Here is a 72,089-nt window from a genome sequence, read left to right on the forward strand (position 1 = left end):
TTGGAAGCAATGGGTAGTTTGTGGATGACCATATCTGTATCTAAACCCGGTATATCCATGTACAACCATGCGAGGACGTCCTGATACTTTCGTAGGAATTCAACCATTTCTTCTTTCTGTTGCGACGTCAATAAGGCTCCGATCTTGACAATTTGTGGGTTCTCTTCGGTACCAAGATTGATTGAATTTGTATCCTCGATGTTTGGCTGAACATCTTTCTCATGACGTTCTACTAAGTCTTTGATTTCTTTAGGTGGGTATTCCATTTCGTCCTCAGATTCTTCTTCGATCCCCATGAGGTCGAAGTCGAGTTCAAGATTGAAATCATACTTGTCCCTTTCAAATTCTATTTTATCTAGGTACTCATTTGATGGAGACAGATCCTTTGAAAACTTTTTTTTTGGTTTTTGAAAAATATATATTTTTTTACAATTTTGAAAGGTTTTTGATTTTTTTGGTTTTTGAGAAATTTTTTGTTTTTTAAGAAATATTTATTTTTTTGTTGCTTTTCGAATACCTAAAATAAGAAGAACAATCATGCAAATTCATTAGTAAAGATAGGGAGTCCCAAAAATAGCCCTTACCCGAGGACGAAGGCTCGTTATAATCATCGGGCAAATTGATGTTATCTAACGATATTTTTTTTAGGCCTCAACAACCTCAAGAGTTTATGGGAATTCTTCCCAGTTGTGCAATGTCTCCCCTTCTCTAAGGGGGCGAATGAGATGAACGAGTGATTTGTTTGATGGGTCGGAGATAGCCATGATCTCCGATTGATTGTTGTTGTCAGATTAAGGCATAGTCCTTCCCAGGCTTGGTGAGATGATGACTGATGCCCAGTCAATACCGGTGGGGAAAGGTGATTCTTTCTCTTGGCTTGTGGTGATTTCTACTTTTGTAGACTCTTGGATAGTCTCTCATGGACTTTCATCGAAATCCCCATTGAATAGAACATCAATGCCTTCTATGAAGGAAGATTGGGACTTAACGACTTGGTCTTCTTGAATGTGTAGTGGTGCGAAATTTACCCTTTTTAATTTTTTTGCTGGTTGTGGTTCTGATAAACTGTCGGGTCTGATATGTGATTTTGGGAAGTTAACGCTGATGTGAAGGACCTTATCCAGATTCCAGACATTGGGTTCCCGATTTTACTTTTTCGATAGTCGAAGCTCTTTCTTCTTGTCGTTCATTTCTACTATATCCTTTTTCGTAGGCCTAAACCCCAAACCGAAATAAGGAGTATGCTTTTTTGCTTCAACCGGTGTAGCTTTGCCTCTTCCTCCCGGTCCCAACCCTTGCCTAGGTCGGTAACCTACTTTTTTCATAATCCGACCAATCATCATATTTGTTCTTGATATCTTTGCCTTTATCTTCTCTTTTCCCTTCTCAATGTGATTAATAGTAGCAAATTGGTAGGAGTAGTACATTGTTTTATCCTTCGTCATCTCAATGTCGATGAATGGCACATCCGGGACTCTCCCTGCTGGGATAAGATTTTCTACAAGCACTGATATCATTCTCTACCCCATGATAAATTTTACTCTTTGGTGCAACGAAGACGGTACAACCCCTGCTATATAGATCTACGGCCTGTCCAGCAGCAAGTTAAAGGTTGTCGGTATTTCCATGACTTCGAATGTTACCTCGAAGGTGTAAGGACCTATCGTGATTGGTAAATCCACTTCTCCTAGAGAATCCCTTCTCGAACTATCGAAGCCTCGGACAACCTTGTTGTTGGGTTTGACATGTGACCAATCAGCGTTGCATTTCCAAAAGATTTCAAGCGGACAGACATTAAGCGCTGAACCATTGTCAATCAGCACCCTAGCAACCATCATGCCCTTGCATATGACCATGATGTTTAACGGTTCGGCGTGCCCCCGCCCTTCTGGCACAAATTCACTTTCTATAAAAATAATAGGATTGGGGGCCATGATCTGGCCAACCGTTTGTTCTAGTTGCGCAGGCGAGATGGTTGCAGGTACATGTGATTTTCCTAGTACTCTCAACAATGCCTCTTGGTGCTCTTCTGATTTTTGCATTTGCCTCAAAATACTGATTTGAGTTGGCTATTTGTTTAGCTGGTCCACGATATTATGCTCACTCTTTTGAACGAGCTTAATGAAGTCTGCAGCCTCTTTGTCTGTTACTTTTGCCTTCTCTTCTATTTTTTCATCTTAAATAGTTTACTCTTTTCCTTTGCTTTCCTTTTTTCTTCGTCGGTCACCTCTTTTGCAATCTTTTTCATTTCTTTCCTGAGGTTCACCCCATTTTCTGATAATTTCTGGCACTTCCCTGCCCTTGTTATACGGCCGATATTAGCCACCACTACTTCCTTCACGGTTTCAACCCTAGTGGTTGTGGTGATAGTTGTCTCATAGCTCTAGGGAACTGCCTGATCAGAACTATAGGAGAATAATTTAGGTGAGCGTATGGTTATGGGGGGTGGATCGGATTTCATATTAAGAATGAGGGGTGGCGGTGATGATTTGGAGGTAGTGGTGGTAGGAAGAGTTATGTGAGGAGTTGATGGAGTATATGGAATGACGAGCGGTAGATGTGGAGACGAAGTGTATGGTATGTGAAGGGGAGGTCGAGTTGATCCTTGAGAATATGGTGGTGTGTAGGGTATAACAAGGCGAGGCCGGGTCAAATTTTGATGATGGGGTGATCCGTATGGTATAACTAAAGGTGGTCGGGTAATAGTATTTTGGTGAGTGGGATGGATGGTGAAGTCGACCATTCTAAGAGGTAGCTGTGAATTCTACGATGGATTTATTGCATGATGGTTGACTGTATTAACCGTTGACGTCCTTGATTCCTGGGTTAAGTGGACCCTGATTTTTGCCCCGATAGGTGTTATCCGATCCGAAGGATTGAAGTTGAGTTTTCCGTCGACAGCATTTACCCTGTGCCCATTTCCTTCCCCATTATGAGTAAGTAAGGGATTTTGATTGATGTTCTACTGTTGGGGTGGGTTGGCAGGTCCGTCCAGGATGAGAGCTTTTTTATCGATCAAATTCTGTACTTGATGTTTGAGCTACCAGTATTGGTCTGTAGAGTGCCCTGGTACACCCATGTGAAATTCACAGAACAGGTTAGGGTTGTACCCTGGTCCTTTGGCAGCCTTGGGGTTTAGTGGATGTTTTACCAGATATTCACCCCTAAGTAAGATTGGTAGTAATTCTGATAGTATCATGGGCAATTTAGTAAACACTCTATTTACTCTGTTGGGTCGTGCCTGCTGGTTCTGCCCATATAGTGGCACCTGCTATGCAACTGGCGGAGGATTTGCTCGAAATGGATTCTGAGGTGGAGGGTTCCATGTTGGCGGTGCTGATGCCCATGACGTTGATGGCGCTTGTGGTCTTGGTGCTGGTGAAGGGATAAAGATGGGTCGATTAGGCTATACGTTGTTAACTTGTGTTTATTTCATCTTCTTTCCTGGAGGCACTGGCTTTCTTTGAAAAGGGATCCCTGTTGTTGTCCCTAAACTTGTGAAATCAAACATCAGACATGTTCGGATCCCGTCCTCGACCCGATCTGCTACTTGTACTAGATTGGAGAATGTGCCAGTGGTGTGCCTTACCAGATGAGTATAGAAGGCGTGCCCTAGTGTTGAGATAAACGTGGTGTTCATCTTTTGCTCGGTCATTGTAGGCCTTACTTGTGAGGCGGACTCTCACCATCTCTGTGCATACTCTTTCATCGTTTCCCGCTGCTTTCTCGTCATCTTGGCCATGTCGTTTCGATCTAGCCCCACATCAGTATTGGACCGGTAATTTTGCCAGAACATCTTGGCTAGGTCCTGCCAGTTCTTAATGAGTGAGTGATCCAATCCAGAAAATCATTTGAGTGCCGGCCCTGTTAAGCTCCTCTGAAATAATTGCACCAATAACCTGTCATCCTCGTCATACTGACACATGGATCCACAATACAACTTCAGATGTGACAGTAGACACCCACCTTCGTTATATTTTTCAAACTCCGGACATTTTAATTTAGCCGGTAATTGAGTATTGGGGTAGAAGCAAAGATCCTTGAATCAGGTTCCACTCATAGTGTTGAGGCCCTTCGTCCTTGTCATCTCTTCCTACAGAGATTCGATTTACTGAACCAGTTTTTCATCTGTCGCACTTTTGGCTTCCGTAGCCCTGTATTCACATTCATCATCGAGAATGACCACAGGGGGTGGTCGATTCTATGGGATATAGAGCGGAGGCCCCTGGTATTATGGCGCTGCGAGCGGCATTGTGTTATGTGGTCATTATGGAGGTTGCTCGGGTAAATCCTGATTCGACCCGGATGCGTGTTGCTGTATCGTTTGGGCTTGTAGGATGTTAGCGTTGGCTAACACGGTACTAACTATCTTTTCTTACCTTTCGATTATTTTCAATAGTGCTGTTATTTACGGATCGATACCTGACGCTTCGGTCACTAGAGGTTGTGCTAGTTCAGAAGAACTCATGGTGACGGTAGACGATATGAGAAAATAGGAAGGCACTTCTGGCTGCTTATATTTCTTTCGCTTGGCCACTTGTGGGTACAGACAACCGAGTGTTACTATCTTATTTACAAAAATAAAGATGCATGACGTTTTATTAAGTTGGGTAAAATTATTTATTATAAGTTTTAGCGAAAAAGTAATTTCTCGGCGCGGAGCCAGCATCAACACGGAGTTGGTAAAATGTTTTACAAAAGAATTACATTAGCACTGAGCTGGCATCGACACGGAGTCGGTAAAATATTTTAGGAAAGGTAATTTCATCAGCACGGAGTTGACATCGACACGGAGTCGGGAAAACATTTTGAAAGTAAAATTATCTCAGCATGGAACTGGCATCGATGTGGAGTCGGCATCAACACGGAGTTGGCATCAGCACGAAGCTGGCATCGACACGGGGTCGAGAAAATATTTTGAAAAAATAATTTCATCAGCACGAAGCTGGCATCGACACGGAGTCGGAAAAATATTTTGAAAAGGTAATTTCATCAGCACGGAGCTGGCATCGACACGGAGTCGAAAAAATATTTTGAAAAAGTAATTTCATCAGCACGGAGCTGACATCGACACGGAGTCGAGTAACCATTTTGAAAAAGTAATTTCATCAGCACGGAGTTGGCATCGACACGAAGTCGAGAAAGTATTTTGAAAAAGATGATTTCATCAGCACGGAGCTGGCATCGACACGAAGTCAGGAAAAATATTTTAAAAAGATAATTTCTGAGATAAATCAAGTTGGAACAACCCATGTTTTTGATAGCCTCCAATTTAGTTGTCTGAAATCACCGTCGGTCAGACAAATCTCCAAGGAAGAGGCGGTGCACAATGGCACTCTTAAATCACCTTGTTCCTTGAATAGACGTAGTCTATCCCCCTCGTATCAACATGATAAGATCTTTCTAGGCACCAACTTTGATTAAGGACTGCAATTGATGCTTTTTGAAATCTGATTCTTTTTTTGAAAAAGATTGAATTCCCTTGAATTGGTTGATTATTAGATCATGGCCTTGGTTTGAAATTTGATATGGATCCAATTTGTAGTAGATTTGGGTCTTAGACTTAGTCGAAACGGATTTGGGTTGTGGACGCAGTTTGAAATGGATTTGGGTTGTAAACCCAGTTGAAATGGATCTGGGTCGTGGAACGAATTGAAATGGGTTTGGATCTGGGTCGTGGACCCAGTTGAAAATGGATTTGGGTCGTAACCCAGTTGAAAATGGACTTGAGTTGTAACCCAATTGAAAATGGATCTGGGTTGTAACCTAGTTGAAAATGGATCTGGGTCGTGGACCTAGTTGGGTTGGATCTGGGTCGTAACCCAGTTTGAAAATGGATCTAGGTATTGACCCAGTTGAAGATCCACACCTAGTTGGGTTGGATCTGGGTCATAACCCAGTTTGAAAATGGATCTGGGTCTTGACCCAGTTGAAAATGGATCAGGGTCGTGGACCTGGTTTAAATGGATGTGAGTGGGGACCTGGTTCACAAAATCGTTTTGAGTCGAAAAATCCGCAAATTCTACCCTCATTTTTTTCTTTTTTTTTTCTCTTTTTTTTGTTTTGTTTTATATATATATTTTGTTTGAAAACATTAATTAACAAAATCCACCTTACTTAATTTGTCCCAAAACTTAGGATTTTCCTAAGGGTACCATTACTATTTGATTAATAATGAGTGGGCCTTTTCAAAATGGACTGTCGAGTTCACTCTGTATGGTCGAGCTCACTCTGGTCTGTGTTAGTGGCACAGATGTACCCTTCATTCTGTTATTCGTGTTTTGGGCACGGATGAGACATTCACTATTTCAACCGTGCTCAAAACACGGGTAAAGTAGTCATTGTTTCAACCGTGTTCCCAACACAGATGAAGTATGATGAGGCACATTCCTGTCCATCCGTGTCATGGACACGAACCAGAAAGAAATCCAGTTCCTGCAATTAACAGAAACTGGTTTTCTTATCCCCTGTTTTCGATGTGCCTCATCTTATTGTTGTTTTGATCCCTCACTCATTGTTTTTTTGTTTTGAACATGATGCAACAAGCATTCATTCCCCTTTACCTAAGAGGATATCAAAGGAAAATAGAACAAACCTACGATCTAGTTGCCTCCTTTGGGCTTACAACCTGGGCTTCAAGGCCTGTCTACAATAATTGTATACAACATTGCCTTGGGGGTCGACATGAAATTAAAAACTTGTGTCTTAGCCTCATCTAATCGGTCACATGCATATGGTTTAATAGGTGGCTTCACGACTACCCGATCTTCAAACCTCGATGCATACCAAAGTACACACGTCATTGATTAGTGATCAAGTTTGATGTGTTCATTCCCGATACTTGAAATAACGATCTCAAGCCGTAGAAATACTAAGCATCGGGGTTAAGTATATTGAGGGTGGGGTGACTGGAAAGTGAGGCTATGCTCCCCAGTGCTCGTGCCATTTTTTTTTATTTCTTTTGATCGACCCCCTTACAAGTACATGGTGAAACAAAACAAGAATGTAAGTAAATATTACATTGTGGTCATAGAAATGAAAAAAAAATACACAAACAACAACCAACAAACATCATTAGTAAAATAAAATCTGTTTTTTTTTTTTTCAAATAACCGAGTTGTCATGAGGGATAAGCCAATGGTCCCCAGTGGAGTCGCCAGCTGTAGATATGTGATTTTCGTCATTACAACGGCAACATCTACGATGGTTTGGAGTCGCAACCATTCATGTTGTAAGTGGGTGTGAATGGTCACCCGATGGACATTTTCCAAAAAATGACATTTTTGGCATTAGTGACTCACGATAGATAAGGGATTAATCGAACCTACGGATTCGGGTAAGCGGCTCGGTTGGAGAAAAGGGAAGGTGTTAGGCACCATTTCCTCCCCGCCAAGTGGCGGTAACCTCTACGTAACTCGACCATTTTGATCTAAAATAAATAATAAAAAAGAAATGCCACGTGGGTGCATTTGTACCCTAGATAGGGATTCATTTTTGGCTTGATCATAGGGTCATTTCATTGATGGAAATGACCCTTATGAAACTTTAACCTAGGGGTCTATTCATCCTAAACCATCTAAAATAAAATGAAGAAAATGGGGGAATGATAGAAGAAGGAGGAGGAGAGGGTAGAGAGAGAAGGGGAAATTGCACTTTGAGCCCACCTTGAAGTCTCCTAATGGTTCTCCTTTCCATCTTCTTCTCTTCTCTTATGTCTTCTTCTATGAATCTTCTTAGGTCCTTAGTAAAATGTGAGAGAATATATATATATTTTTTTAGAGATTAGTGTGGGATTGGAGAAGAGATGAGGAGAGAAAGTAGATTTTTGTTTCTTTTTTTTTGTGAGACTTGGTAACCCTTTTTGGGATGAGGGGAGGGGTATTTGTAGTGTTTGGAAGATTATTTGAGGGGTATAATGGGGTGAAGGGTTGAGAGAATAGAGAATGACATGGGTTTTAGAAGTAAAGGATATGAAATTTGGAGTGTAAGTGAGGGTAGTTGTGTAAATGAGGGAAATGAGTTGCATTTTAACCTAAATGGTTTGGATCCTACCCAAATTCATTTGGGTAGAGTGTTTGGTGGGATGAGATGAGTAATAGTTGATGGGGAAGTGGGGGTGTAACGGGTTGTTTAGAGAAGGAGTGTTAGGTTGGTTGAAGAGGTGGGGTGTTTAGATTTAAGAGAATGGATTGTGTAAGAGGTGGGTGGATTGGTTTTTGAGAGGAGAAAGGGGATGATGCAATGTGGCAATCATGATGAGAGGGTGAGGTGATGAGATTGGTTGATTGGTTGATAGGGGTTGTTTGATTAGAGAGAGGAGTATGGGTTGGTTAGTTGATGATGAGAGGAGTATGGGTTGAGGTGATTTTATTGGAGTGTTTTAAGGAGAATGATGGGTATAGATATAGGTTGTGATGTAGGTGGTTGTTGATGTTAGAAAATGATGATAGGTTAGGGTATGTTGGGTATGGGTTGTGATGTTGGTGGTTAGAGAATAGGGATAGGTTCGGTTAGGGTAGGGTATGGGTTGAGGTGATTTATGAGAGAGGTGAAGTGGGTTAGATGAGTTATTTAGAGTATGGTGATGGGAGTAGGTGATTAGATGAGAGAGGTAAAGGATGGTGATGACATGTGTCATCTTTTGAGGTTTGGGAAGGTGATTGGTTGATGTGGGTAATAGATGATGGGTTAGGGTGGTGGGTTGGATAATGGATTGGGTATAGATAGTAGTTTGTGGATTTTTGATATATTGGACTTGGGCTTTTTAGAGGGTTGTGGGCTATTTTGATTTGGATAAGGTTTGTTTGTAGGTTAGACTTTTGAGGATGGTTTATTTTAGAGTTTAGGTGATATGTGGTTGATTTTAGGTTGAGAGTAAGGTGAGAAATTATTTTAGGAAAGAGGTAAAAAGTTTGTGGACCTCGAATGGGCTTAGGGTATTTGCGGGTTTGGAGGTGGAACGGTGAAAGGTAGATGAAGGGTAGGTATCCCAAGTCTCACATTTTTATTTTTTTTATTATTATTTTTTTTGAGATTTTTGCGATCATTGATTTGATCAAAAATGCCATGTGTTGGCAAATCAGACTTTTTTGGCCCGTTGAAGGATTTCATCGATTGTTCGATTTTTCTTGGATATAAAGACGGGGTGGTGATGTTGAACATGTGTAGGATGGGTGACAACCTTTTTTGTAGGTCTCTTAGACTATTGGGAGGTTTTAGGGGTCTCGATTTACTCAAAGTTGCCATTTTTTAATGTTTTGGGCCTTAGAAGCTTGTTGGCCTACTTTGTTGGAAAATCGGTATTTTGAATGAAGCGGGGTAGAAGGGAGCATGCCGAATCCTTTTGGTGGACCTACTAACCCATTGAGAGGTGTTAGAGGTTTGGATTTTGACAAAAATGTCAGATTTTAATGCTTCGGGCCGTTGAGGCCCGTTAGCCAAGTTTATTGAAAAATTACTATTTTTGGGCCCTTTCGAGTGAGGGCTCGTTCAAATTGTGGTGTCTACATGGACAACTAAGCTCACACCTCTCCTTCGTATTCGCTTCACTCAGCCCCTCTCAGATTCAGTTTCAACTCCTTTATTTTGTTGGCTCTAGTCAAAACAAAAACTCTTAATCCTTATTATTCTGAAGCATCATAGCGTGAACCTTCAACCTATGATATTTCATTAGCATCTCCATAATCTCGTTATACCCACCCCAATTATACGAATCCGACCCATATCTCTTGATCATGATTCTTCCCTTGACATTACCGATTAGAAAACCCTAAATATGCCAAGGGCAAATATTGAGGGCAGCCCCCAACTCTTAATTTTGGAACTCAACCATTCCTTTTCGTAGTTCTGTGATTCCTTCTTACCATTATTCTCATCATGTGTACGTCGTGCCTCCCGCTCCTTCCCATTGACGACGCTAATTGTAGATATTGATTTTGTGGTAGATCGACCTCGATCACGATTGTATAGGTGATTTTTGTGTTACGCCTCGAGACCGTGATTTGGATTAAGCACACTCCATTAAACACACAAAATATCAGAAAAACATGGAAAATAAAAGCACACAAGTTTTTTTACGTGGTTAAGGCAAATGTGCCTATGTCCACGAACTCGAGAGTCATTCTATTATAAATCTCACAGTTACATGGCCTAGTCTCCTCGGTCTCCCCCCTTCTTCCTTTGTTTTTCCTCTATTTTATAGTAATCTCCAAGCCTTTAAATAGCAAAATCCTAAACTTAGTTAAATTATACTTGCCCTTTTTATTATTGTACAAATAAATTAATTATCTATTAGGTAAGAATCCTCTTAAATTAGGATTCTTCCCTAATTACATAAAATTATACCTAAACTTTATCTTGTGTCCACCTTGGGATACGTGACAATGGTGTGAATGAACGGTCTAGTTGAAAAATGATTTTATCTCTCCACATTTATCATCTTTTGAAATTGAGTTGAGTGCTATGACTCGACATTCAATAAAACTTGCACAAACAAGTATTATCAAGCGAATTGTCTGACTTATCACTTAGATTTGTGAATGGGAAGATGATTATATTCTATCATTAGTTGTAGGAGTAATGCCTTGGTGGGGGCAAAATCAAATTTGTCACGGGTCTCGATCCGATGCAATCCCGACCCGATTTAACACTCTTCCCGGATTGCCAACAGGCCCCGCACATGGGTGGGCGCGAGCGAGCGACGCGTTATTTAAAGTGCTCGGGGATGAAAACCTCATAAGTCACATCACGATTGTGTTCGATCGAACTTCAAATCAAGTTGATTTATTGTTACTCCTCGTTACGAATTGAAGATTATCAATCTGGGTGTGATACATCTCATCATCTCTGCAATTTCGAGTTTCTTCTAGGGAACGAGCCGCCATTTAAGGTGGTTGAAGAAGTTGTCGCTCAGCACCTCTATTCTGCTTATTAGGGTTCAAGAATAGCTTCTTTAATAAATTTATAGTTTTGTGTTCTTCTTCGATCAATTGTTTGAGTTTAGGCGAAAGAAATATTCTAATAAATTTGATTTCTTTTGGATTATTAGAGAAGGCATAGATTAGGGATATTTTGATTTGGAGGAAGAGAAAAAGGGATTTTGATTGGTCCTGAATTAGGGTTTATTTTGTGGTAGTTATGGATGTCGACAATGGAAGTAAGAGAGTGTTCAGTCGTCTAGGAGGAGGGCAACAACAAAGTATGGAATCACAGAAAGTATGCTATCACTGGAGAGCAGGGAGATGCAACAGATACCCCTGCCCCTACCTGCATGGCGAATTGCCGCAGCAGCAGCGGACCAATAATTTTATGCCATCGAAGCGATCCCATGGTCTACCCGAGGATGGGAATGTCTCTAGTTCTCACGTATTTGCACGTAGAAAACTAACCCTAACTCTAATGTACAATTGTCTTCAACATGGGGTCGTGGTCGGGGTCGTGGTGGTGGGGCAGGAGGAAGTGGAGGATTTAGGGCTGTTCCTCAGAATAGTCAAGAGAGACTCTGTAAATATTGGTTGGCGGGGAAGTGCTCCTACGGGGATAATTGCAGATTTCAGCATCAATGGTTCAGTAGTGATAGTTTCTCATTGTTGACACAGCTTGCCGGACATGAAAAGGTATAGTAAATAATGTCGATCGGTTTCTTCGTGGCTGGTTTCAATTTCTTTAGTTTGAATGAATCATCTTTTCTATCAGGCTGTTACCGGTTTTGCCTTTCCCTTGGGGTCTGATAAGCTCTACTCTGGAAGCAAAGATGAGTCTGTGCGAGTTTGGGATTGTCAGAATGGCCAGGTTCTTACAAACCCATTTTTTTATTTTAAAAATTTGTTATGAACTCTTGTTTGGTGGGTAAGGTTGCTGTGACTATGTTTTGTAGTGTGCTGGAGTCATTAATCTGGGTTATGAAATTGGCTGTATGATTAGTGAAGGTCCATGGATTTTTGTTGGAATTCCAAATACTGTCAAGGTAATCTTCTTATTTTTTTCTTGGATTATATATACTTTTTGCGATTTGGTTGATGTTCTTTTACCTATTTTTGGTTGTTAAATTACTTTACAGTAGTATGACTAGGAGGTTTCTTCTACTTCATTGGATTGTGACGATGATATTGCAGGCTTGGAACACCCAAACTAACTCTGATCTTAGTCTTAATGGGCCAGTTGGACAAGTTCATGCCCTGGTTGTGGGCAATGGGATGCTTTTTGCTGGAACACAGGTATTTCTTTATTTTATATTTTTGGTGAAGTATAGAGCATGCTAATTACTAAGAGAAATAATCAAAGGTTCAAAAAGCCTAGGTGGTCGAGATGACCTTCCACTTCCAAGCACAAATCAAAGTTTGGATTCAACAATTATTTGCCCTTCGCGGGGGGGGGGGGGGGGTGTTGTTTGGTTAATTTTGATAAAGTATAAAGTTTTGGAAAAAATTCGGGAATTATGCAAATGACGGTTTTGGATTTCTATTTTTTTAAGTGAAATGTTTTTTATTAAAGAGGAACATGGTCAAGATGACCACTCCGGAAACAAAGAGTACAAACAAAAGAAGGAAAAAAAAAATGCTTGTGATCTTAACTTTCTATTACAAACCCACTCCCATCTTCTCACAAGGTCCTCGAAGAAAATCCCACTAGCTTCCTTAAAGATCAAACTCCAATAAAAAATAGTAGTCCCATAGGGTCCATGATGACTTCAAAATCTGTTCTTATTAAAACACTTTCACAATTTCTTTCCATCCACACCCTCCAACATATGGCGAAGGGGATTAGACTGCACAATCTTCTTTTGAACGCTAAGAAGCCGTTACCAAATTGAGGCCAATTCTCAAAAACCACCCAAATAGTCTTTGGAAAACATCCGTTACACCCAAAAAACAAAGGAAGCGAGACCAAACTCTCAAGGCTACCACACAATGAAGGACATGATTCACAGATTCTCCTTCCTTTTTGCACATACTACAAAAATTCATAGAGATATTACCCCGCTTCATCTAGCTATTATGATGATATTTTCCTTGATATATTTACTAGAGTTTGCTTATCCTTCTGGCAAACATCCTCTTTGGGGTAGAAGAAAAACAATAAAGTTGGAGGGGTATTATTGGAACAAGGAGGAGAAGAGGAAAGACAATAAAGTTGTAGGGGTATTATTGAAAACATAGGAAAAAAGGAAAGACGATATAGTTACGGGGACATTATTGGAAAATGGGAAGAAGAGGAAAGACAATATTTTAAGTTGAAGGGGTATTCTTGGAATGGGGGGTAGAAAAGGAAAGGCAAGTTGGAGGGGTGATCTTCAAAAGGGGGAGTAGAAGAAGAAAGGGAGGAACATGGTCCATTCAACCATGCCCAACTTTTTGGGATAAGGATGATGAGCCTTTTGTAGATTCAGTGCTAATCTATAAGGGAACCAACTATTAATGGTTGGAATGGTGAAGGCGAATGCGTTTCAGAGGCAACGGCCGGTTACAAGGCTGATGGGGAGGGCGACTCTTGTCCAGGTTGACCAGAAAGTCTTCAAGGTTCAGCAATGCTGGATTAAAAAAAATTTGGGCTTAAGATTGGTGGAGAAAGGGGGCAAAGGCTCCTTGGAAATACTCCTCTACGAGGACATGATCTGGTTAATCTAGGTGTTTGAATGATGCTCCTTGATTTCAAAATAAGGAGATTTGGAGCAAATTGGTGGTGACGGGCAAGTGTAAATTAGCTTGCGGATATAGAAATGACTTTGGTCGATTCATTAAAGCAACAAAACATTCAGGAGCTGGGTGGTCTACTTAGCTGTTAATCCTATAAGGGAGTGATAGCTGGATGGAGAAATCTGATTGAAGCATTGGAAGGCTACGATGTTGAAGGGGGAGGTATCCTGCTTTGGCCAAAACTAGCAATCAGACTGAGTTCGATAGACCAATAGCTTTGAAGGTGAACTGGCCAAGGATTGGGAAAAAACCTTCAAATTTGGAACCTTTGGTAAATGGCAGTGGGCCATCATTTGCAAAGCCCCAATAGCAAAGGTTATTTGGGAGGACGTGGCAGAGGCAATATCTTTGCTAGTAAAGGCAAATAAGGCTATTTGTCTGATTCCCTGTGGGGCTAGTCTCAGACTAATCTTTTGTTAAAGCAAGAGGGAGTTCGACTCTCTAGTAGCTCTGAAATTAGTGAGGATTCAAGAAGCTGTGGTGGGACTGAGATCTTGGTATGCTAATTGCAACAATATCGTTAAATCGTGGGATAAGAAAAATACTTGGATTGACGTTGTGGGTTTGCCATTTCATCATTGGAACTTGGAAGCTTTCCGCCTCATTGGGGGTTTACTGGGAGGCCTAATTAAGGTAGGGAAGCAAACAAGGGATCTTTTGACCTTATTGTAGCCTTCATTAAGGTGGGATGGAGAACTTTGGATATCCCACATTGAATCAAGCTGCCAGGGAGAGGTAGGGAGGTGGTGGTTGGTTTGTGAGTTTCAAATGAGAGGATGGGGTCATAAATACACTTGGCAATAGGGGTAATTATAACGAGAAGGTTGCGAGTGAGCCCTTGCCAAGGGAGAAGCTATCTGTTGTTGGTAATCTTCAGTTGGAGAAGATGATGCTTGTTGTTAGCGGAGAAGACCTAGAAATAGGTGAACCTGAGATTAAATCTCAACTTTCCAATTTGAATTTCGAAATTAAGGAGCATGCAGAGGGTCAGGATCTCATTACGAGCCAAATCGCCAACTGATCGTGGAGGGGTGGGGAGGAACAATTGTTGTTAGATAGAGTGATAGGAGAGGAAAGGCAAATCTGTGGGACAAGGGAGTGGGTTGAATGTACTTTTGGGGGCCCAGTAGCTGGGGTAGAGGAGGTTGGGTTGGAAGAGGAAGAAACCCAGCATGTTGGATCTTTTAGCTTCTGTGGATGGGCCAGATGGTAGGACCTCGAAGCCTCTGGACTTTGTTTTGGAACGAAATATAGATTTAATTGAGATAACTTATTCAGTTTAGAAATCGATCAAGATAGTTGCTTCTCTTGCAACTGCCCCAAAGGAAATAGGTAAGGCTCTTTGGGATTGAAGGGAGCCATGAGAATCCGATGCTAGGGTCAAAATGATTTGTCTCCCAGAGGGGCTAAGGGGTTTCAAGTTCTCCTGTAGAAACTTGTGGTTATTCAAGGGTTGGGGGAGGATAAATGGCAATTTGCAATTATTTCCGACGATGTATTGGGAGGTAATATCAGTTGACTTCGTGTGGTTTTTATTTGGGAGTGGAGGCCACTGCGGGTTTGTGTATCTAGATTGAAGTCCAACCTGACAAAGTTTTTGGGCAAGGGGACTGTGGTATTATGCTTCTGGGGACAGAAGAGGTGAACTTTATTGATCCACTTGATGAGCTTGCAAGCCATCAATTAGGAGTAAAGCAATGGGGCTTAGGGCACACAAAAGGCTCTTTTGACGTAATTTCTACTTCATGGTCTTCTTCAAGATCCAATAATGATGTCTCACACTCCTCAATCTCACTATTGCTTAGATCAGGCTCATAGATTTTTTCATTACTCGCATTGAGTTTAGATGCATGAATTTTTCACATTTGTTTTGTTATCCCTGGTCGAACACTCCAATTTAAAGTGTCCAAGAAGATTGCACTGGGAGCACAAGTTTTGTTGTCTAAACTCATATCATGGATCACGTGATTGCATGTGTTTTCGCTTTCCTTTATAATATGGTCATGAACAATGCAAAATTATGCCCAATAGCGGTGCATTTGACGTAATTCTGACAACATATTTTCAACTCCTTTGAGAACATCTCTGTTTAGTCCATCTCCCATCAACGTGATCTGCTAATTTTTTTTTTCATTTTGCTTGAACCTAGGTTCTGATACTGCAAATGTCTTCAAAGGGAGTTTTTAGAATTGCACATTTGTATTTGTTTGAATTCTAGATTTATCTTCACAAAAAATCAGTCCATTCCAAAACCTCTAACCCTATATTGAAACATGTTTGGCACAATGTTTGACTCTCTCTAGGGCCTTTGAAGGCTCCCATATATATGGAAAAAGGTTGCATGGATCGAGGGACTATGTAGAGTAGGGATTGAGGTTCACACTTAGGCCACGTGGACTACTTTGCTGGTCCAAATGACAACTCAGTCCTCTTGTTTGTGGTGTAGATTGGGTTTGAGAAAAATAAATCCCTTGGTGCCAGATCTTAAGTTTAAAAATGGATTGCCATTGAACTCTTAGATTTAAAATTTAAATCCAACAGTGCAAAAATATCTTCTTTTTATACCTTTTTTTGGGAGTTCATAAAATTTCATGCTCTCTATACATATGGCACCTAATGGTGTATTTGGGTTCTACGTTGACATGTGGTTCATAGAGATAGATGGTCCTTCGGTCCATATAATCCCATCTCTCTTTCCTTCGTTCTGAAGTTGAAGATCATGGAAAAGAAGGGCCTGTTTGGATACCAGTAGCAGAACTACTCTTCCAAAGAACAGGAGTTGAAGTACTCTATGGAGGAGCTGGAAAAGTAATTCTGTGCAGAAAGGGCGTTTGGCAATCAACTCTGTGAAGTACTGGCAGAAGTACTTTTGTGCTGGAAGTCTGTTTGGGAACCATACTGACTTCTCATGACTTCTAGAAAAAAGACCAGAATACCCTTATATTATACTAGTTACTTTTTTTATCTTTTAGTGTCATAATATGCCTTCAAACTATACTGTTTTTGACATTTTAACTATAAATATTAATATAATATAATATAATAAATATTAATATAATATAATATAATATTTTAAATATTAATATAATATTTAAATATTAAATATTAATATAATGTGTTTAAATCTATTATACTCAAAATTTTAAAAAAAATTGACTGACTGTCTTTTAGTGTCATAATATGCCTTCAAACTATATTATTTTTGACATTTTAACTATAAATATTAATATAATATAATATAATAAATATTAATATAATATAATATAATATTTTAAATATTAAATATTAATATAATGTGTATAAATCCATTATACTCAAAATTTAAAAAAAAAATTGACTGACTGTCTTTTAGTGTCATAATATGCCTTCAAACTATATTGTTTTCGACATTTTAACTATAAATATTAATATAATATAATATAATATTTTAAATATTAAATATTAATATAATGTGTTTAACTATAAATATTAATATAATATAATATAATAAATATTAATATAATATTTTAAATATTAAATATTAATATAATGTGTTTAAATCCATTATACTCAAAATAAAAAATAAAAATTAATATTAATAAATGTTTCTTTCATTTGATTTAAGGGCAAATGAATTAGGAATATTTTCATAGAAAATTAATAAAGTTAAGGGTATTTTGGTTAAAACGAACCATTAAATTTTGACTCCCTGCAAGATGAGTTTTGAGAAATAGGTTTTCTCGACTTCTTCACGAAGAGTAATTTCTTGCTCTTGCGCGGAGTAACTCTTCGAAGGAGTTGTTTATCCAAACGCATCCAAACGACTTCTAACTCCCCGCAAGAGTGAGAAGTAGCCAAGGAGTCCTATCCAAACGCCTACGAAGATTCCAACTACTTTGCCATTAACGCTCTGTTAGAGCTCACAACATCCCCTTTAACGACCCAAATCTCTCTAACCGCTGCTCCAACTACCTTTTTGACCTAAAAACCCTAGTTGAAAAGAGATCCCAAGGCCCCAGCCTCTACTCATTCCTCCATCGCCAAGTCAATAATCACGATCAAGACTGAGATCTAGGTATGGATCGATAGCGTCGATCTCTCTATCTCATGTACGTTGATCTTTTTCTTAAATGGATATCTGGTAATATTTTAAGGTGGGTTCCCTTCTTCAATTTCTCTATGACGAGACATAGTTTAGTTCCCCTATTTCTTCCCCTTTCTCTCTTGATCTGGCCTAAAATGCCCTAAAGCCATCGTCTTCGGCCTCCACCTCAAATCGCAAAAAAAAAAAAAAAACGGTGCTTGGATTGATTGAAATCCTAAATGGATCAGATTCAGTTAAGAGATTCATTGATCTGATCGGATTTGGATTATAAGCTAAATATTTCGGATTGGTAACGGTTGATTCGGTACCAAACTGATACACTGCCAGCCCTATTCTCTGGGTTACTACATCCTAAGGCTTTGCCACAAACAGATAGTGCTTGGGAGCTTTATTGGGCCCTGTTACCTCGATCAGTTGGGACTCAATTGATAAAACTACTCGGTGAAACTCACAATCAGTTTAGGTCTGGGAATTTGGAAAATATATCAATGAAGCTCTTTCTTGTTGGTCATCTTGATTACTTTGAATATATTGCATTTACCTATCAGAAAAAAAATAGTTCAATTTTTTCTGTCTTGTCTATATCATTGTATTGTATTGACATTCATTTTTGTTATATATATGTATTCTTTTACTGATATGGGTCAGACAAAATTGTTTGATTTGCTTCAGGATGGTAGCATATTGGTTTGGAGATTCAATGCTACAACCAATGACTTTGAGCCGACAGTTTCTCTTAAGGGGCATAATCTTGCTGTTGTTTCATTAGTTGTTGGAGCTAATAGATTATATTCTGGATCCATGGACCATACAATAAGAGTAAGTTGGTTTGTTTACTATCACTACCTACATCTAGTTTCTGTTATTTGCAGTTCCAGCATCTATTATTCTCAAATGATTGCTTTAGAGACATTCAATTCAATGAGTTTTACACAAAGGATCTGTCACTCCTTGTTCTGTGAAACTTTGTGCTAAGAAAACATCAATGCTGTACAAGCCGCTTCTATGATATATAGTTTAGACCATGTTTGAGTAGGTGAAAATGGCATGCTATGGTGTAGTGTGGCCTAACTAAGATATGTGTGGTGATGTGATGCAATAGAAAATGAGGCCTACTAAGAAAAGTAGGCTTGCTTTGTTCAAAACAAAAAAGCGTGCAGAAATGGAAATAGTCTTCCAGGTGGTTGAAATAAGAGACCCACCAAGTTCCCCTTTAAGTGAGGTAAACCACTATTAGAAAAAGCTTCAAAGAAAAAATCCTAGCTATCCATCTAAAGCAACACGCTTAGTTTCATAACAACAATTAAAATACCTCTAATTTTTATACCAAACTTCACAAGTTTCCTAAAACTTTTGAAGCCTCTGAACAAGTTTTCAAACTCATTTGATGGCTTCCCTATTGTATATCTGAGTTGAAAGTTTTCTATTAGAAATTAACAGCATATAGATCGTACATAATTTGTGGTAGACCTCTTTTTCTGGCCTTTGTCGTGACTTTGAACAACTGTTGAACTTGATCTTCATATCGGATCTAAATCTTGATTGTATCACTCAACCCTTAGAAATGCTTGATCCTAAACTTCTTCGCAGTTGGATGTATTAATTGGGTACCTCTTTGTAAGTGATCATCATGGCGGCATGACGATATCATATGAGGATGGTTGGTGTGATGGTCTATGGTGAGATGACTGGATCATCTTCTTCATCATAGTAGATGTCATTTATGGGATCTCCATATATAGCATTCCATGTGTCATTCACATGGCTTTTTGTATTCATCTCTTTTTATCTGTTGTAATTACTTCGATTTGTTCATTGGTACGCGTTCCCTTGAAAAAAAACTTCTTGTGATACCAATGATGTCCTTGGGAGAACTAGGTTGGTTTTTATACAAAACCTGAAAAACTTGCAAGAAGACTTAAAAATAGTCTTCCGAGTGATTGAAGTTAGAGGTAATCCATCAAATATTTGCAAGTAAGGCTAGCGAATGTTAGTGAAGCTTTAAAAACTATTTAAAATATTATTAATCAATCAATCTATCACAAAAGTTATTATTAATTAATAAGAAATTTTTTACATGTAATTATTAGAAAACGCTCGTAAAAAGTAATTTTATTATTTTTGATGGGGATATCAAAGCTTGAAGAGTATATTTTATTTTTCTTTTTATTTAGTTTTATGTTTTAGGGCTTTATTTCTATGTTTTTTTTTGTTGAGATTTTTCATGTTTTTATTGGTCCATGGTCTTATTATAATGTTTAGAGGTAGTTTGGTAAATGTAGTTTGTCTTTTATTTAAGTTTATATGGGTTGCAAATTAAGAGAGAAAATTACGAAAATTTGATTATTTATTTGGTATTTTAGTTACATTAGGACTCTTGGTTGATTTTCTTTATTTTATAGATTTTATTAGGGTTTATTGACGAAAATTGGTGAATGGAATAAAAAGAAATACAAAAAATTTCTGTTTTTTTTTTTTGTTTAGATGTTGGTGCATTTATTGTGGCGATGCCATTGAAATCATTGGGGGTGATTCCAATGTATATATATATATGGGAAATGTTCAGCAACAAACATTTTGGCAAACATTTTGGTAAAACATTTTTCAAAACATGGGTTGGAGGTTTAGGAATGGGCTGATTTTTGGTGAGGATGATCTCTACGATGAGGAGATCATCATCACCAAAAACCAGCCCATTCCAAAACTTCTAACCCCATAAAAAATGGTTTACAAAAAATGGACGGTCCACGATTTTTCAACTTGTAAACTGGGGTTAGAAGTTTTGGAATGGGTTGATTTTTGGTGAGGATGATCTCCTCACCGTAGAGATCATCCTCACCAAAAATCAGCCCATTCCAAAACCTCTAACCCATGTTTTGAAAAATGTTTGCCAAAATGTTTGTTGCTGAACGGGACCCTATATATATATATATATATATATATATATATATAATTTTTCTTTAATTATTTTTCTTCTCTTCAATTCATATTTTCTACAATTTTTTTGTTTATTTGTGAGAGATCAAGAAACCATCATCAAGAATCCCCTTAATCCTTTCACGAAACCAACCCATAAACTCAGTTTTCTTGATTTTTCTTGAATTCTTAATCTGGAATTTTGATTATTGAATCGTGATTTCTTGAAACTCCTTTTCCTCAACCCTTAATCATTTTCCCATTTTCTTAACTTTTAATCCTTACCCTACAAACCTTAACCATTTTCCTTATTGAAATATCGTAATCTGCAAAACTTTGCGTTTTACATTTTAATAGTTAATTGGGATTTTGAAAACTTTTTTTTTAAAAAAAATATATAAAAACCACAACCAAACCCTTGGGGTTGAACCTAAACGTTTGAGGTAAGCTTATTGTAGCTCAAATCCTTACCCAAATCCCAAATTAGATTTCCTAACTTCCCCCATATTGCATCCTCCCTCATCATCTGGCATGAAATTGGTATCAGAGCCTAGGTTCAGACAACACAAATTAGCAAATCACGTTGAGGGGAGATGGACTCAACAAAGATGTTGTTAGTGGAGCTGACAAATATGTTGTCAAACATATGTCGAACACGCCACTCTCGGACATATTCGTTGTGTTTGTGACCGTATTATAAATGAAAACAAAGAGCACGAACAACGACATGAACAATGGTATGAAGAGTTCAAGAAACATAACTTGTGCAGCAAGTGCAATGAACAATGCCATGTGCAACATTATAAATTAGAGTGTTTGAAAGTCCATGCACTTAAACTCAAGGCGAGTAATGAAGAAATCTATGAGCTAGTTTTGGTGAGAGTGAGATTGACGAGCATCATTATTGGATCTTGAAGAAGAATCTATGCCTGGAAAATCTGAACTACTGGAAAAGGAAATTGTTGAGTCGCTATATCCTTTACCGCTTGCACATGTTTTATCCTATGGAAAAGAAAAAGTAAATAATTTTTTGAATATACCAATGGGTTACATCATACATGAAGCATTTCAGAGTGCTGGTTTCAACTCTTGCCAGAAAATAAGAGTTCAATGATTATTTATTTGGTTTGATGATATTTATTAGAGTGTGGAGGGTGCATTGGTTGAGAAGCAAGTTATGATCAAATTGCATGAGGATCTGTTGGGGAAGTACCTCAATTTTATTTCGTGAGTAGCGCAATCTTCCCAGCCAGGCAGAATTGATGGGGACATAAGCTTGAAGAGTAGATTTTATTTTTATTTAATTTTCTTTTGTAGGGCTTTATTTTTATGTTTTTTGAGCTTATTTTCATGTTTTATTGGTCCATGATCTTAACATGGTTTAAAATGTTGTTTCTTTTCGATGTTTCAATTTTAAAAAAAAATTGAAACGATATCGAAACATTGTCGAAACAATACAAAAGATTTCTGAAACATTCTAAACACTAATATTGTTTAAAGATAAATTCTTTCCCAAAAGACCATAGTCAAGGGTCATGTCATCAGTCTTAAACACAGGGGTATATCAAATATTTACCAAACATACTTTTCATAAAAAAAAAGAATATTTACCAAATACATGAGGGGTAGGTCTAATATGACCTAGTCTCTATGGGAAACCAGGGCCACGGACATCTTTTTTTTTTTTTTTTAAATTAAGAGGAGACGAAGCGCAGCCACATATTTTTTTTTTCGGTTTTAGAGAGGAAGAGAAAAAAAAGAAGATTGCAGCATATTAGCCACTCAAGTGCGCCCGTCACTACCCAGATTTCTCTCTCGATCTCGTAAATTTCTTTCTCTATCTTGCAAATCTCTCTTCCCTTAGATTTCACTCTCTCTCTTTGATCTCTCTTTTCCCCTAGATCTCTATTGACGATCTGTGGATTAGGAAATATCATTTGTTGTTTCGAAAATTTTGGTGTGGCGATTGTTTCATATCAATTGGCCGAAAAACTGAAAATTTTCGTACAAAACATTACGAAATGAAACGAACTTTAAGCCATGGGTATTTATTTGATATTTTAGTTTTATTAGGACTTTTGGTAGATTTTCTTTGTTTTATAGATTGTATTAAGGTCTATTGACGAAGATTGATGAATGAAATAAAAAGAAATACTGAAAATTTCTGTTTTTTTATTGTTTGGATGTTGGTGCATTCAATGTGGTGATGCCATGAAAATCATTGGGGTGATTGCAAAGTAAATATATCATTTTTTTCTTTAAATTTTCTCTCTTATATCTTATTCTCCAATTCATATTTTCTACAATTTTTTTTTTGTTTATTTGTGAGAGATCAAGAATCCATTAAGAACCCCGTAATTCTTTCAAGAAACAAACCCATAAACTCTGTTTTCTTGATTTTCTTGAATTCTTGAATTTAGAACTTTGATTCTTGAATCTTGATTTCTTGAAACCACTTTTTTCTCAACCCTGAATCCTTTCCCCATTTTCTTAACCTTTAATCCTTATCCTACAAACCTTAATCATTTACCCTTTCCTTTACTCGATTGAAAATATCATAATTTGCAAAACTTTGCGTTTTACATTTTAATAGTTAATTGGGGTTTTGGAAACCCTTTTTAAAAATAAAGTAAAAACCACAAGCAAACCTTTGGGATTTACCCTAAACGTTTGAAGTAACCCCCTATTGTAGCCCAAATCCTTACCTAAATCCCAAACCAGATTCCCTAACTTCCCCCATATTTCATCTTCTCTCTCATTGTCTTGCATCAATTCTTTTTTTAATTATTAGAGGTTATATATAGGAATTAGATTGCTTATATGAGATCAATACCAATGCTTAATGTATGTGATTATGAGTACCCAACCAAAATTCCGTTGATCATGAAATAATCAATGAGTTATGAGTTACCGTAAGGTCCTTAAGTTGTCATTTGAGAAGGGTCTACTTAGGATTATGAAAAACGTCCAGCTCCTTTAGAAGATGCAATACTGAGCTTATTGGCAAAGGAGAAGAAGCTTTTGAACCTTAAAAAATCACAGCATTTAGACTTATAATCAAACCACTCACAAAATGACACAAGGAGATGGATTTAAATTCCACCAAGCTTAGATAACCTTCTTGACGAGTATCACTTTAGAATCAATTGGATTGATGTGAAACTTTGATGATGGCCTTTTAAAACTAGGTGGAAGTAGTTCCAAACTTGGCTTGCAAATTCACATTGTAGAAACAAAAGGACAAAGTTATCTTGTTATGACATTGGTACAACGACCATCCACTCCTAGACAAATAAAGCAAGTATGATCTGAGTGACATCTAGAAAACTCCATAAATAAAATAACCTCAAAAAAACATTGAAACCAGGCTCGCGGGGATTGCTTAAGGCCATACAAAGATTTAAGAAGTCGGCATACCTTTCCAGAATACTGTCTCTGAAGACGAAACCTAGGAGGGGGGTCCATATAAATAATCCCAGTCAAATCACCATTCAGAAATGTGTTTTTCATATTAAGTTGGTGAAAAGACCAGGAATGACACAACTAAAGAGATAAGAAGTCGAACAATGGAAAGTTTTACAACCGAAACAAACATGACACCAGAATCTTTTCTAGGAGTCTGTGTAAACCATTAGCAATGAGGCGTGCTTTATACCGATCAACAGTCCCATTAGCGAGATATTTCGCAGTGAAGACCTATTTACAACCAACAGTCTGCTCCCCAAATGGAAGGGTGACAAGCTCACAGGTATTATTTTTCTGCAAAACATCCATCTCCGCAGTCATAACTCTAGTCTACTGAGGGTCTTACAAAGTCTTTGATATGGATTGAGGAATGTGGATAGAATCAGTGGTTGCAAGGTATGCCTGATAAGAGGAAGAAAAATCTTGATAGGAAACAAACGGGGCAATAGGGTGATTAGTTACACCCCCTGCTTACCTTAGCGAATGGAAATTGGCAACTGAGAGTTGGAAATAGAAGAGCTAAGGACAGGTATATGTGTAGAAGTAGGAGTGGATATACTTGAATCCAAAGAGGAGGTTGACAAAGGTTGAAGAGGATAAGTGCGACGAGTGTAGACCTTGAGTGTCGGGGATGATAAAGGACTGGAGGCTGCAACACTATAGGAGATGGGTCTTATAAGGTAGAAGAGTTTTTCAAAGTAAAGGTGGCGTGAAAGTATGGAACATTTTCAAAGAAAGTAACATCAACAGAGTGTATATAACAAGGTGAGAAATTGGATCATAACATCGATACTCTTTTGACATAGAGGAGTAACCTAAGATGACACACCGAATAGCTTTGTCATCCAATTTCGTGCGTTTAGGGGTTTTGTCCTGAACAAAGCACATATACCCAACGACTTGAGGTGTAATGGGGAAAAGTATACTATCAGGTTGAAGGACATGGAGGGGCATTTGTCCCTCTAAGGTGCGACTTAGGACACGGTTAATAAGAAAAGTCGTAGTGAGGATTGTCATATTCCAATATACCTTAGGAACATGCATCCCTCAAAGAAGACATCGAACAATGTTCATGAGATAGGGGTTCTTACGTGCCGTCACCCCGTTCTTCTCAGGAGTATAAGGACAAGTGAACTGATGAAGCATACCATGCTCATGAAGATGGGAGCGAATCTCATCAGATATATATTTCTCTCATTGTATTGAGTTTGAATCATTTTAAGAAAATTGACAAAGAGAGCACCTCAGAGAGAGAACGCATCAAATAAACCCAAATACAATGAGAATAATCATCAATAAACATAACATGATATCTATGACCATTAAAAGTTGTAACGGGAGAAGGCCCCTAAACATCAAAATTAACTAAATCAAACATTGCATTAAATCGATGCATACGAGGAATAGAAGTACGTATATGTTTAGAAAGTTCATACATAGAGCACTGAAATTTATGATCACTACAAGTAGTTTTTAAAGTAGGAAAGGAAGAATGTAAGTGTTGAAAATTGACATGTCCTAAGCAATCATGCCATAGGTTCAGAGTCTGAGATGAAAACGTGTGACTCTTAGAGGAAGGAAGCACAGAAACCGGAGTAGCAGTAGGCTGAGATTCAAACAAGTACAACCTATCCCTCTCATACCCCTTGCCAAAAATCCTCCTCAAAATCAGGTCCTAAAAAATAAGTAAGAAAAGAAGTAACTTAGTATTTTAGAAATTTAGTAATACTACTCACAGACAAGATGGAGAGATAGGTGAGGGACATGAAATACATAATCTAGTGAAATCTCGGAGGATAAGGGGATGATACCCTTACTGTGGATAGGTGTAAGGGATCTATTAGCAAGGCGAACTAAAATGGCTAGACTCACCAGTCATGTGATCAAAGACACCAGAATCAATAACCCATGTCAGAGTAGAGTTAGACTAAGTGACATGGAAAACAAATGATGTACCTGGAGGCATAGTAACAGAGGCCACAGTTGAAGAGAAGTGAGTGTGCATGAATCTGATCCCGGATAATAGTGGTAATTTGAGTTTGTAGTTGTTGCTAGTCAATCGTGTCAAGTGAAGGAAGATCAGTTATAGGAATAGATGACGACTCCACTTTAGCGGCATGAGGAGCAGTTTGTGCCAATAACGAAGTGGAGGAAGATCGTGATATTAGATGAGGATAGAGTTGAAAATAATGAGCCTTCTCATGGTTAGTCTTCCCACAATGACTGCAAGTAAGGCCACTCCTTGTATTATGGCCAAGGTTACCACGATCACGATTCCTTGATCTATAGGTACGAGAGTTGGAAAAACTCGAGTTGACAGCTAAGGCCATTTGATGTGTAGTTGGTTCAAAAAGAATGTCAGGGACCTGAGTCTAAGGAGGAGCAATACGACAACGACTCATCATTATCAATGGTCGCAAGTATCTTAAATAAAAAAGGTAAACGAGTGGCGTTGAGGATCTGTCTGTAGTGCCTCAAACTCTAGACGTAGACCCATAAGAAATTGGTAGATCTAATGTCGAATAATCCTCTTAATCATATAACCGGCTGCCTCTGAAGACAACTCAACCATAGACTCATAATGAGAAAGTTCCTCCCAATGTGATTGAAGGGATCCAAAGTAATCCGCTAGACTTTGAGTCCCTTGTATAGTTTGGGCCATGTCTCAATAAAGCTCATAAATATTCGAGTCATTCTTAGTGAGTATGTCTAAGTAAGTGATAACCATAAAGATGGGAATGACTCATGGTGCATGAACATGGAATAAATGAGATGCTCCATGGAGATAAATAGTCACCCAAGAATAGTGCAGTTGTTGATCTCTTATGATTCAAATTTAGGATTAGTAAGTAGTGGTTTAGTAGCAGTCCCAGAGGGTTATCCAGATTTCTCTCTACTACCTAGATAGAGTTGCATAGATCGGGACCATGATTGAAAGTTTCGATCATCGAGAATAGCAGTGGTGATACGTTGGGTTGAAGAGTTAGACCCAAGAACTATAGTGGAAGTCGTAATTCCTTGTTCCAAAGACATTGCTTTGGTTTGAAAGGAGATCTGAAGAAGGAATTTGGAGGGCCAAAAAAGAAAAAAAACTTTACGGGAACCCTAGGTGCGATAGCAAGCCTCCCAAGGCTGTGAAGACGTTGCCACAGGTCTTCCCAACACTTCAAAGAACTGTAGCAGGCTGAAAAAACTCCAATAGGGGCTGTCGCAAGGTTGTTGATCTTCCCAACAACATTCAAAGTGCTGCCGCAAGGTAGAAAACTGCTAAGGGTGGTTGTTGCAGGGTTGTAAAGCTCCCAACAACACTTCCAGTGCTGCCGCAGGGTTGTAAAGGTTCTTGCGAGGGCCCAAGTCTTTAACATCAAAGGCACAACCCAATAACACCTTTACCCTGTCAATTTACTGGGTATCATCTCCAGTTAAGATAATATCATCCACATAAACCAGAATAATGGTGCAACGGCCATCCAATCCTTGACGTATAAAATAAGTATGATTTGAGTGGCATCTATAAAACTCCATAAATAAAATGACCTCAGAAAAATGTTGAAACCAAGCTTGCGGAGACTGTTTCAGGTCATATAGAGATTTGTGAATGCGACATACCTTACCAAAATACTCCTCCTGAAGACGAAATCCAGGAGAAGGGTTCATATAGATAATCTCAATTAGATCACCATTTAGAAATGCATTCTTCATGTCGAGTTGGTGAAAAGGCCATGAGTGACATACAGCTAGAGAGATAAAGAGGCGAACGGTGGTAAATTTAGCTACAGGGGAAAATGTAGTGCTAAATCCTTTCTAGGAGTTTGTGTAAATCCCATAGCAACAAAGCGTGCCTTGTATCGATCAACAGTGCCATCCGCAAGGTACCTAACAGTGAAAACTCATTTGCAATCAAAAGTCCTCTCCCTAGAGGGAAGAGGAAAAAGCTCTAAGGTATGATTCTTTTACAAAGCATCCATCTCAGTAATCATGGTTGCAGTCCATTGAGGATCTCGTAAAACCTTTGAAATAGATTGGGGGAACTCGAATAGAAGCAATAGTGGCAAGGTAGGCTTGATAAGGAGAGAGTACTTGATAGGAAACAAACTGGATAATAGGATGATAAAAAACACACCTCCGCTTACCTTTGCGAAGTGCAATAGTTGAGTGTGAGTCAAAGATAGAAGGGATAAAAGTAGGGGTAGGAAAGGATATACCTAAGTCCAAGGGGGAAGTTGGCAAGGTTGGACAGGGGCTAGGGCGACGAGAGTAAACCTTAAGTGTTGGTGAAGTTTGAGAGAACATCGGAGAAGGCAACACTATAGGAGAAGGATCTTAACAAGAGTCCTGTAAAGGAAAAGAGTCATGCAAAGGAAATGAGTCCTACAAAGATGTAGCACGGAAGTAGGGAACATTTAAAAAAAAAAAGTGACATCCATAAAATGTATGACATAGATGAGTAGTCCAAGAAAATACATCGAATGACTTTGCATCTAACTGCGTGCGATGAGGGGTGTGGTTCTGAACAAAGCAAGTGCACCCAAACATTCTAGGTGTAATCGGAAAGAGGGTGCTATCAGGACGAAGAACTTGAAGATGCACTTTTCCCCTAAGGTACGACTTGAAACATGGTTAAGAAGAAAAGATGTAGTGAGGACCGCCATTTTCCAATAAAATTTAGGAACATGCATGCCTCGAAGAAGGCAGTGGAAAATGTTCATAAGGTGGTGGTTATTGCGTTCCATCACCTCGTTCTGCTCTGGAGTGTAGGGACAGGTTAACTGGTTGAGTATACCAAGCTCATGAAGGTGATTGCGAATCCCATTAGAGATATATTCACCTCTATTATTAGATCGAAGAGCTTTAACAGTGATGTTGTATTGGGTCTTAACCATTTTAAGAAAGTTAATAAAAATAGGAAGCACTTCAGATCGAGAACGCATCAAATAGACCTAAGTACAATAAGAATAGTTATCGATAAATGCAACATAATATTGATGACTAGTAAAAGCAGTAACAGGGGAAGGCTCCCATACATTAGAATGAATTAAATCAAACATATTATTAAATCGATGCATGCGAGGGATATATAAAGTACATGTATGTTGGGAGAGCTCACATACAGAATACTGAAACTTATGCCCACTACAAGAATTTTTTAAAGTAGGAAATAAAGAACATGAGTGCTAAAAATTAGCATATCCTAAGCGAGCATGTCACAAATCTAAGGACTAAGAAGAAAAAATATGACTCCTAAAAGAGGATAGCACAGAGGCCGGAGCAACAGTATGCGGAGATCCAAAAAGGTACAACCCTTCCCTCTCATATCCCTTGTTAAAAATCCTCCGCAGAGTCAGGTTCTAAAATGTACAGTGAGTAGGAAAAATTCACTGAGTAATTTAGAGATTTGGTAATACTAATCATAGACAATAGATTAAAAGATAGGAGAAAAACATAGGGCACAAAGTCGAGAAATACTGGATGATAAGGGGATGGTACTCTTGCTGTGTATAGGTTTATAAATCTATCAGTAAGGCAAACCTCCCTATGAGTACTAGGAAAAATAAATGAAGTGAAATGACTAGACTCACCGGCCATATGATCAGAGGCACCAGGATCAATTACCCATGTCAAGGGAGCTGGGTTAAACTGGCTTACATGGAAAGTAGAAGATATACCTGGAGTTGTGGTAACTAAGGCCATAGTCAAAGATGAGTGAGTATAAGCACGGATTTGATCATGAGCAATAGTGGCAATCGTGGCCTGAAGCAATTCTAAATCAGTAGTGCCAAGAGAAACAGTTGTGGGAACAAGCGAGAAATCCACAGTGGCAGCACGGGGAACATAATACCCCAACGAAGGAGTGGCAGTAGAGCTCAACAAATGAGTATGACATGGAAAACATCGGGCCTTCTCATGGTCTCTCTTCCCACAATGACTCCAAATAAGACTACTTCTTTGACTACGACTATGTCGACCACGACAAGTATTAATAGTACTAAAAAACCATCCAGATTTGCATCTATTTCCCAAATAGAGTTTCATGAACCAAGACCAAGATAGATGCGATGTCATAACTTTTAGCAACAATAATCAAAAGTAGGAAGACTACAATTTTAGGAAAAAACGTGGAAGGTCAAATCGATATACACTTAGGGTGCGAGAACCAAGAGATTATTAGAAACTGGAGATAAGAAAGAACTTGAGGTCACACCAGCTTCAAAATAGAACAAAAAAATAGTGGAAGCCTTCCTCGAAGTTGAAGAGCAAATCATATAGCCAAAGATTTGGCTTGAAGGGAGGTCTGTTGCCAACCTAAATCCAATGTGCGATTATCAGATAGGCAAAAAACAACGGGTATGTGCATAGCAACCATACACAGGAATCCACAGTGGCAGTCATAGAGTAGGTATGTGAACAGCAGTACCCAGCAGCCCTATCGCAAGACAAAAATGCAGTCGTAGGGCATAAAAACAGTGCAAAAAACCCTAGAACAGGGTAGGAAAAGATCCATTCAGGCTTGTGCACATCCTAGGGCTGTCATACAGACCCAAAACAGCAACAGTACAGCCCTAGGGCTATCACATAGACCCAAAGCAGCAGCAGCACAGTCCAGGCAGCCCATTCAACCCAGCCAGCAGCCCTATTGCACACCCTAGGGCTGTCTTGTTGTTTTGAAACTACAACAGCACAGTCCAGGCAGCCCAGCTAACAATCCAACTGCCCTATTACACACCCTAGGGCTGTCGAACAAATCTAACACAGCAACAACACAATCCTTGGCAGCCCAGTCAGCAACCCAACAACCCTATTGCACACCCTAGGGTTGTCGCACAGACCTAACACAGCAGCAGCACAGTTCTAGGCAGCCCAGCTAGCAACCCAACAACCCTATTACACACCCTAGGGCTGTTGCACAGATCTAACACAGCAGCTACACAGCCCATACCTCACAGCCCTATTGTAACAGTCACACAAAAATCTGTTTGCAACCCAGCAAACCAGTCTTTTTTTATCGAACAATCATCCTTATCGCATCAAGCGATCAAGGTATTCCAAACCAAAGAGAAGGAAAAAAAAAAAAGAAACTCCCGAAGGGGGGATCTTCTAATGAAGCTACTGTTAGGTTAGTTTGATCTTAAGGTCTAAACGATAGATGGGAGGAGAAAAAAGAGGAGAGGAAACGAGATGAAACTTCACGATCCCAAAACCAAAGTGGAGGAACCCAAGGAGGAGTCGATGGGTCCTCTAAGGCTCTGATACCAAGAAGAATTGTAAAAAAGAGAATTGTCAAGTCTTATAATGAGAGCTTGACAGATATTTATATTAACTAATGTGTGAATAGACATAAATGCCCTTACATAGAAATAAATAGAAAACTAATAATAAACTACATTATTCCAATACTATCTTTCACAAGATCCATAAATTTAATATTTTAGATTTAACCCGGCAGGACTAAAACTTTGGTTAAAATTATTTGTTTGTTATTTATTAGAATTTTCTGATTTTCTGTGATAGAATCTAGCAGTTTATTATAGTTATTATTCTTGGTAATTCCATCTTGATCTCAAAACCAACATCTTAGTTAGTTTCATAGTCCTGCATCAAGGATGCTTTCAAGTGTGCGTGCATTTAACTCTGACTACGCAACTCTATTGGTTCATGTGTCATGCCCATAGCCCTTTGGGGTTTTATTGTGAATCATGACATCATATCTTGAGATTCGTTCCTTGCATGCTATGACACGTGTCAGACTCATGTTAGTTTGTCAGATCATGCATTCCTCGATGGTGGTTTCTTTTTGATTGATTTGTGTAGTAATCTTATCCCTTGGGAATTGGGATTGACTCCGAAACATGACTTGACACGTGTTAGTGGTGTCGATTTGACAATTTGTGGTGGTTGGCCTTCTTGTGCACATGCATTGGTTTCCTCCGTTTTGTCAGTGTTGGTGGACTCTGGCTACTGGGAGATGAGCCCCAAAACTCTGATTAGTTGAGGCGGTCAATCTAGATGTGCTGATCTGATTCTAGGTTCGAATAATACTTTAAGTTTCTTTGTGGAACTGAGATTCGTGTTCCATGTTTTTGACTTGGATTCAGGGTGTCCCAACCCACGAAACTTTATCCTCTACAATCTTCGTCTCATCTAGCCAAAACTTTGTCCAATTGATCACTGATTTGATTGTTAGATTGTTCTCAAGAAGAGGTAACCGGATAATCTTGAAAGGAAAAAAAAAACAACCTCGAATATTTAATTTGATCCTTTCTTATTTCTTTATTTTACCTACACATGTACTATGAGTCACACTTTGTTTTATAATAGCTTTGTTTTTCTGTCTCTACATTCATTTTATTTTGCTGGATATGTATTTCGTTCATTTCTCTTTGCTATAAACTATTGTACTTCTTTCAGGTTTGGGATCTTGAGACATTACAATTTGTTCAGATCCTGACAGAACATACTTCAGTTGTTATGTCTGTTCTTTGTTGGGAACAGTTCTTACTATCATGTTCATTGGACCAAACAATAAAGGTTGGTTTCTTTTTTATGCTTGTTTTATAATCTTATAATTGTGTAGCTTTCAATTTTAGCTCTTTATTCTGGTTCTTTTGTTTTTGCAGGTGTGGGTTGCTACAGAAAGCGGGAACTTGGAAGTAACCTATACACACAATGAAGAGCATGTATGCCATATGATCTATTTTAGTTTTATTTCTGTACATATGACCTTTCTTTAATGCTTAATTTATATTTAACGGTAAAATTTTATTGGCAACCTTGCATAGGAACATCAATTGCAACTTTTGGTAAATGTGAGCATGCAATCTCTGCATCTTTATAGCAAGTTGGGGCATTTATTAATTGTGATTTTTGTCAACTCAGTGAACTTATGCTGACTGATTAGATCTACTTATTATTCATAGTTCCAGTTTTTTTTTTTTTTCAATCCATAATATTTATTAATTTAGCTTAGAATGTGGAGTCATTTCTTCAGTTTTATGAGTTCTAGAATCTTTGGTACCTTATTTTTTGATAGATAAGGAAGTACCTTTGCTTTTGTTAAACAGTAATTTTTTTGATTAGTGTAAAATTTTTGTTAGAGGAGAAAAGAGGTGGCCAAGGTGGTTATTGTACAAGATGGCTAGAGAAAACAAGAAAAAAAAAATGGCTCAAAGCCAGCCCACACACGAGCTTATCATGACACAACATCTCCCACCTAAGTACAAAATCCTCAAAGAACAGCCCGATGAACTCCTTGCTCAAAATTGTATGGAAAAAGGGGCAACCACTTGCCATACAAGTAGGGAGGAAAAGTAAAAATAACGAGAAGACCAGTACTAGGTGTACAAAGTCAAAACAAAAGAAAAATAAGTTAGAATAATGATGAGGACACCACGAGTATACCCTTCAGAGTGTTCCAGAGGAGGAAAAGACATTCAAAGTCATTGTGGATGGACGGAATATGGATGATCACCATTTCATGGATCATTCTCATTGGGTCAATATATTTCATGTTTTTATTTAGTTTATGTTTATGAGAGTCTATTTTAGTATTTAGGATGAGTATTTGGGGTTATTTTCATGTTTTATTAGCCTATGGTGTTAGTATAGGTGTTTAGGAGCAATTTGGTAACTTTATAATGATTTTTTAATGAGTTTCATGGGTTGAAAATTCAAGGGAAATAAAGTTATAGGATTGGGACATATATGGTATTTTTAATTTTGTTTTTATTTAAGTAGTTTAAGTTTTATTTACTACCATTGGATCTTATTATATTAGTTGTATGGTTGCGATAAGATTTAGGGTTTACAGAACATTATAAGCACATGTTTATTATTGTAATTTTCTCTAATGATGAATAAAAATAGAGATTGAGCTTTTATCTTCTCAACAATGGGTGTGGTGTGAGGCCATTTTGGAGTGCGTCCAAGATTTATTTTTCTCTATCAATTTCTCCATCAAGATAGTTATTTATTGTTTTCTTAACATCTTCTTTCCCACCATCTCTTTTTAATGTTCTGTTTTAACCTTTAAATCACTAGCTTTGATTTTCTCAACAATAAATGTGGGGTGAGGCCATTTTGGAGTGAGTCCAAGATAACATTATTTTTCACCGTATTCATTCTTTACCTCTATGTTTGGCTTTCGTTATTTTGTGACTTTTGTTGATGATTATAGTGGTTACTCTTGGGTATATCTCTTGCAAACAAAAGATGGAATATTTCCATCTTTTAGACCATTCATAAAATGGTTTGTACCCAGTTTCATACTATAATTAAAATTCTTCGCTTTGATAAATATATATATATATTTTTTTGGGCGGGAGGAATATTTGGTTGGTGGTGTGCAGTCTTATTTTCTTGGGCATGAAATTGTTCATCAAACTTCCCTACTCGTTCCTCATCAAAATGGAAGGCTGAGAGAAAAAATTGACACGTTGAGGTTGAGCGTGCATTTCGTTTTGGAATGCTTGTTCCTAAATTTTTTTGGTCTAAGTCTGTCTTGCTTTGATTCTATCTTATTAATTGTATGCCCTTTTGTATCCTTAAATTTAAGTCCCCATCGTCCTATCCTACATTTATGGTGTCACCTAGAGTATTTGGGTGTGTTTTTTATGTGCATATTCATCATCCTCATCGGTGCAAGTTTGATCTTAAGGCTTTAAATGCGTTTTTTGGGGTGTCCTCCAACTCAAACATGGTACAAATGCCATCATCCACCGATTCGTTGTCGTTTTGTGTTGATGGATGTCACCTTTGTTGGAATATGTTATGTTTAGTTTTATGTCTTTTTGTTATGTTTCTAGTTTTTCCCTGTAAGGGCATTTGTGTCCATTCACTCTGATTATTATAAATACTCTGCCAAGCCCTCATTGGGACTTTACAATTCTTCTACTATTCTTCTTGGTATCAGAGCCATAGAGGACCCATCGACAGCTCATCTTGGGCTTCTTTTCTCTTCGGTTTTGGCCCCTTGAAGCATCACCATCGTCACCCTTCTCTCTTAACCTCCAATCGTTTTGTTTGATCTTGGAACCAAACAAATCTAGCAGTAGGTTCATTTGAGGGTATCTCCTTCGGGGGTTTCTTCTTTTTTATTTCTTTTTGGCCCAAGGCGTCCTAATTGCAAGCTGCTATAGGGCTGTTTTTGCGATAAGCCTACACTTTCAATGTTGTTAGACAACTATTGCTATACTGGTTTGCTGCTGTGCTGCAACTTGGATGTTATTCACTGCTGCATTAGGGCTGCTTGCTGGGCTGTGCGACCTACCCTTGCTGTTTTCTGATTTTTTCGATAGGCCCCTTGTTGTTTTCTGGGCTGTGCGACTATGCTTCTCCCTCCCTTGGTGTTTTTATCCTAGTCTGATTCGAACAGTCTGGGCTGTGCGATTAGGCTGCCCCCTACCCTTGCTGTTTTCTGGGCTGTGCAACGAGGCTGGACTGTGCAACTAGGTTACTGGCTGTTTTTCTATGCTGTTTTGCAGCACGACTGTGCTGCTGGGTTGAGCTGCTATCTTTTGTGAGATTGCACTGATTTTTTAGCCTCTTCGATTATCGCAGAAGACCTCTCTTCAAGTCAAAGCTTCGTCTTTTATGCCTTGGCTGTTTTTCTGCTTGTGTTCTTCTCCTCTTTGAAAAGCAAATTACCTAACCAAAGGGAAAAGCTAACTTTGATTATGAGTACACTTGCAAGTATCCCTAACTATTTCCTTTAACTCTTCTCTCTGCCTTGGAGTGTGGAGTTATAGATGGACACACTCGTCAATCTCACTCGTTTAAATCAGGCTCATAGATTTCTTCATTACTTGCCTTGAGTTTAGGCGCATGGAGTTTGATTACATTTGTTTCATTCTCCTAGTTCTAGCACTTTGATTTATAATGTCCAAAACGATTGCGCTTGGACCACAAGTGTTGTTGCCTGAGCTTCTTCATACCATGGATCACGTAATTGCCTGTGTTCTTCGTTTTCCTTTGTAATACGGTCACGAACAATGCGAAAATATGCTCGAGAATGTCACGTTCGATTTATTTCTGATTACATATTTTTTAGTTTCTTTGAGAATATCTCTGTTGTGTCTATCTCCCCTCAATGTGATCTACTAATTTGTGTTGTCTGAACCTAGGGCTTTGATACCAAATCTGAGGCTGGGTTGGGATTGGGTTAAGGATTTAGGCTAAAGATAGGATAAAGCCAAAAGGATTTGGGTGTTGAGATTTAATTTTGTCCACAATTCCAATGGCCTAAAAATACAAAAAAATACAATTAAGGCTAAGGATATAGGTTTATAAGGGTTAGGAAATGTTTAAAGGTTAAGCTTTATAGGGTAAGGAAATGGTTAAAGGTTAAGGTTTATAGGGTAAGGATCAAAGGAAAGGGGAATCAGAAAAGGATTCAGGGTTGAGGTTTGTAGGTTTCAAGAATTCAAGAATTTAAGAAAGTTAAAAGAAAAGAAAATTCAAAAATTAAAAGAAAAAGAGATGGTATAGGAGGATAGAACTTTGAAATCATATCAAAGGTTTCTTGAAATCACGCCAAGAATGATGGAGAACCCACTTCAAAAAACTCTATGAAAGAAATTTATTCTTTATTCATCAAATTCTTCGTTTAAAAAATAATCCTAATACAATCTATATATAAAGAACATAAATCCAAGAATCCTAATAAAACTAAAATACCAAATAAATAACCTAATTTTTGTAACTCTCTCATAATTTTTCAACCCTTATAAACTTAAATCAAAGACATTATAAAGATACCAAACTACCCGTAGATATTATACTAAGACCACGGGCCAATAAAACATGAAAATAAGGCCCAAAAACATAAAAATATAGTCCTAAAATAAAAAAATAAAAAAAAATCTACTGTTCAAACTTTGATGTACCTATCATATGCTTTGCTAGTTAGGTTTATAGTAAGATACCAATGAGTCTTTATTGTGGCATGAAAGCCGCCATCGGCATTTCTCATAATCCAGTTTAACATGACAAGATCAAGCATATTGAGGTTGATCGACACTTCATCAAAGAGAAGCTTCACTAGGGATTAATTTGTATATGAATGAAAATTTGATGGGTGGAATTCTATATTTGCTTATCCCAAGATGGATTTAGGCTTTACCATAGGAAATATCATCTTGGGTGATAGAATTTGATTTGATTGTAACTTATCATAGTCCTCTTATAAATTCAGGTTTGCTATTTCATGATAGTGAGAATCCTCTGTTGATAGAAGTCTCTAGGTTTCGAAGTATTGTGTACATGTGCTGGAAAAATGTAACTATAATCCTCTGTTAATAGTTATTCTACTAATAATAGCTTCTGCCATCATTTTCAGAATGGCGCACACATTTGGTTTTAGAAAACGCTGATGCTTGTGTATCTGTTTACATTGTTTACTCAACACTGCTGAATTATGGTTATTTTAAAGAGTAAATAAAATATTATATTTACAGCTAATGAATGATCTACTTTGTTCTTATAGGGTGTGCTTGCTCTCTGTGGCATGCATGATGCACAGTCCAAGCCTGTATTGCTGTGTTCATGTAATGACAACACCGTGCGTCTCTATGATTTGCCATCGTAAGTTCCATACACACAACTGTCTGTCACCGAAGTATACGTGTCTATGTTACAGACTAATTCTACCCACTAACCCCATCAACTTTCAGTTTGGTTGATGATTCTTAGCCATTGGACTTGAGAATCTATGGTTGAAAAATGTAAGGGCTCCAAGCCCATGTTGAAAATTTCTTAAATCCATTTGCTAGAAATCACCAATCCAGCTGATTTTGACTTTAAAGCTCATGGGGTCACTGGAACGAAGGAATGCCATTGGCAATATTGGGTTCAAATAAATTTTTTTGTGTCTAATGCCTATGGGTTTCTTCTTTATAATGTTTCTCCGCCCATAGATGGGTTAACAGATTGCGTTTCTATCCTATGTGTTTCAGATTTAGTGAGCGGGGAAAGATCTTCTCCAAGGAGGAGATTCGAGCCATCGAGATTGGTCCAGGGGGTTTATTTTTTACTGGTGATGGAACTGGTGAGCTCAAAGTATGGAAGTGGTCGTAATTAAATTTTATAGAAACTGTTTGATGAGAGAGGAATTTGTATTTTTTTTCTTAGATTTCCATTTTTATATTTATATGTTACAAAAGGAATGCTGAGATATGGAAAGGCGTAATGAGAAATGAATTACCATTTTTTCTTAGTTTATCACTACTCCACAAATGTATTCAAGTAGATTTGTCCAATTATAAAAACTCGGCTGGTTTTTTGAAACCTTGGCCTAGTTAATTGGTTTGAATCTCTTGTATATGTAATTTACTTCTAAGATTTTAAATATTTGTGATTACATTGTGAAATGGGATTCTGTTGTTTCATCAATGTATTTGAACATGTTATCGCTAAAAAAGAAATGTTTCTGAAATTATAAGAATCTCTCAAATTCGGTTAGAACTTTGGATTGGAAGGGGGTTGAATAACTGTGTTGGTAGGAGTCTGGTCACAAAATACTCAGTTTTGCATTTTTCTTCTATGCTAACCCAATCATAGTAATTGAGTTTGGAATTGGCAGGGTTATAAGTGGTTGAAATGGGGAAAATTTTGTGGGATTTATTTTATTTTAGGTTTGTTTAGGGTAATTTTGACATGCCCCCCCACGTTTTGGTGCATATTAGAGACCCCTATGTTTTCAATCTGATGACATTGCACCCTTTTACTTCAGTTCAGCGTTCCCTTAAAGACCAATGATTGAAATGAAAATTCCTTTCAAAAAGGCAAAACTACCTTCTGGTCTTCCATATGATATTAACGTGAAATGTTGGACGATTTTCACTCCAAGACATAAACTTTAAAAGATAAAATTACCCTCCTTTTTTTAAATTACTAAAAATGATTTTGAACCATGCTAGCCTTACTTTGTGAGATTTCAAATCTTACTTAGGATTGTTGGGCCCATGTAAATTTTCACATTGGAAATCTAACACCACATCCTTTTAGATGTTATGGAAAAATTAAGATTCAAAACACAAAATTCTTAAAAAAAAAAAAAAAAAAAAACAACCTTCTGTGCTTCATCATAGGTTTTGAAAATTGACGGCAACCGAACTCCCAACTTTAAATTTTCATAAACATTTGGTGGTGTGATCGTAATTTGATAGATTTTTTATGGAGGATGTTTATTGTTATGTTATTTGAACAGGTCGTTTTTGTGACGAACATTGAGATCCAAGCTCTTAGAGAGATTGGCCTGGACTTCTGATCTTCTCTCTGACTCGTGGGGCTTGCAAATGCGCTCAAGTCAGGAAAGAATGCAAAATAATAGTAATATTTTTCTCTCCAATTTTTAGTACCTTTGGTGATGGTGATCTGCCCTGTTTATAAATATTAGTAGTTCCTTCTTTTAGTGAATTTCTTGGATCATTCTTATCCCTTGATAGAATCTTTTGCTTCCTTTCAGTTCATCTTTTATCTATGGAAGGATTGTTGATCTGGTAATTGAGTCCGAATCGAGGGATCTAAAGTAATCTGTTGAGACTGGCATGACCCGGACCTTGTAACTTACGTTACCCATCATTCGATCTTCTACCCTTCATTTAGGCCTAATTTCCCTATTCTCCTGTTCTTCCACCACGTGTTCCTATCTTTGAGACTGCTAAATTTTCCTTCCACAATGCCTTTTCTCGGAAGTTTAACTGTAGCTTGAGCTTCCAAGAGTTTGTATTTATCCTAAACTTAACTTTTCTTGACCTTTATATCGGGCTGTTGGCGTACGTGACATTTTTCAGATTCATCACTCTTTTGTGGGTTGTGCCGATGAAGTGTTCCCAGATCTCGCATTTAATGATCGTTTATGTGTCGTCTACCTAAAGATTTACCTTTTTGGGCCCTCGATCAGCCCGAACCCCACTTGCAGTACAACGGGTTCGACATGGGTACAGGTCCCGAACATGTTTGTAGAGGTGGAATTGAGTTTTACCTTGATCGACTTTGCCCTACTGGTCCGAAGTAGCTTCTTAGTCCCTCTTGTGAGCATCGGTGTGGTACCTGCCAAAGATCCTCCAACGCCCAAGTTTAGAGTTGTAGAGAAAACAGTAATACTAAAATGAAAATAGTTTCAACCCTTTCTTTCTTGGTCCCCAAAAAATATCCCATCGCCTATGTTAATTCCCCTATTTATAGGTTTTCCCTTCAAATCGAGCTTCCCCTTCAATCGGGAAGTGATCCCGGTAAATCCCCTGATTGCAAGGATTCTAAACATAATTGGGATCTCTAAGATTGATTTGAAGATTCCTGGGAGACCTCTCTCGAGATCTTCGGACCAGATATGAGCAATCCAAAATCATGCAGATATCCGAATTAGGCTGTTCTGCTAAGCAAACCTGATCTCTCCTAACGCTGTCCTGCCCCACCAGTCAGACCAAACGTTACTAACTTGGTCTGCCCTACTGCTAGCTGAGACTAGTTTGTTCCATGTACCACTTGATCTGCTAAGTCACGTGTACGGTATAGATAATGTACCATTATTACCCTCTACATTTACCCCATCTCGAGGAGACACGAAGTCACGCCGTCTTCTTAAGACACTTGTTTCTCCTTTGATTGGTTGTCATTATCTTCCATCATTACCTCTGTCATTAACATATTGATACATTAAATGTAGTGTCACTTCAAATCTTTTAAACGGCTAAGACGAATCGTCTTTCATCTGCAGTTGTACACATGTTCCACTAACATCTTCACTAAACCGAAAGGTTACTACAGTTAGGCTTGAAGGGTTATCCTCCTCAGGCGTATGTATTCCTTCTTGCTCTATTATAAATAAGGGGTCTTCCATCACTTTCCTTTTCTACTATTCTTTTTTCCTTTGCGCATTTGTCTTCTAATGTCTTTGAAGTTTTCTAATTTCCAACCATTTTACCTCTCTCGTTCTGAGGTAATTTTCTTCCCATTTTATTTTTTACTCTATAATTTTCATTGACTGTAAGGATTTTTGAATCCCTATCTCTGTGTTTATTAGGGTTTCCCAAAACCCTGACAACCCTAATGAATGTTATTAGGGGAAAATTTTAGTTTACGTTGGCCAAATTAAGGTTGGCCTAAGCTTCCCCCTTTCTCCCTTCACTAGGGAGATACTGAGTAAGATTAATAGGGCTCATGGTCAGATGTTTGGCAACTTCTATCTCTTGGTGGAGAGGGTAGAGGAATTAGGGTTAACCCCTAATGACTTCCTCTCCAGATACAATCTGAAGGCCATCCCTTAGCACCTTGGATACTACTCGCTGTCTTTCAAACATGCAGCTATCACTCTGGTACAATCTCTTCCCAGTATTAACAAAGGGTGGTATAAGGATCCCCTGATCATCTTTAGGGATTGGGTGTTTGACTCTGATTTTTCTCGTGAAGGATTTAGGGTTCCTTAGACTTTCCAAGGTAAGCTATGCCTTTAACTTTTAATAATGTTTTTTTTTTTCCATTACACTTTAGTTATGCAAATCAGTTTGATATGATCTTGGCTATTTTACAAATTCTTCTGCCCTTTCTACTGTAGAGGTTAAGAAAGAGTAGCGCATAGTTGCCGAAGAAAAAGAGGGGGCTAAGGAAGCCCAAACGAGGGTGATCGAAGGAGAACAGACATATCCTTTCCTTCTTTCCTTCCTCGACTACCTGCACGACTTGCTCCTGTCGATTAGGCCGAGTAGATCACAGAGAGCACCCTTTCACCCACTACTCTTTTTCTCTACCAATAGAGTCCTTCCCTTACACCAAACCTCCCTTTCAACGTCATGAAAATTGATTTCTTGGACTTTCTCCTCTTCCCTCTCTTGTTCTACCAGGGCTATCCCACTCCTTGGTGAGTAGAAGAAGAAGAAGAATTTATCTTCTCATAACACTACTCGAGCTATTGGGGCTGAACAGTTGGGGCTGGTTCACAACAACCAGACTGGTACTGCTAATCTATCCAGAAGGGCCCCTGCCTTGGTGGTACAAAACTCCAATACTAATAGGGAGGTCATCCCTACTCTTGAGCTCCAACAGCGTGAGAGGCGCAGGCTCAGAAGGAAGATCCCTTTTTCTCTCCTAGAAAAACCATTACTAGAGGGTCCTAGTGACTACAAGACCCCCATCGAGGATCTAGCCTTTTGTTGGGTAGGCAGGGAAGGATTGCTTGTGGATGAGAACGAGAATAAATATTGGCGGCTTACCTTCATTATGGGTGTTGGCGTAGTCAACAACAAGGACAATAGAGTGAGGGACCAGATAATTACGTTTTCAACCTCAATGCTACGTTGTTTGGAGTTGCCACCATTATTTTTTGAAAATAGGTATGAATGGGCACCCGAATGAATTTTTAAAAAAATTCATTTTTCATGGCATTGTAGTGACTTTCATTAATCGAAAATGTGTGGTCTACCTAAGATCTACGTAAGGGGATTCGGTTAGAGAATAGGGAAGGTGTTAAGTATCCCATTCTTCCACTTAAGGTAGTGATCTTTTAAATTTGACCATTTTTTGAAAAGATTAACATAACAAAAATGCATGAGATGCATGAAGTAGGTATGTGCATATGGTGAGTATGTACCTCTTCGAAAGAGGTTTTAATGTCAGTGTTGACATGAGAAATATCTTATGGAAGAGGATATCCCATGGAGTCATCACATTTTACATGAGTTGAAATGTTGGTTTAGAATTTTAGAGAGATTCCATGGATGGAGTTCCCTTAGATCCATAACCTTAATGCATGCATGCTTGGCTAAAAACTTAGTGTTTCAACCCTGTTGAGAGAGTTATACATTTCTTCATCATGGTCAAGTATGTGTGGTGTGTGTGCATAGTGTACATATGATGCATAAGAGGAAAAGGGTTAAAAAGGACTTCAACCTCCATCATTTCGATCAAACCACCTTAAACATTCTATGCGTAAAGGTAGAGTGGTAGGTAAAAAGTAGACCTTGGTTCATTTGTAAATAACTCATAAAACGAGGGTAAATATATGTTTTTGAAATGAACTAATGGGTAAGCTCCTTGTATGTACTTGAAGATTCTAATTTTTTGAGGGTATGATTGGAAGTTCTCTAAACTTTATTGATTTTTACTAAAGAGTAAAGTATCTTTTTGGTTTGACCATACTTTTTGAGAAGGGTATTCTTGAATTTTCACAAGGGGGAGTTGAATTTTTAATTAGATTAAAGCATTGAGTATTGAAGGTTTATGGGAGATCAACATATGTCACATTTTGGGAGGGTGTAAGGAAATGAACTTAGAATGGGCTTGGTATTGGGCTTAGAATGGACTTGGATTTGGATTTTGGTTATGGACTTGGGTTATGGACTTTGGGTATTAAGACTAGGTTTGAGAGTAGGTTTAGTATGGACTTAGCTTATGGACTTAGGTTATGGATAATGGGTTGGCTAATGGAGAGTGGATATGAAATTGGGTCGGTCTATGATTAGGAAGGTGGATGGAAAATTGGATTGGATTAGGGGCAAGATATATATATATATATATACTGTATGACATGATGCATGTATGCATGAAAATGGCGCCAAGTGACAATGTGGGCCCGTTGGAGGGCATAAGCTTTAAATTAAAATCAACTCGAGAAAGTTTTAGATTTTTCTAATGGGTTCGTGCAAATTGGGGTGTCTACAACTACCCCTCTTTGCAGGAGTTGCTTACAAAGAATAGATACGACCCTTATTTGTGTGAACCCAAATGATTCATCTCAAAACGATTGAAAACGTCGGATAGATTAATGATTTTTTTTGTAAAATGTGATTACCCAAGTATGAGGTCTGACAAGATTAGCCCTTTTTAAAATCTTTGATTTTGTAGCACGGAGCTCGTTTGAAGTCTTGGATAAAAATTTGGTGATTTTTGAAAATGATTGATGCTTCAAGTAATGTAATACAATTTTGAAATAATTTTCTTTTCCCCTTGTTGATTCTGAATTTCTAACTTTCTTATTCCCTTTTATGCTAGTTATGGGATCATCTGGAAAGGACTTGTGTAGTGTGGCCATTCTTGAGAGAGGCTTGCCTGAGGACATTATGTTGAGTACTTGGTGAGTCGTCATACCTCAGATGTAGAGAGAATCATCATTGACCAGGGTACTCAGATCAAAATCCTAGATGATAGACTTAATGCCTATTATGCTTCCTAGGAAAACGTTTGAGTGGTTCTTTGCCCATTGTTTCTTTTTTTACCCTGCTTTTAAGGAGAGTGGTGTAGTAGTTAATGAAGTGAAAAAATAGGTTTTTACATAATGACCTTAGATATATCTACTACTTTTGAAAACTCTTGATTTTAAGAAAGTCCTAGATTCTTTGTCATAGGCCAAAAATAGTAATTTTGATAATGCATTTGTTTTGTTTTAGATTTTGAAAGAATGTCTTTGTTAAATAATCTGTGATAGACCAATGTTTCACAACTCTGAACTTTAACGATCATGGTGCTATTTCCAAATGTCGAGGATACAAATGTCAGCTAATCCTTATCATCTTTAGAGTTATCCCCGAGGTTGAGGATTTTGACTGAGCTATCTTCGTTGTACTTGTTGGGTATTTAAGAACTTCCAAAAAAAATTTCATTCACAATTAATACTATTGCGGGCCAGGAGTTTATTTATTTCCATTTTTTTCCTTGGCGTTAATTATGGTTTTCACTAGACTCGGTTTCCACATTTTTGCGCATTAACGCCCTGTTCGGATCTTCATTGTGCCAATGGTTTTGATCTTGCCATAAATTGATTCTTTTACTCACAGTACCCTTACGGGTTTTCATTGTGCCCCTTCAGTCTATGCTTACTTTATAAATTTTCACTTTGAATACCTTCTCGATTTATCTGTGCCTCTCGTGGCTTGGTGACTCAAGTTGAACTGCGAGATCGAATACTTTACTCTTCTAGTGGCGCTCTTTCTTGAGTAATAAATCTGAACCTCCCTTTCGAATTCCTCCGATGATTTTTCATGGTGGGGTGACTCAAGTTGAGTTTCGAGATCAATGACTCTATACTTCAAGTCATTTTTTTTCAAATATTTGATTTGACTTCCCCTTTCAGATCCTCTAATGACTTTGGTGGCTTGAAATCCGAATTGAGTAGCAAGATTAAATATACATTAACACTATTTTCCATGACATGCTCTATTGTTACTAAGTTGCCTTAAACCATTTCTTGATCTAAGAAGACTTTAAGTAGGATGAAACGTAGGCTTAGGTTAGGGTGGCGAAAGGATAGGCAAGGCTAAATCTAGATTTATTGAGGGATAAAATGGACATGGGATTTGTCTATTTTTGTTCCAAAAATATGACCTATGTTTCTTCCCAACGTCTTACTAACTTGTTTAGATGGGAGATTTACGTTGAGTTTGAGATTTTTTGACTTTTTTGATTTTTTTTATATTTTTTAACAGTTCACAGTTTATTGTCATGCAGGCCAATAGTATACTTAGGTATTTTCTTTTGACTTTAGATCTTTTTTTTTCTTTTTTCGATGACAGTATCTTGCCCCGATTTTGGGTTAAGAAATGAACGTGATGGCTCAAAAGGGGTTAACTAAAGGTGGATAATTGTTTAGGCAGTAGAAAGATGGTCTCTCTTCATTTCAAGGTATGACTTTAAGCGTAGTACTTCTTGGCGGTGTCGGCATTGATCGATTATGGAAAGACTTCCCTGTCCATCTCTATGAGGATTCGTGCTCCTCCGATCAATACCTTTTGGATGACGAATGGCCTCTCGCAATTGGGATGAAAATTTTCTCTTACGTCTTCTTGTATTGATAGAATCTTCTTCAAGACTAGGTCTCTTGGTATAAATTCTAGAGGTCGAACCTTCTTGTTATAAACTTGTGTTGTTTTCCATTGATGAGGTTGACCATGGTAGATTGCTAAAAGACGTTTCTTTTCTATTAAGTTTAATTGATTTAATCGAGCTTGGACCCATTTTGCTTCATCTAATTCTTTCAAGATCCGAAAGGAGGGAATCTCGACTTCAACCAGCAAGACTGCTTTCATTCCGTAGACCAGTAAATAAGGCGTTGCCTCGGTTGAAGTTCGGATTGACGTTCGATAAGTGTAAAGAGCGAATAATAACATCTCGTGACAATCCTTGTAAGTGACAGTCATTTTTTTGATGATCTTTTTGATATTTTGTTGGCAGCTTCAACTGTTTCGTTCATCTTTGGTCTATAAATAACTGAGTTGTGATAGATGATCTGAAAGTCCTTGTACATTTTGGACATGTCTTTGTTCTTAAGATTCTTGGCTTTATCAGTTACTATCCAACTTGGGAGGCCGTATCGACATATGATGTTCTTCACGAACTTCAAGACGTTACCCCTCATAACATTGGAATATGTTGTGACTTCTACCCATTTCATAAAATAGTCGATGGTGACCAAGATGAAGCGATGGCCATTAAAAGTTTGAGGATTGATCTATCCAATGACATCCATGCCCCAAAGTAAGAAGGGCTAGGGAGAAGTCATGTTGTGCAATTCTGAGGGTGGCGCATTGATCTTATTGGCGTAGATTTGACACAAATGACATTTTCGAACATGTTGGTACTCGTTGCTTTTCATAGTTATCCAGTAGTAACCCATTTTAATTATCTTTTTTGCAAGTATATGTCCATTCATATGAGGTCCACAGATTCTGCCATGTACAGTATTGATTAAATGTTGAGCTTCTGCTTCTGTTACACACTTGAGGAGGACCTCGTGGTGTGAATTTTTGTACACGACTCTACTACTCAAGAAGAATTGTCCTGCCAATTTTTGAGTAGTCTTCCCATCATTTGTTGTGGCATCATATGCAAAAGTTTGATCATCCAAAAATGCCTTGATGTTTGCATACCATGATTTTTCCTTAGGCTTTTCAATTTTCATGGGAAAATAATATATTGGTTCGTCTTGAATATCGATCTCAAAAGGGTCAATAATGGTATCTTCAAAAATGCTTACCATTGAAGTAAAAGTACCAAGTGTGTCTGCAAGTTGGTTCTTAGACCTCTGCATATAAGTGAATGATATTGGAGTGAAATTTGAGCTTAAATCCTCGAGATACTCATGATAAGGTACTAGTCTCTACTCTTGGATCTTCTATTCTTTCGTTTTCTGGTAAACTACTAGACTTGAGTTTCCAAATACATCTATTTCATCCACTTTGAGGTCAATTGTTGCTTTTAACCCCACAATGCATGCTTCATACTCAACTTCGTTGTTTGAACATTGGAATCTTAGTCTAACTACAATGGGGATGTGAGTTTCGTTGGGTTGGACTAGGACTGCGTCTATTTTGTTTTCCTTTTGATTTATTGCTCCATCGTAGTACATTTTCCAACTAGAATTTTTGTCATCATCGTCATCTTCGGCTTCAACAAACAAAATAGCTTCGTCAAGAAAATTTGTCTTTAGTTGTTCATAGTTGGGCAAAGGGTGTTCCGCTAAGTGGTCAGTAATGGCTTGTCCTTTCATATTTTTTTGAGTGACATAAGTGATGTCGAACTCAGATAATAGTAGTTGTCATTTTGTAGTGCGTCTCGTTAGTGCTGACTTCTCAAAGAAATACTTCAAAGGGTCTATCTGAGCAATGAGCATAGTCGAGTAATTGAGCAAGTAGTGGCATAGTTGTTGTGATGCCCAAACGAGGGCACAACATGTCTTTTCGAGAGTTGACTAGTTCATCTCATAACTTGTGAACATTTTGCTAAGGTAGTAGATGGCTTGCTCTTTTCGACCAATTTCATCATGTTGCCTCAGTACGCAACCCATGGAGTTTTCTTGCACGGAGATATACATTAGTAGAGGTCGACCCGATATAGGAAAAATCATGATCAATAGATTAAACAAATATTTCTTGATCTTGTCAAAAGTTTCTTGGCAGTCTTCGTTCCATTCTTTTAGCTCATGCTTCTTTAGTAGTTTAAATACTAGCTCACAGATTGGCATGAGCTGTGCGATAAACCGACTAATATATTGAATTCTCCCTAAGAATCCCTTGATCTCTTTCTTTGATTTGACCGACTCTATATTTATAATATACTTTGTTTTAGCCGGATCAATTTTGATGCCTCTCTCTACTAACAATGAACCCTAACAGCTTTTCTGATGTTGGCCCAAATACGTATTTTGTCAGATTAAGCCTTAAATTGTACTTCCTTAATTGATCAAATAGTTTCTTCAAGTTCACTAGATGGTCCTCGTCGAGATTCGATTTAGCTATCATGTTATCCATGTATGCTTCTATCTATTTGTGAATCATGTTATGGAATAAGATAGTTATGACTCGCTCGTAAGTTGCCCTAGTATTTTTGAAATCAAATGACATGCTTTTATAGTAAAAAGTGCCCCAAGGTGTGATAAAAACAATCTTTTTTTGGTCTTCTTCCACCATTTTTATCTAATTATAACTCAGAAAGCCATCCATGAATGAGAACATACCGTGCCCAGCTATATTATCGACCAGGGTGTCGATGTGTGGTAATAGAAAGTCATCCTTAGGACTGACCCTGTTCAGAACTCGATAGTCTACATACATGCGTACTTTTCCATCATTCTTTGGTACAAGAACTACATTAACGAGCCACTCGAGGTAGGTGGATGCTGCGAGAAATCCTTCTTGGAACTGTTTTAATACTTTATCCTTGACCCTAAGTATTCATTCTGGTTTCAATCTTCATAATTTTTACTTGACTGGCTTGCTTCTCGGTATGATAGGTAACTTATGAATGACTAGATCTGTGTTTAAATTGGGCATGTTTTGATAGGACCATGCAAATACATCTTGGTACTACTGTAAGAACTTTGTCATTTCTTTTTTTTTTTGCTCAGTTGTCAATATGACTTTAATCTTAACGATCCATGGGTCATCTTCAGTGCTTAGGTTCATTGAGTTTGTATCCTTTATATTTTGCTAAACACCCTTTTCGTGGCATTCCATGAGTTCTTTGATTTCTCTTAAAGGATATTCAACATTTTCCTTTGATTCTTTTTCCATCTCCATGATATCAAAATCGAGCTCGAGGTCAAAGTCGTATTCATCTTTTTCGTATTCTGTTATGTCACAAGGCTCATTCAGGTAAGGTAATTCTTTAAAAACCTTGGTATTTTGAAGCTTTTAGATTTTTTAAAATTTTTAAAAATATTTGATTTTTTTTTAATTTTGTAAAGTTCTTTTATTTTTTTGGGATTTTGAAAGATTTTTTATTTTTTTGGGTTTTGTGCATTATCTGAACTCTTGAAACAAGATAAAAAGAAATCACGTAAATTCATTAGTAATGAAGGTGAACCCCCAAAATAGTCTTGTTCCGAGGAAGATGGCTCATTATGGTCCTCGGACAAATGAGATTTTGCTAATGACTTTTTTTGGAGGCCATAAGGATTCTAGACCCCATCGCAGCCTCATAAGTGATTGGATATTCCTCCTAATTTTTGAGAACTTTTCCTTGTTCTATAGGGTAGATAGGTTGGAAAAATGGCTCCCTTGATGGTTCAGATATGACTATCACTTTCTAATCGATTGTCGTCAAATTTGGGTGCAGATACTTGAAGGGTGGGTGGAATTACGACATATCCCCAATTGATCTTGAAGGGGAATAGTGATTCTTCTTCTTCGCATGTTGTGACTTTCGCCTTGGCGGGCTCTCTATTCATTTTTTTTGACTCTCTTAGGAATCTCATTTGGACAAGATGTCCATATCATCCACGGAAGAAGGTAGGGGACTCAACAAATGAGTCTTCTTGTGCTTGAATAGGTTTAATACTTACAATACTTGACTTTTTAATATAATTTGTCGACGGTTGCTTTGATAGATCATCTAGTCTTTTTAGTGAGCATGGGAAATTGAGGCTAATATGGGGTATTTTACCCAAATTTCATGCATTAGGCTCTCGATTCTGTCTTCGTGCAAGTCGAAGTTCCTTCTTTTTATCATTCATGTAAGAGATTTCCTTCTTCGTACGCCTAAATCCGAGACCAAAGTAAGGAATGTGTTTTTGTGCATTAATTAGAGTAGTCCTACCTTTTCCCTTAGGTCCCAATCTTTGTTTTAAATGATACCTTGCCTTTTTCATCACTTGCCCTATCATCAAATTTTCCTTTGACATTTCTACCCTTGTCTTCTTTTTTCCCTTTTGGGATATGATTGACAAACGTGAATTGAAAGGCGTGATACCCCTCTTTGTTCCTAGTCATTTCTACATCTATATAAGGCACATCTGGTGATCGATTAACCGGTATGAGGATTTTTGCAAGGACAGAGATCACCCTCTGCCTCATGATAAACTTGACCCATTGATGTAAAGAAGAAGGGATTGCTCTTAAAATATGAATCTATGGTCTTCCTAGAAGGAGATTGAATATTGAGGGTATGTCCAAGATCTCAAACGTCACTTCAAATGTGTATGATTCGATGGTGAAAGGAAGATCCAGTTCCCCTAGCAACTCAATTTTTCTACTATCAAAAACTCCAACAGTCCTTCTAGTTGGCCTGATGTGAGATAAATCTACATTTAGCTTGTGCAAAGTTAAGGACAAATATTTAAAGCTGAGCCATTTTCAATCAACACCATTGCTACCATCATGCATTTACATATTACTACGATGTGTAATGGCTCAATGTGACCTGTCCTCTACTAATAAACTCATCTTTTGTAAAGACGATTGGATTAGGGGTCATGATCTGTCCCACTATTTTCTCTAACTCTTTTGGTGAGGTAGTCTCAGATACATGTGCACCACTAAGAACTTTAAGTAGTACTTTCCGGTGTTGTTCTGAATTTATTAGAAGGTTGAATATACTGATCTAAGCTAGCATCTACTTCAACTGTTCTACAATGTTATACTCACTCTTTCGAATGAGTTTGAGGAGGTCAGTTGCTTGTCGATCACTTGACTCTTCTTCTTCTCTAGTTTTTTTGTGGGAATCGTTCATCTTCCACAAACTTTTCTTTCACTTTTTCTTTCATTTTTCCTTCTTTTTCTATCTGCTTCTTCTGTTTCCTTTTTGACACTTTATAACACCTCCCTAATCTGAGCATATGACCAATGTTTGTAACCATAGCCTTTTTCGACTTCTCAATTCTTACGGATGTCAATCATTATCTCATAACTCCATGAAACAATTTGATTTGAATAGTACAAAAAATATTTAGGGGATGTCAGGGATTATGGGTTAGCGTAAGATAGGATGAGAGGTGGTCGGGAGGAGAAACTTGAAGTGTAAGAGGTCGATGCAATGTAAGGTATGACAATGGGTAGTCGAAAGGAAGAGCTTGAAGTTGGTATGTTGTAAGGTTTGATGAGGGGTGGTCGAGAGGAAAAACTTATAGTTGGTATGGTGTAAAGTACGATGAGTGATGATCGTAAAGGATTTAAAGTCTGGGAATTGAAGTGAATAGTGAGGTTGGCCATTCTGACTAGAATTTGGGATGGTGATTGGCTAGTTGTATCGTAAGATAAAAAATTTATGCTCGATGATGTTAGTTCTTTCCTCAAGTTGACTCTAACCTTGGAGTCAATAGGTGCTATTAGTATTAAATGGTCGAAGCTCGATTCGTCTCTTTATGGCATTTATTGTAGGCTCATTGCCTCTTTCGTTGTGCGTCGATAAGGGGTTCTGATTGATATTCTATTGCGGCACTTGGGCTACTGAACTGTCCAAGATGATTATTTTCCTGTCGATCAGATTTTGAATTGATGCTTAAGTTACCAGCATTGGTCGGTGGCATGCCCTAATACACCTATATGAAACTCGCAGAATTGATTGGGGTTGTACCCCGATCCCTTTATCACCTCTTGATTTGATTGTCTTTTGGTGAGATATTCTTTCCTGAGTAATGCTGGGAGTAATTCTGATAGAGTCATAGGCAAGTGAGTGAAGACTCAAGGGATCTTGTTGGGTCTATGCTGCATGATTTGATGATTTTGGGCAAAAGTGTGGGTTTTGACCAAACACTAGATTTTGCCCGAATTGAAATGCTTGCGGAATACGTACAACTTGAGGTGGGTTAACTTTGAAAGGGATCTGAGGTGGTGGCGGCCTTTGGTTTGGTGCTAAGATGAAAAAAAGACGAACATGTTGTACATTGTTAACTTGTGCTTCATCCTTCTTCTTGTTCAAGACTACCAGTTTTCGTTGAGTATAACCCATTGTTGGTACCCCTAGATTGGATATAACGTAGATCAGACCCGATCAGATACCATCCTCAACTCGATTCGCTACTTGGACCAATGATGAGAAGCTCATAGTTATATGACTTACCAGGTGCATATAAAATGAGTGGCCTAGAGTTGAGATAAATATGGTGTTCATTTCTTGTTCCACCATTGGTGATTTTACTTTAGAGGCAGATTCTCGTCATCTTTGGGCATACTCCTTCACACTTTCCTTTGGCTTTCGAGTCATCTTTGCCATGTCATTCCTATCCAATTCCATATTGGTATTGAATCTATATTCCTTCGAAAAAATTGTAACCAGATCTTGCCAGCTCTTAATTCAAGAGTAGTCCAACTAAGAGAACCATGAGAGGGCCTTCCCATTAAACTTCTTTGAAAGAGTTGGACCAACAACCTATCGTCGTCCCCAAATTGGTACATGGATCCATAGTAGAGCTTCAGGTGGGACAAAGGGCATCTGATGCCGTTATACTTCTTGAAGTTAGGACACTTGAACTTTGGCAGTAGTGGTGCATTTGGGTATAGGTAAAGATCTCTGAACTTCATTCCGTTTGTGAAATATTTCCCTTTTATTCTTTTGATTTCTTCCTCGACTGCCTCCAGTTTGTTGGTTAGTTTTTTCCTTTGTGATGCTTCTTACCTCAGTTGTTCTAAATTTGCATTCTTCCTATTGAATGACATCTTATCGATGTAGATTGCAATGAATGTGAATTGGTGGTCTTTGATTGGTCAGAACAATGGGTGGTAGGGTATTCTGTGCTGATGGTGGTTGTTGTTGTGATTGTTCTGGTATGGTCTGATTGAATCGTGAGGCTTGATGTTGAACAACCTAAATGATGTTCAGATCTGCCATTGATAGATCCAGAATCCTATTATGTTTTTTCGATGCCTTCACCACTATATCTAGTTTCGAGATTAGATATGTTATTATTTCTGTCACTAACTGTTGAGATTGCTTTAAAGTGCTTATGGTTGGTTACGATAACAGAAAATACGAAGGATTGTGAGGTGGCAAGTACTTTTTTTAAGTCGTTTGACCATCTATAGACAAGAGGTTGAATGTTATTATATTATTGACACAATGAGAATGCATGATGATTCATTAAGTCAAATTGGATTAATTGGTAAAGTAGAATTAAGGTTTGGATTTGATATTGAATTTGGAGTCAAATTTTTATCAGCACTGAGTTGGAAGTTTGTCGGTCCAGAATTGGATATTGTTAACGTGGAATTATAGGTTTGTTGGAATGAGACCAGAGGTTTGTTAGCACGAAACTGGGGTTTGTTAGCATGAAGTTATAGGTTTATTGGCATGAGCCAGAGGTTTGTCAGCACATAGCTAAGGTTTGTTAGTATGAAGCTGGAGGTTGTCAATACGGAGCTAGAGGTTGTCAACATGGAGCTGGAAGTTTATCAACACAAAATTGGAGGTTCGTCGGCATGGAGCTAGAGGTTTGTTAGCACGGAGTGGGAGGTTTATTGACATAGAACAAGAGGTTTGTAAGCATGGAGTTAAAGGTTTGTCAGCACGAAGTTGTAAGTTCATCAATGTGTAGCTGGATATTGGTTAACATGGATCTAGGTATTTGTTAGCACAAAACTAAAAGTTTATCGGCACAGAGTCAGAGATTCATCAACATAGAGTTGGAGGTTTGTCAACACGGAGTTGTAGGTTCATCAGCGCAGAGCTGAATGTTGGTCAACACGAAACTAGGGCTTGTTAGCATGGAGTTGAAGGTTGTTAATAAGAGATAATAACTCATTTTAGGGTCGAAGAAAATGATAGACTCTATTAGGGTCAATGACAGATGGTAGACTTGATTAGGGTCAAGGAAGAGGTGAATAACCCAATTTTGATGGATGCATACCCAATTATGGTCAACTTGATGGATATGGACCCAATTAGTGTCAAGGGATGGTGAATAATCCAATTAACGTCAAATTGATAGATGTGGACCCAATTAGGGTCTATTTGATGGATATGGATCCAGTTAGGGTCAAGGAGTTGTGAATGACCCAATTAGAGTCAAGGAAAAGTGAATGACCCAATAAGGGTTAACTTGATGGATTAAGCCCAATTGGGTCATTGAGAAGATGGATAACCCGATTAGGGCATACTTGGTGGATGTGGACCCAATTATGGTTAAAAAAAAGGTGAATAGCTTAGTTAGGGTCCATTTGATGGATATGGACCCAATTAAGGTGGGCTTGAAATATGTGGACCCAATTTGGGTCAAATTTGGATCGTTAACTTAATTCAAAATGGATATACCTGAAAGCGCCCTCAATCCGCGGGGTGCGTGGATCCACTTTTGACCCTTGAGGTTTGGGAATCGCCACCTAGTTATTACGGTTTAGGAACCGATCAATGACTCTAAACAGATAAAGGACTAATCTAGAATAGAAAAAATTGAATTCGGGGATCATGTTACGGGGTTGGAAGGTGTTAGGCACCAACCCCGCCCGGCCAAAGTCGGTCTCTACTAACTTCCCAAATAGGTTACATTGCTAAAAAACCCTAGATAATAATAAAAAAATAACAAAAAAAATAAGAAGTTATACCTTTCAGATAGCAAAGACTTTATTCCCTCAGATCCGACAAAAATTGCTCATTGTATCGTATTTCTTGCTTCGTTCTGTTTCCGGATTTGATTTTCGATCTCCGAGGCAAGGTATCTCTTCTTTCTTGGATCTGAATTCTTCGAGTTTGTTAATGGATTTTAAAGTGTTTTTGGAGGGCTTTTAGGTGTTCTTTAGGCTAAAATCAAAGGAGGGATGTTAGGTAAGGAGTTGGGGCTCCAAAACTAGGGTTTATGGGAGGCTAGGGGGGCTTTTAGACCTACTTCTCTTAGGGTTTATGATTTGATCCGAAAATAGGGTGTGGGGACCTCTATTTATAAAATTTTATAAGGGTTGATTTGGATAGAGTTAGTATTTAATTAGAGTTCTTTTAGTTAGAGTTATGTTTTAGTTAGAATTGTTTTAGGTAGAATTGTGTTTTAATTAGAATTGTTTTAGGTGGAGTTGTGTTTTAGTTAGAACTCTATTAGATTGAGTTATTATTTAATTAGAACTCTATTATGACTTTTGGTCTTATTTGATTGACTTTTAATATTTTGACTTAGTTCTTAATTGATTGACTTTTAATATCTTGACTTCAGTCTTGCTTAATTGACTTTAATTTTGACTTTAGTCTTGGTTGATTGACTTTTATACCTTGACCTTAGTCTTGCTTGATTGACTTTAAATTTTTGGAGAACCCTCCTCTATTATATCTTTAATTCTTTGGACCCCCAAATGGAGGGGTCCTTAAAGAAATATCTCACGAATTTTCCTTGAGAGTCCGATTGATCGATTTTTTTAGTTCAAAATTTTAAATTAATTTCATTAATATTTCACTTTAATTATTTAATTTTTTATTTATTAATTTCGAAAATTTTAATTATGAAAATTGTGAAATTATCGTTTTACCCCCGGAGAGGACTTTTCACGTTTTAAGTCGATTTTTAATGTTCTAGGATGTTTTAGAATCGATTTTTCGTAAGGAATTCAATGGAAATATTAGTTTGTGTTATTTATGAAATTTTTTTGTGTGAAATGGTTGTGAACTTTATGAAGGGCATTTTCGTAATTTTGTCAAATTTTGTGAAAATTGGCGAAGTGATTTATTTGGTTTCGATTTGTTGTTTTATGTGTTCGAAAGGGTTTTAGGGTTGTTTTGATGTTAGGGGTATTTTGATAATTTGGTCAATTTTTAGTGATTTTTATCGTGAAACTTCTTTTTGGGTCTGCAAGATGATGATTTCTATGTTTCTAGAGTCATATTTTCCTAGCGTAGCGTGATTTCTAAGGTTTCGTCAGTTCAAGATACCTCATCCGGATTTTTGAAACTTATCTGGTAATAAAATAAAGCAATGGAATAAACATCCATCATTGGGAATCATCGCGATCGGGTTGACGAGTTTATTAATCAGGAGGATGCAAAAATGGGGTGTCTACAATACCCTTCACCCTTTTTTATGACATCTAGACCTGAGAAAGTTTCAGCTAGGATAAGGGGTACTAGGTTGGCTTTCCTTGAGAGTTGAGAGGCTATATCTATGAAGGACTCAGGGATAGTTTGGCCATCACTATTGGAGGTTAGTGTGTATTGGGTTAGGATTCCTAGGCACAATCGATAATCTCTAGTAGCTCGTCAGACTTCGAGTTTTACATTGATAAGGTGATTGCGGGAGCGATACGGGCCTTGTAAAGGTACTAAGTTCAATTTCCCGTCATAGACTAGGGCCTTGGCTTATTCCTTGGAAATGTTCAGTCCTGTGGCGAGGTCACCAGAATATCCGGTCTTCAATGAGGGCCTGAGTAAAGGTCCTGAAGTGGATATCCTCATGATGCCACAATAATCCTCGTGAGTGGGACACAAGTGCATATATCCCATATGGAATATATGAATATAGGGGTTCCACCGCTTAGCCATAGCATGTAAGAGGTTCCAGTCTATCTCAAACTCATGGAAGTAAAGAGCACTCCTCAACATGAATCTTTCAAAATTGATCTTCTCTACAGGGTGCATCCCTATGACGGTTGTTTTGACTAACTGATCGATTGGGTTATCTCCTGCGACTAGTATCCTGGTTTGACACACAAGGGTATTTTAGTACTCTTCCAAGGTCCATGTAAAATGTCAATTTTCTTTTTATTCAGAAAATATTTTCCTTTCAGAAAATCTTATTCTTATGGAAAATATTTTTTGAAAAATATTTTTTCTTGGAAAACATTTTTTCTAGAGAACACCCTTTTTAAAAAAAAAAACATTATTTTCTGGAAAATATTCTCCTCCTGTAAACTATTTGTCTTCTTTTGAAAATTTGATCTCCATTTTCAATTTAAATGGCCCGGCCCACCATGATTATTGGATCGGGATGGACTGGGTCATTATTGTAAAAGAGTGGATTCTTTATTGAGTCGGTGCACCCATTTTAATTTTCAAAATTGATATTTTTGATGACGATCATACACTCTGATCTCACCATTCACATCACTCACATACATTCATCAATCAACAGGTTCTATTCAATAAACAACCCGGAAACACCCACGATAAGTTCGAGTCGTGACCTACTAGGAAGGTTTCTAGACTCTAAGCTTATTACGTGCAATGCATTTTTATCTGGCCACCCTTGCCCAAGCGCACCTATATACCTTTCGATACGTGGTGACTTGGTTTGATATACCGTATAGGTGATAATATAAAACCTCAATTCACTTCTCTGAAGCCAAAAACAGCCAGTTTGATCTTCAGTTGAGAGGTGGCGCACAATGCTGAGCAAGGGCCCACTTAAATACCTCTCGTCTAGAATAGACGTAGTCTATCCCCCTTGTACAGCAGGGTACAGCGGGGCAAGATATTACTTAGGCACCAGTTTTGATCAAGAAGTACAATTGATATACTTAGATTATCTTTTACATACCTATGGGTACGAGTCAAGAGTTGTAGCTTTCGTAAATGGTTTGGCATCCCACAAGGGGACCGACCACGTACTAGTACTACGTTGGCAATTGGGACATGTGACTGTGTGGCTCACAATAGGTAAAAGGCTCAGGTCGCTCCAGCTTGGGTGCATCAATATACTTCTCAGAATCACCTGGTCAGACGGTATTGATGCCCCAATTTGATATACCCTAAGGTACGTGACTGGAGTTGTGGCTTTCATGAATGACGTCGCATCTCCAAAGAGACCGGGCCACGCACTAGTGCCACGTTGGCTATATAGGACGTGTAAGTGTGCAAAACAATAAACGTGCATGTGGTGTGTGCAAAGTAGGGTGGGGTGTGCCCGGGGCCTTTTTCACACAACATGGGCCCATGGGCCTTATCAAACCATTACAACATTGATATCGCATGAATATTAAATACCAATCCGATCACATTCCATCACATCAACATTATGATCAATATCAAACATGTATTTCAAACAAGATTATGGCATGTTAGAAGGGCGATTAAAAATTAATAATTAAATTGAATCATTGAAATAAGCCCCTAGTTCCAAGTCTCAAAAAATTGTATGGTCCAATCAAGGTTAATTTTGGGGCGACCCTAGCCAAATTGATATTTCTGAGGATATTGGATTAATAATGAAATAACAATCGTCGGGATGAGAAATTATGATGATTTTTAAATAAATTGAAAGAGAGAAAAAAAAAATAAAAAATGAGTCATTTTAAAAATCAAATCGATTTCCCTTTTTTATTTTTATAAACAAACTTAAAAGAACACATTTTTTTTTTAGAAAAACCATTAAAAGGACAACAAGCAAAACAATAGAAAAAAAACTAAAAAAAATAATAATAATAATAAATTAAAAAAACAAAGCCAGAGGCAATGTGGTAGGGCGCTGTTTAGCCATAACAACTGAACATCGAAGTTAATAAAAGGGTGTGGCCTTAGTAAAATGAAAAATTTTATTTAACCTTCGCATCATCTTCTCAAACGGTTTTCAACCATGTTCATCAAAATTTTTTTTTTTTATAGAAAAAACAGAGAATGATCGAGCTTCTCAATCCAATCAATTTGAAGTCAATTTGGCCAATTTAAAGTTCATCGTTTATCACTGATTTCCTGTGATTTCAACCCAAATTAACTACAATAAACCGCTTCCATTAACGGCTTGTTTAGCTCAAGATCGAAGTGGAAATTGTCTCCACAGACTCCATGAGCCGCGACTTCATCCATAATCGATTTAATGATCGTGAGATCTTCATGTTAAAAGCTGATTGAAAACGAAATACCAAAGGGTTCTCGATTCAAGTTCGAAACCCAAAATCAACTTTTTAAGAGAACAGAGAAGAAACGAAAAAAAACAAACCCTTTTCTGATTGGGATCTTACTCTCTCGCTTCAAATCGAGGTTTCTCCATCGATTGGAAACTTCAGAAGTTCTTTGATAGATGAAAACGAAAAAGAAAATCTGACAAAACCATCGCTCGAGTTGGTTGACGATTCCAAGCTTCCAAAGGAAGAATCAGACATCCTCTTCGTGGGAAAGGATCGTAAACCGATTAGAACAAAGGGTCTAAGACGATCGGCTTTGCCAAACTGATCAGTCTTCTATTTGGATCAGTCGGTCCTTGTTGAAGACAATGGAACTTCGTTGAGAGAGAAGAAGTAAACAAAGAAATTCTGGTTTAAAAACATGTGGGTTTGGCCGTTAAAAAAAAAAATTTACTTGAGACACACGTCTTTAATAGTTAAACACGATGGGTAGCTCCTTAACAGAACCTCTAAAGCATCATTTAAAAAAAAAATTATTTTATTTTCCTTTGCTTTTCTTCTTTGCTGTCAATGGACAGCATGGCTTACAAAAAAAAAAATTTAAAGAAAAAAAAAACAACCAACAAATCAAGCTCACATTAAAAAAAGAAAAACAAATCTACTCATATAAAAAAAAAATTATTGTCCAACCATCAATATCCCATCCTTAATAAAATCATTCATCTTGAAATATCGCATTATTTAGGGTCATTCCGAATGGCCCTTGATTGAACCATAAATACTAATATGTTAGATCAAAGTATTCCAAGTAGAACTCAAATAATTAATGAAAAAAAATCGATAAACAGATAATAAAAAGAGACTAACTAAATTTTTTTTAAAAAAAACTAGGTTATTGGCAACGTTACTATACTTGGGATTTTTCAAGTTTGATCCTCAATGTCCCCAGTGGAGTCGCCACTGAAAGTGCCCTCGATCCGTTGGGTGAGCGGATCCGCTTTTGACCCTTGAGGTTTGGGAGTCGCCACCTAGTTATTATGGTCTAGGAACCGATCAATGACTCTAAACGAATAAAGAACTAATCTAGAACAGAAAAAAAAATTGAATTCGGGGATCATGTTACGGGGTTGGAAGGTGTTAGGCACCAACCCCGCCCGGCCAAAGCCAGTCTCTACTAATTTTCCAAATAAGTTACATTGCTAAAATAAAAACCTAGATAATAAAAAAAAGGAAGAAATTATACCTTTCCGATAGCAAAGACCTTATTCCCTCAGATTCGACAAAAACTGCTCCTTGTACCGTATTCCTTACTTCGTTCTCTCTCATGATTTGATTTCTAATCTCCGAGGTAAGGTATCTCCTTTTTTATCTGGATTCTTCGAGTTTGTTATGGATTTTGAGGTGTTTTGGAAGGGTTTTCAGGTGTTTTTTAGGCTAAAATCGAAGGAGGGATGTTAGGTAAGGAGTTGGGACTCCAAAACTAGGGTTTATGGGAGGTTAGGGGGCTTTTAGACCTACTTCTCTTAGGATTTATGATTTGATACGAAAATAGGGTGTGAGGACCCCTATTTATAGATTTTTTTAAGGGTTGATTTAGATAGAGTTAGCGTTTAATTAGAGTTCTTTTAGTTAGAATTGTATTTTAGTTAGAATTGTTTTAGGTAGAGTTGTGTTTTAATTAGAATTGTTTTAGGTAGAGTTGTATTTTAGTTAGAACTCTATTAAATAGAGTTATTATTTAATTAGAACTCTATTAGGGTTTTGACTTTTAGTCTTATTTGATTGACTTTTAATATTTTGACTTTAGTCTTAATTGATTGACTTTTAATATCTTGACTTTAGTCTTGCTTAATTAATTTTAATTTTGACTTTAGTCTTACTTGATTGACTTTAATACCTTGACTTTATTCTTGATTGATTGACTTTAAATTTTTGGAGAACCCCCCTCTATTATATCTTTAATTCTTTGAACCGCCAAATAGAGGGGTCCTTAAAGAAATATCTCACGAACCATCAACAATTTTTCATGAGAGTCCGATTGATCGATTTTTTTAATTCAAAATTTTAAATTAATTTCATTAATGTTTCACTTTAATTATTTAATATTTTATTTATTAATTTCAAAAATTTTAATGATGAAAATTGTGAAATTACCGTTTTACCCCCGAAGAAGACTTTTCACGTTTTAAGTCGGTTTTTAATGTTCTATGATGTTTTAGAATCGATTTTTTGTAAGGAATTCAATGGAAATATTAGTTTGTATCATTTATGAAATTTTTTGTGTGAAATGGTCATGAACTTTATGAGGGGCATTTTCGTAATTTTGTCGAATTCTATTAAAATTGGTGAAATGATTTATTTAGTTTCGATTTGTTATTTTATGTGTTCGAAAGGATTTTCCTAATCGTAACGTAGGCTCTAGGGTTGTTTTGATGTTAGGGGTATTTTGGTAATTTTGTCAATTTTTAGTAATTTTTATCGTGAAGCTTCTTTTTAAGTCTGCAAGATGATGATTTCTATGTTTCTGGAGTCGTATTTTCCTAGCGCAGCGTGGTTTCTAAGGTTTTGTCAGTTCGAGATACCTCATCCGGATTTCTGAAATATTTCTAGTAACAAAATAAAGCAATGGAATAAACATTCATCATTGGGAATCATTGCGATCGGGTTGACGAGTTGATTAATCAAGCGAGTGCAAAAATGAGGTGTTTACAGACGACGATGATGAAGATGAGGATGACATACTACAAGAAATTCATTCTAAAAAAGATAATGACAAAGTAAGAATTTCAAAACAAGGGAGAGTGAAAAATGCCTTGACGAAGGGATAATGCGATAAGTGGATAGGGGGATGGGACACTTCTTTGGGAACATTTGTTTTGTAAACTATTTTTTTTTAATGGTTTGGGAACTTATGCTTTGAATGATATGGGAACATTTGTTAGTTTGGTTGAATGATTAGGGAATGTATACTTTGAATGGTTTGGGAACATTTGTAAGTTTCTTTTGAATGATTTGTAAATACTATTTATTATATTCCTACTTTGATATAATTCTTGTTTGATGTGTGATAGAATTCATGTTTGATGAAATTTTTTGTTATACCTATACCCATAGAAAAATGAAATTCACTCTCAAATTACCCACAAAATCTCTAAATTCTAGATTTCCCCCTCTTCTTCCTTACTACCACCACCACTATCATCACCACCACAATCGTGACTGCCATTGACGACCACATCCACCGTTGCTATCATCGTCGTCGTCGGTAAGCCCCCCCCTTCTCTCTCTCTCTCTCTCTCTCTCTCTCTCTCTCCTTATTCTTATTCTTTCTCTTCCTCCCTTCGCCCCCACCCCCTCTTTCCTTCTTATCCTTCTTTGTCTCCATTACCTCATCCAACCCCCCCCCCCCTTTCTCTCTTCTACTTATTTTTTTTTTTTAGTATTGTTCCTTAATGCAATCAAACACTAAAACTTAAAATTTTCACCCTATCAATTTTCTCTATTCATTTTTCCATTGATTTGGAATTTCATAGAAATAATTTCCTTACAATCGAACAGACCTTTAGGCCTTGCCTGGTGTACTACAAATCATTTGATTTGCAAATACAATGGATTTTCAAAAATCAATGTTGTGGGTGTATGGTTACACAATGCAAATGATTTGCATTGCAAACAATTTGCATGAGACACCTAAATTTTTAAGAAATTTCAACAGATGATTTGTGGTACAAAAAATACCACAAATCATTTGCAAAATTACTTCACTCAAACCTATGCATATCAAAATTATTAAAATGCTCTTTATCAAGAAAATTAATCAAATTGTAAAAATATCATTAGTACTTGGTACAATAATATGCATATAAATTTACGAAAATACTCACATTAAATTGTACATTGAAATTAGAAAAATACCTCTAATCAAATAAACTTTTAAATTATAAAAATAGCCTTCAATACTTACTACAATAAAACGCCTATGGATTTACAAAAATACATTTCTTGATAACATTTGCTTGGGTATGAAAATTACAAAATACCTTTCCTCAATTTTATTACAAAATATCCCTCATCATGAAGGTATTTTTGTAAATTGATATGTATGTAACAAGTATTAAAAGTATTTTTTTTAATTTGAATGATTTATTTGATGTTGAGTATTTTTATAATTCCAATATGTAGGTTACTATACCTTTTGAGAGGGGTATTTTTCGTAAATTCACATGTATGTTAATGTTGCTAGTACTGAAGGTATATTTGTGATTTGAATAATTTTTCTGATGAGGTTGAATAAGTTAAAATTATTTTCATATTTTATTTTAATAATATATATATATTGCAAATATCAACCAGTCACAAAAAATAATTCGCTAGAGATTTTCCAATGGTCATCAAATAATTGTAAATCTTTCTCCGCAAACTATTTGCGGTGCAAATCATTTGCAAATGAAAATGATTTGTAATGTTCCAAGTAGGTCTTAGTAAACTTTTTCTTTCTTAATGCCCTCACCCATCAATCGTTGAGATCAATGATTCAAATTGTCTTATTCAAATCATTGAGACTAACCTTTGCTCCATTTGTTGAGATCAACCTTTACTCCATTCGATAATTGAACATGATTGGTTAAGATCTAAGATTCAAATTATCTAAATCAACAGATTGAATGGTTGATCTCAGCACTTTAAATCAATCTCGGTTTGAGGCCATTAAGATAAAAAGATGTTTTACTAACTAGATTGGTAAGATACCGGGAATAAAATCAGGGTGCCTTTAAGCTTTGTTTGTTTTTGACGTGGGAGAATGCCGATGGTCCGGCTAAATTTCTGCCAAATCAGTCACTATCAATTTGTAATCTAGCCAAAGCAAGGGAGGTTTCCATGACCTTTCCAACGTGATGACACAGACTTATCTATAAATATATATATATCACTTTTCTAACTAACTTGGTAAGTTACAAAGATTACTAAGGTCCTTGAGCCCACGTAGATTATCACATTTGGCAGTCCAACACTACAGCCGTCTATAATTCATGGGAAGACCCATAAAAATAAAAATAAAAACTACCTTTTAGCTTCATCAAAGGTGTTGAAAATGGATTACTATCGAATTCCCAAATTTAAAATTAAAATCCAACGATGAAAGATAAAAAATTAAATTTTTTTTTTTTCAAAGTTCTTAAAACTTTATCCTCTACATAATTGTGGCATCGCTCATGTTTTTGGATGATACAATGAGAGCCCACGACCCTTGGTAAAATTTGAAGCCTTACAAAGTTAATCACGCTAGCCTCACTCATGAAAAAAGTCTTTTAACTTTTCGTTTGCTGAACAACTTAATTTCAAGAAATCCTATGGATGGTTTTAGGATAATTTTAAAACAAGTTACCTTCAAATTTGGCTTGACTTGATTGGATTTCAAGATGTCTTGATCTAAAAATTTGATGTAACCATCTCATCTATTTAACTTGGTAAATCATCGATTAAACTCGATTGAGTTAACTTGAAAATGCCCCAAGTGAGATGATATATAATATTTTTTGGAGAGCAAAAATTATATTTTATTTATTTAAAAATATAAAAGTTATCTTTAATTATTTATGAATATAGTTGATTTGACTCGGCATCCAATAGACATCCTAGTTCAATTGAGTATTAAAAGTATGAATTTAGTTTTGACGGTAGGATAAACCCTATTTTTATTCTCATATTCAACATTATAAGTTATGAAACAAATAACATAATTAATTTTTATAGAAATATAATTTTTAAATTCATTCAACAAATTTCAGATAGCAAATTACTAAATAACAGACTCAATTGAGCAAGCTACTTCAGCAAATTTCCCTCAGTTTCAATAAGTTGATTCAGAAACAACAACTTTACACACAATTTTCCAAATAGATTATTAGAAACATGTCTCTCTACTGTAAGGAGTATCAATAGACCAACTCAATATAAGTTGAGGCCTAAGGCAAAAACTCTAAATGCGACCTTTGTGATATTTAATATAATAATATATATAATATTAATTGATTATTTATATAATAAAAAATTATTTAAAATGAGAGACCTATTGACACATCCACTTTTGCTAACACCACTCCAATTCATATGTAAACCACCAAGGAATTAGCACACATCTTGAAGTGGCGTTAGCAAAAGTTTGTGTGATTATAAAATCTCTCTTTAAAATTCATACTCTCGCTTTATTGAGATGCAAAATTACTAATTAAATTTTGTTTTTCAAATTTTACTAATATATCATTTTCGATAGGTAATATGACAAAAAAAAAAATTTATTTTATCGATAAAAACCAAAGTTATCAACAAAAATAAATAAATAATAAAGAGTCATGATAATATAATTCACCAGGTGGTATACTCAATCGACTCCCTGACGTGGAAAAGATTGGGAATCGTAGATTTGTATGCCTCAGGATACACGATTCCCTCGAGATACACTTAAAAAAAAATATATTTATGGAGAAGTGCAATCATTGTATTCCAAGATGTACATATCTACGGTCAAGGAGTCGATTGAGTCAAGTTATATTACCAGGACTCATAATAAAAAAATAAAAAACTGGAGTGGCCTTCCCAGACCATGAGAACTTAGAAAAAAAAGTTTTGGGGGCCTTCAACAAGTTGGGACAAGGGCTTTTATTTAAAAATAATAATAATTTATGACTTAAGGGGTGGAAATGTGGAATTTCTTAAAGAAATTTTTCTTGGGGGCCCTAGGCCATTAGTTCATCAACGGCCTAAAGATTGAGCCGGGTCTGAGTATCAAGTAACTGAAGGTAAGGTAACCCTTTTGGCCTAAGAAAATTACTTTATTGTAAATTAAAGTTTCATTTTATTATCAATATCTCCGCATGTATTGTGAACAACATCTAGAAACAGCAAACTGGTACTCATTCATACAGGAAAGTGATAACATGTAGTCCGAAACAACATAAGTATATTATTACATTAGAAATCACCACCGTCATCATCATACTCTAAGTCATCCTCAACCCTCTCAGCCACGTCATCAGCAATCTTATCCTCTACGTAATCAACCCCTTCCGCGATTGCAAGTCCACCCAACACCCCTGCAACTGCTCCAACCGCCAAACCTGTCCCCATCCCAAATTTACTACTCTTCTTTTGATCCTGTACTTCGGCATACACAGGCTGCTGATGTCCATACGATCCTTGATCGTACGGTGAAGGATTGTAGGGGTACCCACCTTGATAGGGTGCTGGAGGAGCGTACGGGTACCCATACTGCGCAGCAGGATAATCTCTTGAAGTTTGTGGGACCGGGACCCCGTAAGGTTGAGGATGAGGAGGAGGAGGAGCGTAATATGGATCCGGCGCACGATAGCGTGATTCACGAACAATTATACCGACTTCTAATTTCCCTTGTGGACGGCCAGATGGGCGTTTGAGTTTTAATGTACGATTGTCATACTCTCCCAATCCAACATCATCAAGGACATCCTTGAGTGGAACACGTGTCGATCCGATCAAGGGTTTGGTATCATCATCATGAACGATGTCGATTGATAGGGTGGAGTCTTCGATTGGAGAGGTCAATGGGATGAGAAGTTTCTCGTCCCAGATAGGAGAGGTATCACCATATTCATCGACCTTGGTTGAGTATTTTGATTTGGGGTCAACCCAGACGACTGCATAAGGTTTGAGATTTCCATGTCGCCAATTAACGTTTTTGAGGTCTTTGGCTGAGGAGATTGTGATCTCCACTTCAAAGCGAGGGGAAGAAGAGTATGATGCCATTATTAAAGGATTTGAGAAAAGGGGACAACTTTGCGTGAGAATGTGGTGGAGCCGTGGTTATTATTTATAGGCTTCGAACCGTTGGTTTACGTTTAGACTTTAGACAATGCCATTGACATGCTACTGATATTACGAAAGTACCCTTTTCTTATTTTTATTTTTATATACATACATAATTAAGTAAGGTAGACCCAGACTAGTTACAACCTCATGAACCAGTTACAACCTCAAGAAAAGATGACCCCTTCTGGAATCTTCTTGCATTTTTCTTCTACCGTGAGATTCGCATGGATAAAACTTTTCTTTTGGAAAGAATCGTAACATGTGCAGTTTGAGTTGGCAATTCAAGATGACTCGGACGATTCAAAACCAATTCAGTCAGCATTATAAAATTATATATTATTTTTATCTTATAGTCTGTTTGACTAATTGATGTTATAATACAAACTCATTTCCAAATAGCAAATATTTAAATTATTTAAATTTAATTTTTTTTATTTAAAATAATAATTTCATCAAAATGAGGGAAACAAGAGTATGATGCCATTAACCGTGCGTGAGAATGAGAATGTGGTGGAGCTGTGGGTATTTATGGGCTTAGAACCGTTGGTTAGGTTTAGACTTTAGAGAATGCCATTGACAGTCCTGATATTACGAAAGTGCCCTTCCATATTGATTACCATAGAGGCCACCAAATGGAATCTTCTGGTGCTTCTTTCTTCTGTCTTGAGATTCGCATGGATAGAACTTTCCTTTTGGAAAGGAACGCATCATGTGCGGTTTGAGTTGACAATTCATCATGACTCGGACGATTCAAAACAACTCATTTGCATTGTAAAGTTTTATATTATTTTTATCTTATAGTCTACTTGACTAATAATTGATGTTACAATCCAAATAGCAAATATTTTTATTTAAAATAATTTCATAAAAATTATTGATTTTTCTAAATTTGGATGAACTAACTTAGTTGAGTGTATATCTCACTTAGGGCTTAAAGTGGGTCGGATTTTATTCGAATTCCGAGTGATCGAAATTTAATAGGTTTGATCACTTTAAGTATATCTGAATTTAACGGATATGGGTTGATGTTCCTTCACCCAAGTCGGATCTAGATCAGATACAGATCTATCCCTATATCTAAATGATATATTTCTTTGTAAGTTGTATTTTTTATATTTTAAGAGTATTTTTTGTTGGAACTAATAAGGTGATTGGTATTATTTAATTCAAGTTAAACAATATTGGGCAAGCACAAATTAATCAAAAAATAACTATGGAAAGAATTGATCAGGGACGAGATGACGATTTATAATCAAGTTGGTGAATAAATCAGAAATCTGAATAAATATATTTGTTGTAGTTTGCAACAGTTGATTCCATATCCAAAAACTTGCGACCATGAAAAGGACGAAATAGATTGTAGTAGAACCTTAGGCACGTGTCGTACACTTTGTACTAAAGAAAATATCGCCATGTTCACGTGCTATCATGTTAATTGTAATCTTCCTCCTAGGATCCAATAGGCAATCTCTGTTATTTAGCACTGTGATCCCCTTGGGTTCAATTTCTACCATTGGAAAAAAAAAAATATTGATAATTTTTGTTCCCTGTTCCAAGACTATCCTTTGCATGGCATTTTCTATCTTTTTTTATTTACTTGTGTTCTAAAGTCTTTTCCTTCAAGTTGTATCTCTGCTAGAACGGTAGGCTATACCACGGTGCTTCTAACCATAGGTTCCCTTGCAAGTAATATAGCCTATGCATCTTTTCAATATTGGGTGTAGTAGCTAATATAGGTGTTATACTTCCAAATATGCTTTCGAATTTGTAATGCAAAAGTATGGGATACCTCATAAAGTTGTTACCCCTTATCACCTTCAAATGATTGGACAAGTAAAAAAATCTCTAATTGAGAGATAAAGACAATTTTAGAGAAAACTATCAACACTACTCGTAAGGATTGGTCATTACACCTTACTAATGTCTTGTAGGCATATCGCACAGCTTATAAGACACCAATCAGAATGTCTCCATACAGGCTCATCTTTAGAAAAGCCTACCATTTGTTAATCGAGTTAGAATATCTAGCATACTAGGCAATTAAATGCTTGAACTTTAACCTTGACAAGGTAGGGAAAAACAAACACCTCCAACTTAATGAGTTGGATGAAATTAAGAATGATGCCTAAGATTACACTAGAAAATACAAAGAAAGAACAAAAATAGTGCGTGATAAGCTCATCCTAAGAAAATATTTCTATCAAGAATAGAAGGTTCTGCTCTACAATACCATGCTACACCTTTTTTCTTGGGAAGTTAAAAGCTAGATGGTCAGGCCCGTACATAGTCCACTTTGTGCACCAAAATGGAGCAATATATGTCCAGAACCCCAAGGATGGGTCAATTTTCAAGGTCAATATACAACAATTGAGGTTGTATCTATAATATTCAATCCCAAAGGATAAGGAGGTCCAAATCGAGGATCTTATCTATCGGATTAGAATTACCATCTGTCTGATTGAAGACATTAAACTTAACACTTTAGGGAATCAACCCATATAAATTTTTAGTTTTTAATAATTAGTTGGGGTTCATAAAATGGGTTTTCAAGAAATGAATTTCTTAAAAACCACTTTTATTTCTCTTATGAAAAATTCATTTTCCTAAAAAATCAAAAGGTTTTAAAACCCACAACTCCATTCACCTCATTCTTACTTCATCTTCTCCATTTTTTTAAAAACCCATTTCCCTCCATCAATGACCTCTCTTTCGGTCGAATCTTTGTGTGACCTTCTTGTCAAAATCAACTGGAGCAAAATACTTAGGCCCGTTTTTCGATCAACCTTCCCAAACCTCATCACCAAATTCTCTGCCTTCTCTGTGTCGCCTTTAGCATCGTGGTCACCTCAGAACCATCCAAGCCCCAATTTTCTAGACCTTTTTCATTTTTCCACCCTCACAGTGCAAAGTATGTCATTTGCCACTGTAGACACCCCGTTTTCGTACTCGCCTAATTAATCAACTCGTCAACTCAATAATGACAGTTCTCAATGATGGATAAATATTCCAATGTTTTTATTTGTTACTAGATATATTTTAGAAATTCGGATAGGGTATTTCAATCACGTAAAACTTTAGAAATCACGCTACGCTAAGAAAATATGACTCAAAACGTAAAAATCATCATTCTTAAAAAAAAGAAACTTTATGAGAAAAATCACTAAAAAATGATTAAATTATCAAAATACCCCTGACGTCAAAATATCCTTAAAGCTTACATTACGTGTAGGAAAATTCTTTCAAACACATAAAATAACAAATTAAAATCAAATAAACCTTTTCGCCAACTTTCACAAAATTTGACAAAATTACGAAAATACCCCGCATAGAGTCCACGATCATTTCATGTTGAAAACTCATAAGTGACACAAATTAAACTCCCATTGAATTCCTTACGAAAAAATGATTTCAAAACATCTCAAAACATAAAAAATCAACCTCTTAATTCAAAAGCCCTCTTTGAGAGCAAAACGATAAATTTTCAATGTTAAAATTTTTTAAAATCTGAAATAAATAATTAAAATATTAATGAACATAAAGTGAAACCTTAATAAATCAAATTAAAATTTTTAAACAAATAAAACCAATTAATTAAGTCCACGGGTCAACTGTTAAGTGGTGGCCCATTTACATAAGTAGAGCCCACATAATATTTATTAAAGACCCCTCTATTTGGGGTCTCAAAGAATTAAAAATATAATTAGGGGGCTTTTCCAAAAATTAAAAAATCTTCATTATACATAAGAAATCAAAACCCTAATTAAACAATTTAACTTTATTTTAAAGAAACCTAGTCAAACTTAAACTCCCAAAAAATTCTATAAAAATGAGCATTCACAATCTAATCTCGTAGGTCAAGGAAAACCCTAGGAAAGAAAAGCCAAAAACTCTCGCTAGCTTTCTAAAAATCCTAAATCTAAAGTCCCAAGTCCTTACTTAACACCCAATCCCATTTTTTACTCAAAAAATACCCAAAAATCCTCAAAAAACACCTACAAACCCTTAAAAAACATAGAAACATAAAAAAAAATATTCAGATCTAGGAGGAAGACACTTCATCTCGAAGATCGAAAGCGAATCTAGTGATGAAGACAAAAATAAGAAGACTCATGAGGAATGCACTCCGCCAGTTTTGAGGGAATCATCTAGGTAAACTATTTTTTTATTTATTTTATTGTTTTTAGGTCATTTTTCGCAATGTAATATTTTTGGGTATAATAGAGACCAGCATTCCCCGAGCGGGATTGGTGCATAACACCTTACAATCCCGTAACGTGATCCCTAGAGACTTGTTTTGTAGATTATTACTTTTGATCGATTTTGAGTCATGTTTCGGTTCCTAGACCGTAAAACTAGGTGGTGACTCCTAACACCAAAAAACGGATCTGCAACCCACGGATCAAGGGTACTTTCAACAACTTAAACCATTATCCTTGAAATAGTATACAGTGATACTTTTACATCAGACCTCGAGACTTAGTTCAACAAAGAACTTCATTCTTAAGGGTGGCATACATTAATCTACACCAGGCAAGAGCGATATGTTGCCTCTTTGGTTCATGAGTTATACTTTTCCATCATAAGTACAAAAACCAAAACCCTTTCCCTTAACCTCAAGTTTTAGAACATTGAATTCACCATAGAAGCGTTGATATCGATGACATTCTTAGTATTGCGTTAGTTGCCAATAGGAACTGGGACCAAACTTTTTCCTCAATTTCTTAATCACCCATCTCGGCCTCACAAAACAATACATTCGTACCAAGGATGAGATTTTTCACGCCAAAATTTATAAAAGTTACAAAAATGAACAAAATGACGAAAATACCTCTCATAAATCTTGTACCTCTAGAAAGTTTCGAAAGTACCTTCATTGCCTTTAGAATATGATTTCGATTCTAATTAAATCCAAATCAACAAAAAAGGAAAATTTTTATGAGAAATCACAAAAATGATCTAAATCGACCAATCAAATTCAAAATTATAATTAAATCAACTAATCAAATTCAAATTCAAATTTAATCAACCCGTCAAATTCAAAATTAAAATTCAATCAAGTAATCAAATTCAAATTAAAAATTAATTAACCAATCAAATTGAAAATTAAAATTCAATCAAATGATCAGGTTAAAATTAAAA

At 37.0% G+C, this 72,089-nt stretch overlaps 2 protein-coding genes across 2 annotated transcripts; one reads left to right on the plus strand and one right to left on the minus strand.

Moving 5' to 3' along the window:
- Positions 1-10,595: 10,595 nt before the first annotated feature.
- On the plus strand, positions 10,596-38,519 carry LOC147391201 (zinc finger CCCH domain-containing protein 48-like). The gene is given in 10 exon segments (XM_086457426.1): positions 10,596-11,382; positions 11,385-11,615; positions 11,695-11,790; positions 11,876-11,965; positions 12,114-12,215; positions 18,451-18,597; positions 32,566-32,685; positions 32,775-32,834; positions 37,637-37,734; positions 38,106-38,519. Coding segments are annotated over 10 exon segments (1,311 nt in total). The 5' UTR covers positions 10,596-11,136; the 3' UTR covers positions 38,227-38,519.
- A 27,482-nt stretch (positions 38,520-66,001) lies between these two features.
- Positions 66,002-66,931, minus strand: LOC147391202 (Calcium-dependent lipid-binding (CaLB domain) family protein). The gene has a single exon (XM_086417177.1). It carries the CDS (start codon positions 66,885-66,887, stop codon positions 66,078-66,080), a length of 810 nt encoding a protein of 269 aa, XP_086273303.1. The 5' UTR covers positions 66,888-66,931; the 3' UTR covers positions 66,002-66,077.
- Between the last annotated feature and the right edge of the window lie 5,158 nt (positions 66,932-72,089).

Source organism: Akebia trifoliata, chromosome 11, assembly GCF_017979445.1.
Source record: "Akebia trifoliata isolate Shusen 1 chromosome 11, ASM1797944v1, whole genome shotgun sequence".
Classification (NCBI taxonomy): domain Eukaryota; kingdom Viridiplantae; phylum Streptophyta; class Magnoliopsida; order Ranunculales; family Lardizabalaceae; genus Akebia; species Akebia trifoliata.

Coding starts and splice junctions, on each gene's coding strand:
- LOC147391202 (XM_086417177.1), bottom strand. CDS start 66,887: ATGGCATCATACTCTTCTTCCCCTCGCTTTGAAGTGGAGATCACAATC.